General features: G+C 42.9%; 1 protein-coding gene across 2 annotated transcripts; it reads right to left on the bottom strand.

Moving 5' to 3' along the window:
* Positions 1-1,330: 1,330 nt before the first annotated feature.
* Positions 1,331-60,102, bottom strand: itga8 (integrin, alpha 8). Of its 2 annotated transcripts, XM_061820830.1 has the most exons (30): positions 59,770-60,102; positions 58,360-58,490; positions 53,614-53,714; positions 52,907-53,030; positions 51,113-51,174; positions 50,619-50,664; positions 44,810-44,935; positions 41,757-41,801; positions 40,147-40,190; positions 37,775-37,831; positions 36,169-36,221; positions 35,891-36,096; positions 30,530-30,727; positions 25,685-25,730; positions 25,480-25,587; positions 20,999-21,054; positions 20,213-20,370; positions 19,972-20,103; positions 19,323-19,390; positions 18,232-18,379; positions 15,923-16,015; positions 12,677-12,756; positions 11,364-11,444; positions 8,928-9,033; positions 7,940-8,098; positions 6,421-6,537; positions 6,222-6,335; positions 5,982-6,083; positions 4,789-4,911; positions 1,331-4,706 (listed from the first exon to the last, which is right to left on the bottom strand). In XM_061820830.1, the coding sequence occupies exons 1-30, from the start codon at positions 59,949-59,951 to the stop codon at positions 4,617-4,619; spliced, it is 3,156 nt and encodes a 1,051-aa protein (XP_061676814.1). In that variant the 5' UTR covers positions 59,952-60,102; the 3' UTR covers positions 1,331-4,616. The 2 variants fall into 2 exon arrangements, with proteins under 2 accessions (XP_061676814.1, XP_061676815.1); XM_061820831.1 differs by lacking the exons at positions 58,360-58,490; positions 59,770-60,102 and adding an exon at positions 54,858-54,915.
* Between the last annotated feature and the right edge of the window lie 575 nt (positions 60,103-60,677).

Raw genomic sequence — 60,677 nt, forward strand, 5'->3', positions numbered from 1 at the left:
AAAGTGTAGCTCGCAGACGATTAGCTTCCCATTAACAAGTCAAAACCACCCCAGACTGCTCAAAGGAATCTCTCAAGAGAAAATCAAGTGTACACACACAATTTTTTTCAAACACGTAAAAGGTCACGGTTGTGTTTCGCTCATAATAACTTAAAATATATTACCTGGGTAACGTGGCCTTGCAGTTGTCTGGAAAACCCTCCTGGAAATAGACGGGCCCCAACTCGTTGAGCCACATTTGCTGTTTTTCTACCGGTTATTGTAATTATTATTATTATTGCAAATCAGTTGTCGTAGCTTGGCAAACAATTGTCAGTCTCCTTTTATTGGGCCGGCACATTTACACTCGATTTAATGTTTCTGTGCCTTTTCAGGCCAGGCACGGCCATCATTATCCTGGCTCGCCAAATTTCTGCTCAAGTCAGAGATCGCCTGAAATTATTTTATGACATATGAACGCAATTAATGAGTTTCACACCTGGAAAGACCCAGCGGCGAAAGCCAATTTACTACATATTTCAATAATATAGTGCCCTAAATTTCTCAATTGTACTGAAGAATGTTGAAAAAAACGAGGAAGAACTGCATTGCACTTTGACATCCGGGGCCATCTTTGAAATTGTAAATAGCCAAAGTCTTCCAAAATGTCGACGAAGGAGAGGATAACAAATCAATCCCGTCCAATCCACATAATCACGCATCGAGCAGAAAATTTACACACGATTTCGCTTCTTTTTTTGCACCGGTTCGACACAGCCGAGCACTTTCTTTAAGTCACGACTTTATATGGACTGTGCGAAAGTTTTTTTTGTAATAATTAAAGCGTCTTGTTTGTCAGCCAAATCTCAGTTTATGATAGCCTAACGCCCTATTAGACTTTATTATATATCAAGAATGTTTCCCCTGTTTTGATGGTGTTGAGATTTGCTAAATCAGAAACTGTAAAAAAAAAAACTTGACTTACGATGTTTGAGTTCAAATTTGATCAAATATATTCCCCCCAAAAATAAAGACTAATGTAATTCAGTGGGATTTTTTTTCCTCTTTCTCCATCTTTTCTGCCTTTATGATTGATGATGATGATGAATGCAGCATTTCAAATTATATTCACAAATATTTTATGTTCCAATGGCTTTTTTAAAAAATTTCCTTTGACCCAAATGATGCCATTAATATAGCAATATACTATATGACTGTCTTTTTTAGAAATTTTCTTCACTTTGGCTCTAATGACTAATACACACAATAATATTATCATTGTGTTTTCTTTAATCAAATAATTATATAACGGTTGTATGACAATATGCCATTCCTGAATATTGGTGCCACTTCCAATCCAATACTTGTATTATTTTATGAAAACATAGATAAAATAGTGTAACTCTGAGTCGTGGCGTCATAGCCTAATTTAAATCATACTTAAAAGTTATGCATTTACATGTTATTAATTTGTATTATTTTTTTTAGTTGCTTGCTCAATTGTTATTCTCACCAGCAGGGGGAGCAAATGTACTTCTTGTCAGCTGTGAAGAAGTGAAACACCCCACTCGTCAGGCATGATTGACAAAAAACAAATACATACAACAATATAGCAATAATAATAATCATTATGACTATTATTTCTTTTCCGCTTAATGATTTTTTTCCCCACATTTACAAATACACAGACCATTTTAGCTGGGATTTAAATGAATTTCATGACTGAAAGTTTAAATACAAGCACACACGGGAGGTGATACCAATCATAAGCGGATATGATTATGTCTGCTACTTTCAATTAACTGCACATTCCTGTCTAACTAAATGACAAATTCAACTGGATAGTGATGTCAAACAAATGACTAAAACATAAACAAGATTACAGATGAAGAAACAGTTGGCCGATAAAGACAATTTCCATTATTTTTTTTTTTAATTTCAGGTATTGCTTACAGTATGAGACGGTTCTGTGTGCGTATGACACACACTATTAATCCATTTGACATGACATAACTCACAGTGGACCAACTTTGGCATATATTTATCATGTTGCTTTGTATTATTTCCTTGCAGAAGTTAACTGTTGGTGAAGTCCAAAATGAAAAAGCAAACATAACATTATTCGGTGTGACATGAACCAGTCGTGACAACTGCCGCTGTCGTCTGTCCAAAAACTAAAATCTATCATACTCACAGTATATACATATACACTATTAAGCTTTTGATAAAATAATGCCAGTGTAATCAAGCTTCAGTATCACACAATGCCCAAATATTGCACCTATATTCATAAATACACGTTTCCTTTGTGCCATCAAGTTAATGCTTCATTGCGTGTGACACGTGACGCACAACAAAATATTGGATTAAGAGATGCCCCTGCCCATCTTAACACACACACACGCACAAAATATGTACAGTACCTGTACACATTCAGCATATGTATATACTGTACATCCACACAAAATCTCTACATTACAATGAAGAAAATAAGTATTTGAACACCCTGCTACATTGCAAGTTCTCCCATTTAGAAATCATGGAGGGGTCTGGAATTTTCATCGTAGGCGCATGTCCAGAGAGATAATCCAAAAACAAAAATCCAGACATCACAATGTATGATTTTTTTAACGGTTTATTTGTGTGATACAGCTGCAAATAAGTATTTGAACACCTGACAAAACCAATGTTAATATTTGGTACAGTCGCCTTTGTTTGCAATTACAGAGGTCAAACATTTCCTGTAGTTGTTCACCAGGTTTGCACACACTGCAGGAGGGATTTTGGCCCACTACTCCACACAGATCTTCTCTAGATCAGACAGGTTTCTGGGCTGTCGCTGAGAAACATGGTGTTTCAGCTCCCTCTAAAGATTTTCTATCTGGTAAAGGTCTGGAGATTAGCTAGGCCACATCAGAACCTTGATATGCTTCTTACGGAGCCACTCCTTGGTTTTCCTGGCTGTGTGCTTCGAGTCATTGTCATGTTGAAAGACCCAACCACGAAACCATCTTCAATCCTGACTGAGGGAAAGAGGATGTTCCCCAAAATCTCACAATACATGGCCGCGGTCATCTTCTCCTTAATACAGTGCAGTCGTCCTGTCCCATGTGCAGAAAAACACCCCCAAAGCATGATGCTACTACCCCCATGCTTCACAGTAGGGATGGTGTTCTTGGGATGGAAATCATCATTCGTCTTTCTCCAAACACGGTTAGCGGAATTATGACCAAAAAGTTCCATTTTGGTCTCATCTGACCACAAATCTTTCTCCAATGACTCCTCTGGATCATCCAAATGGTCATTGATAAACTTAAGACGGGCCTTGACATGTGCTGGTTTAAGCAGGGGAAACTTCCGGGCCATGCATGATTTCAAACCATGACGTCCTAGTGTATTACCAACAGTCACCTTGGAAACGGTGGTCCCAACTCTTTTCAGGTCATTGACCAAATCCTGTCGTGTAATCCTGGGCTGATTCCTCACCTTTCTAAGGATCGTTGAGACCCCACGAGATGGTATCTTGCATGGGGCTCCCCTCCGATTGAGATTGACCGTCATGTTTAGCTTCTTCCATTTTCTAATGATTGCTCCGACAGTGGACCTTATTTCACGAAGCTGCTTGGCAATTTCTCCGTAGCCCTTTCCAGCCATGTCTTGTTGTACAGTTTTGTCTCCGGTGTCTTTGGACAGCCCTTTGGTCTTGGCCATGTTACACGTTTGAGTCTTACCGATTGTATGGGCTGGACATGTGTCTTTATGCAGCCAACAACCTCACAGTGGTGCATCTGATTCAGGATAATACATGGAGTGGAGGTGGACTTTTAAAGGCAGACTAACAGGTCTTTGAGAATTCTAGCTGATAGACAGGTGTTCAAATACTTATTTGCAGCTGTATCACACAAATAAATCGTTAAAAAAATCATACATTGGATTTTTGTTTTTAGATTATCTCTCTCACAGTGGACATGAAGCTACGATGAAAATTTCAGACCCCTCCATGATTTCCAAGTGGGAGAACTTGCAATTAAGCAGAGTGTTCAAATACTTATTTTCTTCACTGTAGGTACACCTGAACAATCTAATGACATCCAATGCCCGTACTGTCTTAGCAATAACATGGTGATTGTAATATTTTGTTATTTACATTTTTGTTCATTATTTGTGGCAGTACTGAACTGTAATGCAGATGTACCCAATATTATGACCAGTGAGTGCACAAGCTCCCTCCCGTTCACCCAAGCACGGATTAAAGCTTCTCTGTGCTTTTATCTCTGCGCTCCATTTAACCCAAGTTTTGTTAACGTGGAAACATGAGGCACTTTCTTCACACGTCTCTCCTGTGGTCCTTCGCCGTGGACAAACAATTCCCAAAATGCTGTCCCCGCTCTAGTGTGCTTTGGTTTTTCATGCCGTCGGAACCGCGCACCTTTTTGGCTCCCGGCTGACGCGTACTCGAGCAAGTCGCCCCCTCACGGGCAAAGTTCGTCGACGAGAGGCGCCCGAGAAATTTCATTGTCCAACAACTCCGGATCTCAGTTCGGATTGATTTGAGTCGGAAGGCGCACGTTCATCTTAAAACCGCAGTTTGGCCCCCCCCCCCCCCACCCCCGACTCGGATCTGTTCCACGTGTCTTTTAGGCATCCCCTGCATGATTTGATGTTAGCTGCTCTTGGTCGGAGATGTTGTCGCCGGCCGGTGGCCTCGCCCGGTCGAAGAAACCACACTAAGAGGAAAAAGGAATTTTTGCACAGTTGCAGTCGGGAGATACTGAGGATGTCGGCAGAGGTGTTAAATACTTCACGTACCTTCCACATGGCGAGCGTTAACACGGCGAGCACGAGCAGGCCCAGCAGTATGGCAAGGATGATGACCCACAGTGGAACGGCAAAGGACACATCTGGCGTCCCCCACAGGACAGGGGTCCCCATCTACAAGGCACACATTCAAGATATCGTTCATCCATTCATTTTATACACTAAATAATCATTTCCCATCCCAGCTGACCAAAGCTACGTTCACTGCAAGGTTAGGATAACATATTGATATTGGGATTTATTACAGTATTGATACTGTTGCCGTGAGACATTCAATTCTAATCAGTTGTCCATCTTTCCTTGAATGCTTGTTGCGATTGATTGCTGCATTTACACACAAATTCTAAAATATGCGTCAGTGTTTTTTTTCTCAGTCCTCTCTTGATTTTAATTGCACTTTGAAGAGGTAGACATTTGTTGTTGTGAATGTCTGAAATTTGAAATTATTAAAACAAAAATATGTTACTGATTAAATTTGATATACAGGCATGAGAATGACCAATTTGGAAAAACAGAAACTTTTCTGCATTTGGCAGAATTTTTTTTCAATAAAACACATTATTAAATGGTGACATCCGATTACTTCTAACAGTGTAAATAGAGGGCAATCATAACATTTTGAAAACTTAAAATATGAGTCCAAACAACCCAAATAATTTTGGCAAACTTCAGACAAAAAAATGTGTGAAAGAGAGAGAGAGAGAGAGAGAGAAAGAGAGAGAGAGAGGGAGAAAGAGAGAGAAAGATCATGAAATATAAAGGTGAGCAATAAAATGCGTGCGCTACAAGGCCAGTGCTGCAGATTGGTCCAATCGTATTAACAGTTATCAATCATATAATATTTGAGAAATTTACGTCCAACTTGCCTTTGGTAGACGTAAAGCACACACAATTTTTTTTTTAAATAAAAGACACTGTTAAATGGTGACCTCTGGTTACTTCTTACAGTGTAAATACAGGGCAATCATAACGTTTTGAAAACTTAAAATATGAGTCCAAACAATGAAAATAATTTTGCCAAACTTTCGACAAAAAAATGTAGACTGAGTGAAATTTATATAAAAAAAAGGCTACTGCACTTACAAGTTATACTTCAGAAACAAGTACACAAGGAATTTTATATATATATATATATATATATTTTTTTTTTATTGGTTCCGCCTCAAAATCTCCCCGAGTCTTACCGAGATGGTGCGTTGAGGGAGGCTGGGGGGCTGGACCCGATAAGGCACGGCCAAGACCACGAAGGACACAGTCGAGTTGAGAATGTAGGGGTCATTACGCCGCTGCGGGACAAATATGCAAGTTATTCGACCAACAATCACAGTGAAGCGTAGCAAAGAACATCGACCGAACGGACAGGACGACTTGGTGACTTGAACCTTTTTAGCTAATGAAGCAAAAATGTGGAACCGGACACCGACCTGTAGGAAAGTATGCGCCCACAGTCTCGACCGGACTTTAATTACAGCACTTTGTCCGCGATCCAGACGTCCCACAGCACACGTGATTCTCAGGCAGGAGATATTGGTACAGTTCTGCAAAAGAAACAGCCGTCAATCCCCTCAGGAAACATTTCGATTCGGGTTCTGGAGGTGTCGCTGGGGGACGCGTGTTTCTCACCAGGGTTTTACCCGTGTGGCTGTGGGCGGTGCTAGCGGCCCGTTTGTGGCGGCGGAGGGGAGCGCTGGTGTTCCTCAAGAATCCCAGAAGTTCAGGAGTATCTTGGAGGGATGAAATCTGAAGAGGATTTATGGAAAGAGCTGCTTATCTTTGCTAAAAAAAAACCATTTCATATTAATATTACTGTTAATATCTATTGCATTTATAAGCGCTGTACCCATCCTGGCTCATACGCTGTGTGTCCCTTCGCATGTCAGCTATTGTGCACATTTTCTCTCTGAATTCCACCGCAGATGCTATCGTCACGCATTGGAAAATACTCCGGCTGTAATTTCTACTAATAAGCAAAATCGTGTCTTACAGCCAACTGGCAAAGAATACGGAGCGCAGACAGAACAATGGGCGGGATTTTTCTTAAACGAGCGGGTAAAAATCCTGCAGCAACAAGATGGTTTGATAATCTTCTAGTAGCAGTACGTGGTGTTTTTTTATTGTATGCATGTTTTGTCAGTATTTAGGGGCATTTGCACTCCATCCATTCATTTTCTTTGCCGCTTATCCTCACGAGGGTCGCAGGGAGTGCTGGAGCTTATCCCAGCTGTCACCCTGAACTGGTTGCCAGCCAATCGCAGGGCACATCGAAACAAACAGCCAAAGTCACAACCACACCTGGGGGAAATTTAGAGTGTCCAATTAATGTTGCATGTTTTGGGATGTGGGAGGAAACCGGAGTGCCCGGAGAAAACCCACTCAGGCACGGGGAGAACATGCAAACTCCACACAGGCGGAGCCGGATTGAACCCGGGTCCTCAGAAGTGTGAGGCCAACGCTTTACCAGCTGAGCCACCGTGCCGCCTCATTTACACTATCACACAGGTGTCAAACTCAAGGCCCGGGGGCCGGATCTGGCCCACCACATCTTTGTAAAGGTAAGTTTTTGGACTAATAATAAACATGATAGAGCAGCAGTGTCAACCTCATTTTTTTCCACAGGCCACATTGTTTCGGTTTCCCTCAGAGGGTCGTTATGACTGTGGAACATCATCTTTACATCACCAATTTATGAACTAGTTTTACAATCAGAAATCAAGGGTAATGTGTTTTTCAACTATTCACGTTTGGTAACACAAAAATGCTTGTAATATCTCAACTTTATCATTTGTGATATATGACAATTTGAAATTTTGGTACAGATTTTTACAAGAGTCATGGAAATTGACATTCCAAATTTGGCTCCGTGGGCCACATCAAATCATGCAGCGGGCCAGATTTGGCCCCCAGGCCTGGAGTTTGACACCTATTGTGTACAATGACCCACTACTGATTGAGAAATTCAAGTATTCGCATTATTTTCTGTGGCGTTGACCTTGTTTTTGTCCTCTTTGTGTGTGCACTATGATGTCATAAGACAGCACCAAACCCCTGGCTAATTTTTGTCAAGGACATACTACATGTTGACGTGATCTCGACTGAGACTAAAATCTTTATAGTATGTATTTATATCTATATTATATCTTACCTGAAGTCCGAGTGGGTTGAGGCTGCTATTCGTCCGACAGCTGATCGGCCCATCAGTTCTAATCTCCATAGCATACAGCAGGTTCTCGTCACGGAAGCGGGAAGGCCAGCCGACCTCGACCTCAGCCTCCCGAATACTACTGGGACCCGCGTTGTGGAGCTGGAGACGTCAGAAGCGGTCGAGAACTTAGTCGTTTTATTGCTGCGGGCCTCGAGTGGCTGTACGCTATAATTGGGTTATCATAACTGTGGCGTGATGACACGGGCCACCTGGGTTTTCTGGCTCCAGACTGCAAACGGCAATAGGCCTTCAACTCAGTGGGGATTGAAGACAGAGACACGACAAATCGACAGCTTCGGCCCTCGTTTGGCATCGGGATGGGAGGAACGAATTGCGATCTTAAATGAACCATCAACTCAACAAAGCCACCTTTTCCACTCACTCGCACATTCTCGCAGAGATGCGCAACGGTCATTAGCAGAGCGGAAAGTCATCCAAACAGGACATTATCCTGGTGCTGCAGGCCAAGAATTCTGGCCATAAGGAGCCCCCCCCCCCAAACTAAAAAAAAAAAAAAGAAAAAAAAAACTGTCCCCTTTAAGTAGAAGCAGCTGCCAAGTGGGAAAAGTACCGCCGTTGAAAATCATTATCAGCTGCAGGAAAAGGCCAGACGCTGCAGCGTTCTATTTCAATGAAGCAGCGGCCCCCTTAAATCCCAACGACATCACATGTACGGCACACGGACTCACGAGCACACGCACGACCCTCATTGTAAACTTGTCGCCAGTCTGTCTGCCATCCTCCCTCCTTCTATCTGTCGCCTGCACCTCATTTTGACCTCGCTTTCCCCCTCCACAATTATCCCGCGTTCCGGCTTACCTGCCGTCACGACTGTAATTACACCTCAGATATGTATAGGTTTAATTTAAGTTTATTTGTGTTAAGGTTGACTTAAGCTAGTAAGCTCCACTTGAGTGCAGGCGTTTACCTCAAAGATGTGAGTCACTTGTGGGCCCACATCGTCTTCCTTGACAGGCTTCTCTTTGGGCTCCCAGCGTGGAAATGGCAACACCACCTGAGAGGGATGAGACACCCTGTGGAGACCAGAACACACACACAACTGTGTGAACGAGAATGAGTTCATTAACAAAACACATTTACATGACATTAAGCTTACCCTTTAGAGCCCAGTACTGGTTTCAGCTTGTTATTAAAAATAGTGGAACGTTACTTGTAAATTTCAAGGCTCAGTTGTCTTTTGCGTGTTTCCTTTTATTACCACAGGAGGTACCAGTCTAAATTCAAACCAATTGTCATGTAATTTCCTTGTATTGTAGAAATAGTTTAGTTACACTAACGCATCTTGCATAGAGAGCTCGTGCACCTACGTCATAAAATCACGTGACTTTTGTTTATCTCGCCATATTCCTCAATGCTAAGTCCCTTGGAGATGACAAAGAAATACGTCTTGTAGCATGACGCCCAGAGTCTTGTCCGATACCGTCAGACATTTAGAAGGTGAAAATAAACGACAGTACGTGGAAAAATGAGATAAACCCGGCGTAGAGGATCTGTATTTAATGCCGAAGTCGATGTTTTTGCCGATAAGATACCTGTCAACTTTTCAGAGTGGCAAGCTGTAAAAACTACCCCAAAAAATCCTTATAGAGAGCAAAAAAATCATTATAACATACCAAAGCAGATTGTATGTCAAAATAATGGAGGGAAAAAAACGCAGTTTTTCAATGATTTTTATTGTAGATCTCCAGAATGATAATATCTGAAGTTAATTTCTAATTATCAAGGTCTATTTAGTGGCATTAGTATGTTCAGAAATGTATTCATGTGTAACTTTCTTCACCAACTCTAAATGCTGACCTTTGAGAAATTTTCTGAATCCGTATGATTTGTAATATACGGCCCTATACTTAAGATTCACCACAAAATCCGTATGTACTACGGCTAAACCGTATTGAGGTGACAGGTACGCGATAAGAAATTGGACTGTTAATTAGCTTCCGCTTGTCTTGGACCAACTGGATCTACGCATGGATCTGGTGAGTAAGTCGTCGAGATTTACACAGAAAAGTTTGAAAGCGTAGAAAAGTCTGGTTGCATATGAATACTTTGTTTCTGGATCTGTTCTCAATCAGGAATAAATCCCACATAGTGACGGTTTTGACGACTTGTGAACGCGGAAGTGTGTGTTCGGCGACACGTTAACCTTTGCCGGAATCAATCGATCTTTTCGGCTAGTATTCAATACAAATGCCAATATTTAAATAAATGATCGCTGGTTTTACACAAACTCGCATTCTTTAACTCTGATTGGAAAGAAAAAAAAAAAAAAGAGGATGGAGTCGTCTCCACGGAACGTACACGGAAGCGATTGCGGCCACACTTAACGTCCGTAAACCTCTGCGACAGACGCATTGTTCTCAAAAGAGCCAACTCGGCATTATAAATACTTTTTGGAAATTTGAAATTGAGACGAATAATTCCTACCTGAAATGAAGCGATCGCTACACAGGCGTGTGTGTATTTTGATTGGACACCGTCCATCACGTTTAATTGCCCAAATCCATTGATATTTTCTAGTCTTTTCAGCTGGTATCCTATAGAATGATATTTTTGAATATCTGTCTCGTCTGTTTTAATAACCAACACCACAAGTCTCGGGCATTGTGAATATTCTGCTCTGGTTCAATGTCTCCCACAATGTCGAGCAGCTCTCTTTGACCGGCAATATGGCGCGGTGAAAATGGTGATGTCTCGTGCAAAAGCTCTATAGTGGTGAGTGTAAACTATAGTCACAGATGTTAAAACATTGAAATGTGCTTTATTGGTGAGATCGGTGGAGATAAAGCAGGAACAGAGTGGGTAACTTTTCCAGGGCTTAAAGATTCGTCACCTATAAAACCAAATCAGCATCTGAAACGTTTGCATTTTGTTCTTTTGGAATCTGAAGAAGTTCTGGATCCACATGAAACGGTTGCCTCTTTTCAGCTATTGAGAACTCACAGAAGCATAACCTCATTCTAAATATTGATAGATTGAGTTAATAGCTGAAATTTTCAAGAAAGCATCAGCAAATGACAAACAAAAGGAGCGTCATCCTGAAAATGGACTCGAAACCGATGCTTGATGGTTGCTGACAACGGTTATTATTATTATTCTGTTTTTCCATTTCAACCAACGAGAGCAGAAGAGTCCTGGGTTTTCAGCGTTTGCATGTTTGTACGCATATCAGTGTGCACGCCGAGGGCTCACAATTAACCCATGTGCACATGATTACAGCAGATGCATTTTTTTTTTCAATTTAATCATGCACATTACATTGTGGCAGGAAAAAAAAAAGCTCCAAGCACAAAAAACAAAAGCAGATCGCCTGTATGTGAGAGATGAAGAAAACGCAAGGACTCACCCTCGTAAATCAACTTGAGCTTTGGCAACGATGGACAGATTTAGGCTGACATGGTTGCTCACAGGGTTGTCCTTATTGGAGCTGTGTGGGGGAGGAAGATTCACAGTGGGTGTCAAGGAAATACAATGCAGTGCTCCCCATGTTGCAAAACCGTGACCTACAGTAATAAAAGTGACAGGAACGTCTTAGATCAGGGGTGCCCAGACTTTTTTACCCCAAGATCTACTTTTCAAGCAGCCAGCCTCTTGTGAGGTACCGACGACGGGGGTGGGATGATGACGATGCTCCCAAACCGTTTTATGGTTAATGTTATGTTGCCTCCTATATTTAAAATACAGAATTAGCTTTTTGTGCACGGTATTGTCTGTGCTTTCATCGGAATTTTAAAATTACACACCATCTCATCCTGCACTTTCTACTTGGGTTTCAGACCAGACTTTTCCCACTCGGAAAAGAGAAAATCTCGTCCAGTTTAACCCCTTTTTCTTCTATTATTCACATACTCCGACAGTCATTGCATTTGAAAACAACAGCATTTCTTTTTTAACTTTCTCCATTAATATCGAAAGTGAACATAAGCAGCATGTCTAGCTCGTTTTTGCTCTACGTTGCCCAGACTGTGTTGCTAACTAAAGCAGCGGTGGTGAATGCCGTCATTATAAAACACAGTGATGGGCTGTTTAAGTACTACAACATTGGTAATTATGAGTGTGCATCTTGGCTTCTTCTTTTCAATTCTTTTACAGTACGTATGTGAATTGTGCCATTGGATGTAACAACCAGTCATCGCTCACTCATTGAATCACGTTACAAAATGCCAGAAACTGAATAGCTGTATGTTTTACTTTCAATTTGCATTGGATTATTTTTTTTTTGCGCGCCATGCAGAATATCTGTGAAGAGACTGCATCAGTGATCCACAATTGCGCAGTTTAGAGAGAACATTGGCTGATGTCTTTTTTTTTTTTCGCCGTCCCGCGATCGACCAAGACTGCCTCGCGATTGACTATCGCGATCGACGCATTGAGCACCCCTGTCTTAGATGATCATTTTATTCTGTCATAGTGTTGAACTAATGTAAAATTCGATGACATTAGGACCTGTCCCATATCATTAACGTTAATAAATAATGACATTAATCAACACAAAAGCCACACACAGTAGACGAATCAACAGGTTTTTCTTAGCTCACTCCCAGCGGCTAATTACTCCTTACAAGCCTGCAATGTCTGACAAAAATCTCTTTGTACTGTATGCGTTTAAAAGAGTAAATGTGTTGGCTGCATGCGCGTCGCTCTTGGTGGGCACATCACCTCTGGATTTGTAGCTCGAAGCTAATCTTCGGTCCAGCGTCTTCAAGCCTTTGGACTGAAAACCGCAAACCAACAGACAGCTGTGGAGAATAGATTGGGGGATAAAAAAAAAAAAAGTCAATTCAAGAGGGTTAAGAAGAACTGGATGTGTCTGTTTAAAAGTCACATGATACCTGAGGGTCCATTAATGAGACAGGAAGGACTCAATTAACTAGGCCATCTTCTGCTATTACGTGAGTAGAAGATCCAGTTTGTAGTGTTGACAAGACACACACTAAGACAGTTGTGAGTCTCTCCATGTCCGCTAACGTAAAACACATGCAAAGCGTGTGCTCATCGTGAAACTACACAAGTGTACATACGCACGTGCACGTGAGCCCCGCACTGGACATGAGACCTGACATATGGTTGTGAAAGTGACAGCAAGCAGACTTCAAGAAGCAGCCCCGTGGGGGCACGGAGATGTGAGGCCGTCTATATGGAACGCATTAGTGAGGCTGTAGGAAAAGAACCGGGCGGTGAAGATCCAAAGAGGGCAAATGGGTACGGTTGGGTCAACGTGAAGACGTCACGGAGATCTGATCTAAAAGCGGCTCTTAAATCTTTAGCGTTGCCGTTTTATTCCTCGGAGTGCTGCATCTGCGGTCAGCGTGGAGCTACGTAATTCAGAGGAGGGAAATCATTCACAGAAAGCGCTTTTCAAGTACCTTGAAACTACATGTTGTCTACTTCAATCCGAGATAAATGCTTTGTATTGTTCTATGTGATTGTCACGTCAAGTATAATGACATTAAAACTTTGACGGTATACACTTGTACATAAATGTGCTTTTTGGGGCGCACACGCTGATGCTGTCTATTCAGTTTAATGTACAGTGGTGCCTCAGTTCTCGAACACAATCCGTTCCAGAGGACCGTTTGAAAACCGAAACGTTTGGAAACTGGAGCGTGTTTTCCCATTACAATGAATGGAAAATGAAATAATGCGTTCCAGGCCTAAAAAATACTTTTTTTAAAGCGTTTTTTTAAGCTTCACCCAATAAACTGCACAGTAGAAATACATGCATAGTTTACTTTATATAATTAAATCATTTAAGAAATATATTTTTTGCTTAAAATGTATGCTTTACTAGTAGAGTATGCTATGCTGGGAGTGCATTGCCGTATCTGTACCGACTTGGCCACCAGCCTTGTAAACCTTTCATTAACAAAAGTCCAAACTAACTTTAAACAAGGGGGAAAAAACTCCCTAAATTTTTTATTTGCACAGAAAGTACAAACGCACAAAAAAATTAACTTGCAACTAGAGGTAGGGTTAATGGAACAAAAGAAAAAAATCAATGCAAAACAACTGTTTCAAATGTCTTCGGTGGGAGTGACTCGGCCCTTTTTAACAAAGAAAGAATGTAATGTTGACTGTTTCTGCTGTCTTTTGAGCACCTTTCTGAAGTTGTTCATAACAACGTCGTTGAAATTTTGCAGTGCTCGGCAACATTCTGCTTTGTTAGGGTGATGGAGTTCTACAAAATTATGGATGTCGTTCCATTTAGCGCAGGTAGCCTTTATATCAGCACTTGAGACATCCTTCCTGCTTTCAGCCTCACCAGAATAAGAAGCAACTTTTCGACTTCCGGCAAGCTCTGTGGCCTCTGCTCGGTCAACACGGTTCCTCCTTTAGCAACATCACTTGCTTTGAGGGCATCCTTGCGTTTCAAAATGGTGCTGCTCTTCGATTTCGCCATGCCGTACTTCTTCAATAGCTCAGAAACACGGACACCAGATACGTGCTTGGCTATCAAATCCTTCTTGAAGTCGACAGTTTTACGCACCACTTTCTTTTTTCAGCACCAGCAGTTCCACTTGCCTTCTTTGGAGCCGTGATCGGGGGTTAATATTGCTCAACAGGAAGAAAAATGTCACTACCGGGACACGTCTGTGTGCAGAGGAGTGTGTGGGTCAAATGGTTACGTCGCACGTGCGTTATGTCGTTTCCATTTTTTCAGGGGTGCGTTCGAAAGCACAATAACAAATTGTCCTGGGTCAGCTGGTTGGGGCGTTCAAATACCGATTTTTGTCCGAAAACCGAAGCAAAAAAAATCTCGAAATCTTCGTTCGAAAACCGATTTGTACGAAAACAGAGACGTTCAAAAACCGAGGTACCACTGTCTGTGCTTTTCGGGGTGCACACATTGATGCTGTCTATTCAGTTTTATGTATTTTATGCATGCTGTGCTACAAAAAGCATGTATACTATATTTAAAACGATGTCGACTCGTCGCAAACAGTTCTTCAACACTACCCCTGCAGGATCTTAAGAGATCAAAGATGAGCTTTAGGTTTGTAGGTTTGTTTTTGTTGTGAAATTATTTAAAGATGTACTATTGTAGCAAAACTGTACTAGCAAAGGCAGATTTTTTTCATCTCGTTCTTATATTGGGTAACATTACATTGTGCAGGTGTTCTCCATGTTGCGACCAAAGAGTGTTTCCAGTTCATTTCAATGAAACGGTCTTCTTTATAGCTATTACGTTTGAGTTCCATCAAATTAATTGAGACATCCCATTACCCCTTGTGGTGGATGTGCTACATCTGTGACAAAAAGCAGAAGGAACGACTGAACTCCAGTGATGACAACTCTTACCCAACATGTGCTTGGGGGTGAATGCAAGTATGTTCTGCACAAGCTTGTGGATTCCTGAGCATCCAGAAGGGGCAAGGGGAGAGTTAATAACTCGCATCTGGACGGGTGCCCCCTCCCCCAACCCCCCACCCACACACACACATTTTGCATGCCTCATTATTTCCAAAGCAGTGTACCATTACCACATAATTGATTTATCACAATGCCGAATGTCACACCGCCATTGACACATCCACGAAGATCCTACACACCCGCATCAATGTGACATGTGACGTGAGCTCCATACGTCGTATATTTATTTCAGGAAACGACGACCCATTACTTTACAAAGCCTCGGCTCGATGCGTGCTCATCACGGAGTTAAGTGGATCCTTATTGCGCACGGTGACATCCTCAGGTACTGCACGCAGTACTTTCACTCGGTGCGAGTGGAGTCAAGGCGAGGGAAATTGTGTGGAATGGAATGAGGGTCAAGGGGATGATCGGTAACCATTGGAAACAATCAATAAGTACGTGTTAAAGCTGAAGAGTTGCAGTGCCACATTTAAGGGGGGAGGAAGAAAAGTGCTTGGTGGATTTGGAGATTTGGAGTGTGGATCCGCTCACCTCGGTTTCAGCCACCATGGGATTGCCCAGATCACACATCACCAGCCTGGAGTCATTGACCATCTTGTACTCGCAGTTCAACTGAGCCAGAGACTGAAGGGAGGGGTCGGAGGTCGGGTGCCAGTGACGTGTCGTAAAAGGAAATTTGTAAAAAAAAGCACAAAAAATGAGTAGTGGGAGTTAGAAATGATTGAATAAAGTGAAAGGCGATTCGTATGGGGTGCAGCATAAGCCAGAAATAACACGTACAGGTACCGCTCACATACACCAAAAAAATCTTGCATTCACCCCAAATGACCCGAACATGCTAAAAAAAAAACCCTCACACAACAATAGTCTCACACACCCCTTAAAATAATTTCATACAGATAAAAACCTCACATACGCCAATAAACCAACATAAAAAAAAAAATTCACCCGATAAAACTCAAATTCGCTAAAATACTTCACTCACACTCAACAATACATACATAGTCAAAAAAAACATCTCACTCAAACCAAGACCCCTCACATAAACACAAAAACTGCTCAAGCTCTCTCGAAAACTCCCACTGGTCAGAAAATTGTCACCCACATTTGAAAAGTGTACGGGTGTGATCAGTCATGCCCGCAGATAAAGTTGCGGGTGTGATTAGGGATGGAATCTCAAGACCTTAAAATAACTTACTGGATTAATATAACATAACTGTAAATGAAAATAAACAAATTCACAACTAAAATAGAAAACAAAAATTTCAAACTCAGAAATGATCATTTCTAATTTCAACTGATGGTTGTAGAACATGATACGAAACGCTATTTAAAATTTTTCATCAATGAAAATTTTTTATATGACAAACTTTACCTGAAGAAAAGTTAAATGCACTGGCCTGTCAAGGAATAAACACAAATTGTCTATACCCGCAATGTTTTGAATATGCTGAAAGTTTAGTTCAACATAACTGGCATTGGTGGCAACAAGCTAGCGAACAAACACTCCTGTCAGCAATCGTGATGTATTGTTTTGGGGGGGTGGACACAGGCATCGCCGCGACTTCCGTAAATAGGAGGCTGGCTTGCTAGAACGCATCTTTATGTGCATGCACTCGACGTATTGGCCCCACCTGAATCAAGCGATGATGTGGATAATAGTCTAATGTCTTTTTTTCTTTGGCATGCCGTCACACTGCCTCACGATCAACGCATTGAGCACCCCTGGTGTAACTAAATTTCCTTTGACATGGCTCATCACGTTGATGACGTGCAACGTAAATGTGCTTGCAGTACGTGAAGCAGCTCGGAACTTGCGCTTTCGGCATCACTTCCGGACATGCTCAGTACGGTTAACTTGCATTTCCTGTTTCCGGGTGAATACTGATTGTTTAGAAGCAGCCTTGTTTTGTTACCAATGTTTATGAAATAAATACAAATTAATGTCAAGACTACACAAAATAAGCGGCGCCTATCAATGTCTATTTTTTCTACTCATAACAAAATTTTACACACGTGATTTTTCGTGCTCGACTGTGCAGATTTACGAGCGCGATCATGCTCGCCAAATCACAGTGACTGACATGTGGTGCACCATAAAAACTTACATACATTACAAAAACCAATCTATTTTTAACCATAACCCACTCACAAAAACTAAGTAAAAACAGCCTCATCATGTTTTTGTCAAAGTGAGAGTAAAAATATTGTGAGTGAGAGTAGAAAATGATGTGTGAAAGTAAGCTCAAAACTGAGTATGAGATTGCTTTAATGTGTTTGTGTATTTTATTTGTTGGGTGTATGCCAGTTTTTTGGGGGTGCGCGAGAGGTAAATGCAAGTTTGGGCCAATACGGCACCTCACAGGCAGGAGGCAGGAGAAGAAACAGGGGCGGGAACAACGTGAAAAAGAAGAGGGGGGAAGGAGGAGAAGTGACGAATGCTCTGACAGTCACAACCTCATCCATCACGCAGCTCCATTACACACTCATTAGTGCAGCTATACACTCACACACACATGCAGAACTAAACACACACCCACACTGTCAATTTCCGGGGCCTGCTAATGCAGCATGGGCATTCGCAAAGGAAGCATTCTGGGACTTTTCCAATGAAGCATACACTGCCGATAACACCACTTTGATTAAAAAAATAACAAATGAACACGACACAACAGGAAATGATTTCGCAGTGTACCTGCACGCATACTTCATCTTTTCGTCGTGATGGGACGTTTGGTTCACTGTGAAGCTACTCCGTATTTTCACAAGTGGCCCGGCTGGGCAGCAGCAGTATCTTTGATTTAGTGCGTGTGTGTGTTGCACGTGCGTGATTTATTCACCTCAACTTTCCTCTCCACGCCAATGTAGTCCGCCTCTGATGGGATCAGCACATGGAGCTCCGTCTCGTAGGCTCCCTCGCCTCGGTTCGCCGCGGTGATGGTCAACATGACCAGGTTGTCGTCTCCAATCACCAGCTCAGAGTGGTCCCTAGAAGGGGAGATTCCCTTTATTTTTAGTATACAGAAGTGAGGCTGAACTCAATAAATTGATTGATCAGGCTGTATCCATATTCGTAGTTGTAGAAATGTTGACAATAGCTATAAAAGTAAAACTATTAACTATCCACGACTACAATAATTAACAACTTTGAACTTTTAATCAGCATTTTCAGTGCAGTTAATAAATCATGAGCCACTTTGCATATTTTATCGATATATTGTACCATTAAAAATGACTTAATCAATTGGCTATGAGACATGAAATGCTTCATGTTGGTGATAAATCCCAGAACAAATCATTTTTGCTTTCATTATTTCCAGTGAGGAAAAAATATTTGACTGGATTTTTGAAAGTGAATATTTGCAGAGCTTGAAATCAAATCCTTCACTATATTGAAAAATAGAAATGTTGTCGTGATGTTTTCAGGCTTCTTATTGGGGGGAAAAAAAGCACAACTTTGCTTGTAGACATTTATATTATCCTGTTGTGAGGGGACTTTTTTTTCTTTTAACTATACTGTCGTGAATATGTAAGTATATTAAAAACATACTCACGTACATGTGGACTACTTTTAAGAATATGACTCATGTGTGAGGCATGCATTTGTGGCACTGAATGCCCTTGACCCCAGCTTGTGTGCATGTATGTCAGTCAGTCGTGGGTGACAGGATGTTTGTATAACATTGCCATGGAAATGGTGTGCATCTGGAAGCACTACAGAGAGAAGGCCAGTTCACACACACACACACACACACACACACACACACACACACACACACACACGCTCCACATTCTCCACATGGCACACTGAACTACAATGCACAACTCTGATGTAAACCTTTCTCATTGTTCGGGGAGGAACGGATTTTTTTTTTCGGGCTTGGCTGCGTGTCTTTCTGATGTGTTCAGTGTTTGTCGGTTGAGGTCTTACATGCTGACCGCGAGTTTGAGGTCCGGGATGCAAATATTGTCGTCACCGCAGTCCAGGAGAATGTAGGCCTGAGGAGGAGGAGGAGGATTGTTATGAGGAAAATATTCAATATGCACCGGATATCATCACACCAAATACAACAGGAATGCATTGCGCGTGTGAACACATGCACTGAATGGACACGTAATTAGCTAGGATCTGATACAAAAGTGTACCAGATTGGTATGAATACAAAGTGTGAATAAAACTATTATTAATTGTTATTATTATTTTGCATTTGCTAAAGCCCCAACAGGACGGGAGTCAGTAATCAGGCCGATTCAGGTTTTTTTTTTCCATTCAGTTTGACTTTCCATCCCTCCATGACTTGTCCACATATAGATACGCAACCGTGGGTCAACATAAATAAAATAACATTAACTAAGAGATTTATTTTGTAAATACACCATGCAAATTTGAAGATAAATGTTGAAAACGTGCAAAGACGGACTATGTACTACTGAATTGTGGAGCGACAGCATTCAACCCATTAGGTTTTTGGATTTTTCAGATTCTTATTGGATGTATGCCATGTTATATTAAATTGATGATATTTATGTCCAAGAACACTAGAGTTTTGCAAAAATAAAGCAGTGGTGCTAATGCTCACATGCTCTTGCAGGAAGGTGCTGCTGTAGTAGTTGAGCACCGGTGGGAGCGTCTGGCCCTGAGAGGGCGGAGCTAAACTGTAGTTCAGAGCCAATGAGATGGGAGTCAATTTGTCCCGGAACTCATCTTCTTCCTGTGGAGCCACAAAGACCATCATGTTGTGAAAAGTAGACAATACACAGAAGAGCTGGTGGAATTGAGTGGGCAATGCATGTGTGCCTTTTGTGGCGTGGTGTGCTCACTTTCAGGTAAATGGTGTAGTTGAGACAGGCCTGCGGATGGTCGTGGCCCAGCCTGAGGAGTCCGGTGAGCTGAGGCTGCTGGGTGTCCAAAAAGAGGACTCTCTTCACGCCTCCTCGGACGCCTTTCAACCAATCCAAATGCAGTTCTGCTCTCAGATCTGAGGAGGAAGTGAGGTCAATGGATGCAAGAGCAGGTCCAGCTCAATAAATCTACCAAAACTTTTATAGTTCAAGTCAAAAAGTGAAGCGCATAGTGTATATTGGAAAAATTCATTAAACACAGAGAAATACTTTTCAGAAAGCCAATTCCTACCTAATTTATACCTAATGTTTCTAATATTTAGGTTTCTTAAGATGGTAATTTACGACGCAGAATGCTACAATCATCAAAATCCTGTAGTGAAGCTATATTTTATAGATGGTCAACTTTTTGAATTGAACAACTGCAATAAATGAGGTCCTACATTCCACATAATTCAAATTTATTGAGACGATGTGCAAAATTTGGAGAGCATCTCTTTTGTTAGGCAGCACGCCTGTGCGGGGTTTGCGTGTTCTCCCCGTACCTGCGTGAGGTTTTCTTCGGGCACTCCGGTTTCCTCCCACATCCCAAAAAACATGCAACATTAATCGATCACTCTAAATTGGTCCTAGGTGTGATTGTGAGTGCGAGTGTTTGTCTCTTATGTGCCCTGCGATTGGCTGGCCACCAGCTCAGGGTGGAAGGATGACTTCATTTCACACAATACAGAGTTGGATGGTATGAACGAGGGGAAATTTGCTTACCCACAGAGCTGGGGATGCCCACTCCACTCACTTCTGCACACACGTCCACCTTGAGGCTGCAAGATAATTGACGCGGAGTTAATGTTGCGTATAGTGCTCAGCGTGGACAAGCTAATGGACTTATTCCAGGTAATTTATTTCTTAGGGTGGTGAATTCCTCGGGGAGCATTCTTTTTGCCAAACGGATATAGGGGGGTGCATTTCCGCTCACTATTTGTCTATATCAATATATATCTGTGTGTGTGTTATCGTCTTTTTAATCAAGGAAACAGTACATGGAGGCCCACATTAGGGGCCACTGATATCTCGTAATCTAAGGAAGTGTGGGGACACCACTGCATTAAAACTACGCAACATGAGGCACAGTTTGTTTGGTTCTACTTCAACAACTTTAATGAGTTCAATGTACAAATTGAGCTCATCTGAGTCGGCGCCCCACTCAGCAATTAGCAGCTGGATTTCCCGAATATGTGTATGATGCAGATGCTTTAGCGTACGTAGCCAAATAAAAACGTTTAAAAAAAGTACCCCCCTGAAGCCATTTCAACTTCTTTTGAGTGTTGCATGTTTTATAGGTATCAGGGTGGGGGGTGGATTCTAACCACGTGCAATGTGTGCGCATGCATGCGAGTGTGGCATCGTGTCCGCACCGTACAGCCTTAGTGTTTTGTTAGCCACAGAGTACATGGAATTGTTTCCAAATAAGGATCAGTGCATTTCCACCGAACACATTGTTATTGTTGGACATGCTGACTCTTGCACCCCCCTCCGCACGCCCAAGTTACATTTATGGAGTGAGTGCTTTTAAAACATCTAAAACCAAGTACTTATCCTCAATCCATCATTCATGGCCCATCATATTAGATATGCTTCTTTTTTTTTTTTTTTTTTAAATGCTGTGACCAAAATTCATCGGCAATCTGCTTTGCCATTACAAGAACACTGAGTAACAGCCAGACCTAATCAACAGGGGTTGTCTGGTAGTAAATAAAAATAAAATCAAAACATTTGATTGGACCTCGGTTTTTTTTATTCATTTAAAAAAAATGGAATGCATTGTTTGCATATTAAAAAATTGAAAGAGGATCAGTATCTGCACTTTTAATGGGGAGACCGCAAACTAAAAAAAAAATATAGCGTAATATCTGAGGCAAACCACATCTGAATCATATTACAATGTGTTTTTAATAAATATAAATAATAAATGGTGAATGTATCAGTGATTTAAATGCCCCTTTTAACGCTAGCGGCAGCAACAAAAACTACGCACAAGCCAGGTGTTTTAATTTATATGTACTGTACATAATCACACAATATAATCCTATAATCCAATAAGAAAAGCAGGCTCCAGCAATTTTAAATGATTGTCTTTTAAGTCATGACATTGACTAAACTTTGTAAAGTGAAAAGCACGGTGAGCTCAGTTGGAAAAGCGTTGGCCTCACAGTTCTGAGGACCCGGGTTCGATCCCGGCCCCGCCTGTGTGGAGTTTGTATGTTCTCCCCGTGCCTGCGTGGGTTTTCTCCGGGCACTCCGGTTTCCTCCCACATCCCAAAAACATGCAACATTAATTGGACGCTCTAAATTGCCCCTAGGTGTGATTGTGAGTGCGGCTGTTTGTCTCTATGTGCCCTGCGATTGGCTGGAAACCAGTTCAGGGCGTATCCCGCGTCCTGCCCGTTGACAGCTGCGATAGGCAACAGCACTCCCCGTGATCCTCGTGAGGATAAGTGGATGGATGGATGGATGTAAAGGGAGGCAGGAAAAATGTAATAAAAACTCTTGTCTTGACAGTCAACACGTGGACGGGAGCTTTGGGGTTGCACGGCCACTTACGGCGATTCGTTGTTTTCCATGAGTGCACGCATCTCATGGAGAGGACGCATGAGAGCAAGGTAAACATTTTTCGAAGAAGTCCGATATGATAGTCAGTGTGTGGAATCATTCGCTGTGCCTTTCTTAAACATTGTTGCGGCGTGGAAAAAACCCACTGTGACGCGGTGGGATATATTGCAGCCACTTGAGGTTTTCATCAAACATAAGGGCATCCGGCGTAAAAACTATGCCAAACAAATACGAGCGTTCATCTGAGATGTCACGCTGTGGCAACCCCGAATGCGACAAGCCGAAAGAAACACACACACATCTTGCTCAAACATGTACTGTAATATGTAAGCATAAGAAAGATATTAGACAGTGGCATTCTTTTTTCTGCGTATTAACAGTGGTATTTGATTGACAGTCAACATTTGACCGGGGCGTAGTCTTGATTTCTCATGATATTGAAGCCGTATTTCATATATTATGATTCTTCTGACAATACAAATTTGGCAAGGCTGTTAACAACACTCGCCTTAGTGGTTTGTCAAATTTACAACAGTTTCTTTTTAATGATGAAAGATGGAGAATTTGTTTTTCCATTAAAATTCTTCATATTTGTGTTGTTTTTTTGCGAAAATTTGCAACAACATAACGACAGAAACTAAGCCTGCTATCACTACAAACGTTCACCCTTTGACTCATGGGCATCTCCTATGGCGTCACTTAAATGTGTGTGCTGCTGTTTGATCCTGTGTGTGTGTGTGTGTGTGTGTGTGCAGGCGCACACTCGCGTGTCATGGCATATCTGATTCCATACCTCCGAACCAACTTTGTGCATGTTTATTTGAATTAGCTGAGTATTATTATGACACAGCTCCATAGTTTAGTGCTTTTTGTCAATCAGGCTCAAATCTCTGTTCCCGTCTCGGCTGCCGCCAACACTCACATGCCGCTGGACCGTGATGGCAGCGAGCCAAGTCCACTTCTCTTGTCTAAACAGCCGCGCTTCCAGCCTCGATGTGTTCGCCCCACGTAGGTGAAGCAGCGGGAGATTTTACACTCGGGCATACTCGACTGACCAAACTGACCCACAGGAAGGATAATACATTGAAAATAGGATTATAAGGTTTCAAATTAATTGAGTCCCTTAAGGTTATATGAAATGTAGTTTGGTATTGCACTGGATCATTGCTGAAATACTTGTCTCTCTGTGTGTGTGCAAGTTCAAAATCTGAATCAGAATCAGCTTTAATAGCCAACTGTGTAAAATCACACAAGGAATTTTTTTCTGGCATTCGGTGCTGCCTTGGTACGACATTCAGACCAACTTTTAAATCCATCAATTTTCTTTGCCACATATCCTCACGAGGGTCACGGGGAGTGCTGGAGCCTATCCCAGCTGTCAACAGGCAGGAGGCAGGGTACACCCTGAACTGGTTGCCAGCCAATCGCAGGGCACATCGACACAAACAGCCGAACTCACAATCACACCTAGTGGCAATTTAGGGTGTCCAATTAATCTTGCATGTTTTTGGAACGTGGGAGGAAACCGGAGCACCCGGAGAAAACCCACGCAAGTACGGGGAGAACATGCGAACTCCATACAGGCGGGTCTGAGATTGAACCCGGGACGTCATAACTGTGAGGCCAACGCTTTACCAGGTGATCCAACGTGCCGCCTAACTTTTAAATCTTTTTTTTTTTTTTATTTTATGCAATGTGAGAGGACTATCCAGTACATTATCTCTATATCTTAGTTTGGGATTATTGCTGCATTTAAGACCGCTGGAACATTTTAAGCATCCCAACAGCTGGGGACCACAATACAGTATTGTGTTTTGTTTTTGCATAGATGAATCATTTTTCATCATTTAAAACACATCCAATACTATAATTTGATACAGAAACTACATAGTGGTTTAGTTAGACACTGTTTTCCATGCAAAGCTGATGACGATATGTAATGTAAGGTTACCGTAATTTCCGGCCTACAAGCCGCGACTTTTTTCCCCACACGCTTTCAACGCTGCGGTTCATGCGGTGATGCGGCTAATTTGTGCATTTTTTTCTAACGGCTGCAAGGGGGCACTTGAGGGGAAAATGTAAGAATGAGACCGGTCGAATATATGTGCCGAGGAAATGACTTTTACCGGCTCTGTTAGCGCTGCGCTTGCTTTAACTCTGTGCTAGCGTGTTACTGGTGTGCTACTGGTGTGTCTGAGTGATATTTACCGGTACTTTTAATTTAACCAGCCCTGTTAGTGTTAGTGCTAGCGCGGCATTAGCGTTAAACTCTTTCTGTGTACCGTCTATCTTTGTAAATATCTCGTTTGAATGTGGGTTTCAATGTGGGCACTTGCGGCTTTTACACCGCTGCGGCGTATTTATGCACCAAATGGTATTTCCTTTACAAATGTACTCGGTGAGGCTTGTAACCAGGAGCGCTCTATAGGGTGGGAATTATGGTATGCTAGGTTAAGGCAGCAGTGTGGAATAGTGGTTTGCCTCTCAGTTGACAAATTCTAGGTTTAAATGTGGATTTATAGGTCCAGGTTTGTATGAGTTTTCTGAGAGGACTTTGGCTTCCTCACAAATTTAAAAAGCATATATTTTTCCATAAATTGAAGATCGTAAATGTGTGTGTGTCACAGAGATCTTACCATGTCACCATCGTATCGGTGAGCGGCAGGTGACACTGTCGGTCATCAGGATTTAGGATCCTAGGAGTCAGGATCATTGCCGCTTCCACAGACACAACAGCTTGAGCCCTATCAGCAAACACACACGTTTAGTTGCCACAATGCAATTAAATGGAGGACATTGCCTTGAATTTTAAAAAAACACAAGCGCAAGAGCTTGCATTACCTGTAGACAGACACCTCTCCAACACCAAATGATCCCACGATCAAGTCTGGATGGTGGAGACAGAAAGAGAGAGAGAGGAGAAGGAAAGCAAGAGGATTTCAAAGACCACCACAGATGGGATTGATTTTAAACCCTCAAACAATCTTCATCAACACACACTCCTTTTGTTTAATACACACGCACAAGGACACGAGGTGAGGTACGGCTATCGCTCCACTTTCGCTTTTTCCCCACGACCCACCCCAGACTAAATTCAGACACCCCCCCAAAAAAAAAAAAAATCTTCATGTGTGTATTTATATTTAGGCTACACCGTTCCACACGGCTGAGCTGCAACTCGGCTTGCGCAACAGCCACACACACTCGTTGTCAGCAGCTATTTGTTGTTTTCGTGAATTTTGGGATGAACTTTTAATTGGCTCGCGCATTTGAGAAGAATGTCGGTATTTAGGGCTTGTGGTTATGGGGACACATACCGCTGAAACACACAAACACACACACACACACACACACACACATTGATTAAAACAATCTGTCACAATTGTGAAGGGAGGCACTTAATTGATACAAGCCACCAAAACCAGATGTAGTCTAAGTACATTAACGTGATCCGAAGAAGGAAAACCTCTTAATGCACACGCAGAGCAGCAACTAATTGCAGTACTAGTTTTTCATAGTCAATTAATCACTTGTGTTTTTACAATTTTAATGTATTTTTTTGCAAAAAGGCACAAAAGCATGATAGATGCTCTGATTGTGAAATGATAAGACACTTGCGATCAAATTCTGGTTGATAAAAGATGTTTGTGTATGAACATTACATATGGTGGATTAGTGGTTTGCCTATTTGTATTTAAACAAATCAATTTGGAATATTTCATGCAGACAAAAATATCACACAGTGATATTGTATAAATTGCGAATAAACAGACGCCCATCCAAGTAAGACCATTTGCTGATTGGTGAATAATGGTTAATGGTTGACCTGAGACTGAAAAGGTTGCGAAACGCGAGCCAGGCCATTTTGTGCCGACCTTGAGCGAAAACGTATTCAAATGTAAATTGTAACTTTTAAGATGTTTGTTTGTAAATAAGTGGACAAAATTTTATAAGTATTATTGGTTTAACACACTTGAATAATAATAAAGAAATTAATTCAGGACTTCAGTGCATTTCGTATGTAGTGAGTCAAAGGCTCAAAAAGCTAGTCAAACTATGCCAAATTCTCATCGGTTTGACCTTGGCAAGACACTGAACCCAGAGAGGAGGTTTGCAGTGTCCTGCTATTTTTGGTGTATGTAACAGTTTTAATTTTAAGCCCAAAGGACATGTAAGTAACTTGCCTGTAAATCTGTTTAAATCTACTCATGTTGTCATTTTTTGTTGTGTTTGTCCCCTTCCTGCATATTTAAGAAGGTGACTACCGTAATTTCCCGCCTTTAAGCCGCGACTTTTTTCAAACGCTTTCAACCCTGCGGTTTATGGCGTGATGCGGCTAATTTGTGCATTATTTTTCTAACGGCCGCAAGGGGAGCACTCGAGTGGAAAAGGTAAGAGTGAGACCGGTGGAATATATGTGCCGAGGAAGTGACTTTTACCGGTCCCCGGCCCTGTTAGTGCTGCACGAGCGCGTTACTGCCGTGTCTCAGTGATTTTTATCGGTATGTTTTTTTTAACCGTCCCTGTTAGCGTGGTGGCGCTAGCGTTAAACTCTCCTTGTACTGTCTTTGTAAATATCTCGTGTTTCAATGTGGGCACTTGCAGCTTTTACACAGCTGTGGCGTATGTATTTACCAAATGGTATTTCCTTTACAAATGTACTAAGTGAGGCTAATAATAAGATGCGCTCTAAATTACGGTAACTGAATCGGGAAGACCATGTGTTTCTGTCTGTGGCTGAAACCACAACATTAAACATTTAGGCCCCAGTCGATAGTCACCTAGGTGTGCTGGGACGGTTATGTGTTTTTGTGACAAGAATGGACCTTGAGATGTGGCTTTTGTTGGGCAGTGTACAGAAGAAGGTGGAGAGGAAGCACTGTGAGAGGTGGGGGAGGGTGTAGAGACTCATGTACTTGGCCTTTAATAGGTTGCTATCTGTGAAAGGCATCAGGAGCAAGGTGTGCTTTCACCAAATGGTGTGAGACGCATAGAAGCACCTTGCTCACAAATTTCTGGGTCCCTCCGGCTGTATTGGGCTCTGGAAGCATGAAACTCCATCCACTCTCTGATTTGAGGGTTAAGAGGAAGACTAATAATAAAATAATGGCTTATTTTCCTCAACATGTCAATCCTTTTCCACCAATGTATGTTTAAAGTGCGGTATGTTTTTTAACAGACTTTTCTCCGGGTAATGCGGCTTCTCGAGCTGATGGTGTCGGCCCATTGCTAAGAAAACACGACCTTCACGCCGAGTTTAGACAGACTGTCAAGCTGTCACTGGCGGGACGCTCTGACCGCGGGGGACCAGCGGTGATGAGGAGAGGTCAAAAGTCAATGGCACTCGGTGGAAAAGAAGTTGGTTTCTGGGGAGATGCACAGGATTTCTTCATTCTTGGGTGTCTGTGTGGGGTTTTAAGATATTCTGTGACTTATTTACGCATGTGGACTGGGAGATGGGTTTTCCATATGATGTGCAACATTATACCACAATGAAGAGATGACAAATATTATTTCTGGAGTAATACTCGGATCTGCACTATTTTTCCAAGTTGAGAAAAAATTGCAATAAATTTGTGGTTGATGAAAAATGGAATCACGCCTCGGCACCACACACATTGAAGAACATTGCCCAAGCTCTTTGTAAATCAGCATGCCCGTGTGACTGGCAGGTAAATGTTTTGCATTTTTCACCTTTCACCCCGCAAGCTGCTCCAAAAAGTCATTGACTGGGAATATGAGCGTGATCCAGTGGTTGACCCTCACCCTAAGCTTAGTGTTCCCGCAAGGCGTCCAACACCTTTAATGAAATATCGCCTCTGTGTCTTCAATTAAAGGCCTTTACTCGCTGGGGGGTGACGCTTTCATCGCCATGATGACGAGAGGCAGAGCTAGAGGTGGCTGCGTGTACAGCCCTGAATGTTAATTAAAAAAAAAAAAAAAGTGAGTTAAAGTGAAATGTTTCTTTCAGTGCATTTTTTTAATTGTGTTTTTGGTGCAGTTGTAATAACAATAAAATAAGTTCAGCTTGTGCGTGGTTGTCATTTTGGGATGACAATTGCTCACTTTTTCCTCATTTTGAGTTTTCTGTCACAACACAAGTGTAGACGATACAAGTTTCAATAGTAGCTAAAAGCAGCTCAAAGTTTAATTATAATCCTGTACTGTGTCTGTGAGTAATAAGACCGCCTTTTAATGGTGACTCGCGGGCCTCCCAGTCCCCTCATAAGGCCGATCAAACATCTTTGCTACCTTTGAACGATCCGATTTTACTGGCCTGCAAACGACTCACCATCTGTGCGTGCCTCACTTCCGTCAACCGGCTCCTTAATGACAGGCGACACGGGCCGGCGCTACACATTTGTGCGCTTAAACGTCGCATGTACTCGTGCTGGCCCGCTATTTTGCCACCCAGAGACTCAACCCAACTTCCTCCTGGCACCAAAGTTTCAACCTGTTCCTCTTGTATTTGCATTTACGCCACACTCTAATTGTAGGATTTCTAATAAGCACTTACACAAAGTATCACTTTATCCAAGTGCCCGGAACGCACTCCCTACACCACTAATGAAACTAATCACAAGCTATGCAATGTGTGCATTTGGACGTAAACCTCCACTGCAAAATGAAGAAATCATCACTCTTGCCACATGCACACTAAAAGGGGAAAGGGTAGGACAAGCAGAGAAAAGAAAATGTAGTTAATTGTGGTGTTATCCTTAGAGCAGAGTGGTTCCAAATTGCGGAGAAAATTAGCTAATAAAATGATGTGATTTTACAGCCTCGGCTTTGTTTCTAATGGTTTCATCCCCCCAGATGTAAACAAGTGTGTATACAAACTGCTCTACTTCTCAATTCCATTAAATTGCAGAGGTGTGTAGTTACGTGGAGGGAGGGATGGGGAATGGGTGCGGGGAAGGATAATGGATGAATGGAACAAATGAGGAATACATAGGTGAATGGAGAGTGACATCGAGAGGAACGGAAGGACGGGGGTAATGGATGGTGTGAGGAAGGAGGGGTCAGATGGAGGGAAGGGTGGATAGAAGATTGAGAATGGTGGAGGGAGGAATGAATGGATAGAGTAAAAGGGGTGCAGGAGGGGAGAGGGAGCAAAGGAAGGAAGGATAGATGAATGATGGATAGTGAGGAAGACGTTTAGGGAGAGATAAAGGGATGGATGGACGGATGGATGGATGGAATGAGGTGAGGTGTATGGATTTACGCATGATGGTTGTAGAGGGGGATGAGATGAGTGAACAGATGCATTGACAAAGTGAAGGAGGGAGGGACAGCTCGATGCAGTGTCTGGCATCATCAATCCATCTATCAATCTGCTAGCTAGCAACATAGATAGATAGCTCTAGAGACCGACAGACCGAGACAGATTGTCGCGTAAACTCTCAGTATAGAATGTACTGTATTCAGTTCATTGGCACGGCCCCTTGGCCGCTCTCCTTCGACATGATGACTTTTGCAGAGCGAGCCGAGGGAGGTAACAGAGGAGAACATGGTAAAAGGAGGACTGAAGAAATGCGGAGGTCAGGAATGAAGAGGAGGGAGGATGTAATAGGAGCAGCAGGACAGTGAGGGGAAAGGTGAAGGATTTGAAACTTTTCAAGGAATTTTAACGATACAAACACAGGCAGCGCACACGGAGCAGAACTGGCTTTGTTGTGTCTTTACCAGGGTAGTGGTTGTGGTCTAGATCTTGGCCTCCTCTCAGGGTGAAGCCGTAACCGGCCAGGCCTCCGGCCGGGTCGGAGGTCGCTCTCAGCTCCTGGCTCAGGGTCAGACCCCGTGTCGTCGCATCTCTGTGACCGTTAAAGATGAAAACTCGTCCTCCGCGATCCTCTCCGCCGAACGGACAACCCACTGCCACGTCTGAGGGACGACACACACGCGCGTGGTTTAGACATCAGCGCCGTTCTGGTCCCCTTGAAAGCAAAGCAGGGGAAAACGTTCCCTTTGTCCACCTGTCCCCATGACAACATCAGTAAGCGCTTCAGCATCCTTTCAAATCATGGCCACTGGTTTTGCTATGAGTTATTTCTTTCGCTGACATGTTTAGGTCATTGCAGGTATTTTGGTATTTATTGTAGTCATCTTGGATGTTGAAATCTTATCCCAACTGTCTCATAAGAATTTAACTGGAATCAAAAATGTAAGTAGTTTACCACACCACGGATGTGTGTAGTATCTCCCAAAAATTACATTCATGCCTCAACCAATTTCACAAACGTGGCACACATGCTGCTGGAAACAAGGCAGAACATTCTATTTTGCCTTTAAAACATTTATTTAGGAATTTAGAGTGATAATACACAATTTGGAAAAAATACCCAATAATTAGAAACGTAAAATGACAATATCTTCCCTGAGGTTGAATAAAAATGCACCATAGTGGTAAGTTTCCACCCTCCCATTTTAGCAACGAGCGGTTAGCATTAAACACTTTCTTCTTCTTCTTTCGGCCTGTCCCGTTAGGGGTCGCCGCAGCGTGTCAACTTTTTCCATCTAAGCCTATCTCGTGCATCCTCTTCTCTAACACCCGCTGTCCTCATGTCCTCCCTCACAATATCCATCAACATTTTCTTTCTCTCACCTCTGGACGTGTCCAAACCGTGGAAGTCTGCTCTCTCTAAACCTGTCTCCTAAACATCCAACTTTGGCTCTCCCTCTAATGAGCTCATTTCTAATCCTATCCAACCTGCTTACTCCGAGCGAGAACCTCAACATCTTCATTTCTGCTACCTCTAGTTCTGCTTCCTGTTGCTTCCTGGGTTAGCATTAAACACTGTACATTTTAAAAAATGAGGCTTGTAAAACAGATGTGAGCACACAATCTGTACAGTATGTGTCAAATCGTTATTTTTACTCCTTTGGTGAGCCTCACCACAACGTTGTACACTTGGCCAAAATAAGCATCGTGACGGTTTGGTCTAAAGACAGCACAGCAGAGGCAATGCACAAGTTTTTCGATATTACTGACAGGTGAAAAGTGCTGGACAAATAAAGTCAAGTTGAGTGACACAAAATTGTTTTGCTTATTGTGTCTTTACCATATCGTTCCTCAATTAACCGAGGTTTTTGGAATGCAGGAAGAAGCTAGAGTACCCAGAGAAAGCATGCAAAATCCACACAGGAAGCTCAGATTGGAACGATTCTCAGAACTATGAGGCAGATATACGAACCATTTGCACACTGAACAAACAAACAAAAACAACTAAAAATACAACAATCAATCTTATCAAGTTACTGAAACTAGATTATGAAATTGTATCACTTTCTTGGGACTCTATTAACACACAAAGTGCCCACCATGAATAGCTAGCTGATGTTGTTTCTATGATAACAGGAAAACACAGAATGCTTATTTAGCTCAGCATGAAGACTAAAAAAAGTGATTTCCTTTCTTTCCATGTCCAGGAAGTTGTTGTTGTTCCTGCATCGGTTTCTATTTTTCTTTTTACCGCCGCCTAAGTGCTAACTTATTTCCCATCACCCTTAACCATTTTTTACTGCAATGCTCAATAATACTAACAATCTAAGCCCTAAGTGGAATGAGAAATATGTATTTTTCAATTTTGCAGAAAATGGGATTAACTCTGCCTGCAAGATTGGCCCAACGTCTCCTGGCTTTCGCCCCGCATCTTGGGTATAAATAATGTAAAAGCTCCACTGATCTTCTCATCTATTTCTTGGCAGGACAGCAGGTAAGCACATTTCCATAAAAGGTTGAACTATTACCTCAAACTCCTGCAGACAGCTTCCACACATGAAATGGAAAAACACACACGTACAGTGCAGTATGTAAAAATCATACGCAAGCACTTGCCTTCAAAGAAAAAGTCTCATTATTATATGCAATGAAGTTCGTGCATTTTTTGATAAACTTACACGAGAGAACGACTGGGACTTCTAGTGCATAAACGTCTTAAGAGATCCTAGATCACCCCTCGGCACAAATCACTCAAAAGAAGTACATACAGTAGTTCCACATGAACCAGACTAGCGTGGATAAATGTATCCATGTGTGTGTACAGTATACAGCCTATAATGTATGTACAGTATACACTGAATGCATCGCTGTGCGCCTGCAAATGTCTTATTGTGTTGTTAAACAACAGCATGTGCCAGAGCAGCATATAAATGATGGGAAAGTCTCCAACAAGCTTCAATGACACTGGGGACTTTACATTAGGGGCAGTGCTTACTTGATTCAGATATATGAATAATGTGTAATATAGGTGTAATACAGAATAGTGAATTAATTGTTCATCTTTCCGCAACATGAACAGGAAAATAGTAAAAAAACAGCATAATAAAGAATAGTTTGTGTCCAAGAGCTTCATAAACCTTACTTTCGCAGTATGTAAAAAAAGTGAGTACTGACTATCAAAATATTGATATTAATGTGCAACAGAGCCATCCATCCATGCATCCATTTTCTCACGGGGAGTGTTGGAGCCTATCCCAGCTGTCAACGGGCAGGAGGCGGGGTACACCCTGAACCGGTTGCCAGCCAATCGCAGGGCACACAGAGACAAACAAACACACTCACAATCACACAGGCGGGGCCGGGATCAAACCCGGGTCCTCAGAACTGTGAGGCCAACGCTTTACCAGCTGAGCCACCGTGCCACCCATAGGCAACAGAAAAACAAAGCAGCTGCTAATCTGTCTTTTCTATTCCACAGTTTTTGCTAGCATTGCCTCAGTTTAGGTGGGTTTGAACTTCACAATAAAATAGAAACCACCACTGCAATGATGTCACGGTCATCATGACAGGGAGTTAATTGAGATGATTAAAAATGAAAACATATGGGTTTACAAACGGTCAACTCAGCTGCGCTCAACTTGTTTAAACAGCTGATTCAAAACAAAACGCGAGGATGAGCGCGAACACGGATGGTTGAGGTACGTCCAAACACTGTGATGACATCTGCCAGTGATTACACACTTTTGAAAAAAAGGGAGGTACACTTCAAACAGTTTGACATGCTCATAAAAAAAAGTCACTGACGACTCTGATCACGTCGCCATGACGATTGTGATGTCACGTGCAATAACGAAATCAGGCAGACACGGGTGACCGCTCATTAGATTAAAAAAAGTCCACGGTTGTCGCTAAGAGCTTCCTCTTGCAGGCCCCTGAGAGCTTGTCACATCCTGACAGACAGATTGATGTGATTTGTCTTGCCCGCCGGCGAAAGCCTCGCTATTGAGCCGCCGGCTATTGATCTGATAGTTTAACGGGGCTGAAACACACTTTAACGGACAGCGCCCGTGAATAACTAAAACGTTAATCACTTGGAAGGGTGTCGAATGTAAAGGGCCAGATGTGCATCCGTTCGTCATGAAGGCATCAGCTGCGTGGATATCGGAGCTCCAGGCTGGTGCGCATATGTGTGCGAGTCCAATCAATGTGAGGATAAAACAAACACGCGGATGAGAAATGAACTCGAGGCTCCAGGACAGAAAACTCACTCCCAGATGATTTCTTTCTACAGGCACATGTGGAGTTAAAAATAACCCGCTCAGACAACGAGGCTTTGACCTCGGACATCGCGGGCGGAAACGTGTTCGCGCAGACGACCTTTCATCGCGCCGCTTCCTCACTGGGTGACGAGCTCTCATGTTTGAGCTTTTGATGGGATTTCCTCTGTCAGAGCCCAAACGTAGTCCAAAGTGTCCAGGAAATGCAGAAAAAGACCTGTCAGTCCAAAGATTTACCTAAATACCTTTGTCCAAAATTGGCAGACACACCACAGACCACTCTGAAACTGTAAACAGCCATTCATTGAGCTCTGTAGAACCCTCGAAACTGAAACAATGGCTGGAGGTTGTGGGGAGGGTACCACCTTTGTTTGGATTACTGCAATTACAAAGACAGGCGTTCTAAATATGAACACACTCAGACTTTCAGTTTAATCTAGACAAAGTAAACCCTAAATAGTAATAAACTTCAAGCGTGAGGGAGATAACATGTGAATTACTGAGTGAGCGTCACTGGCAAAGGGCAACTTTTATTCCAAAAGTGATGAGCATGTGGTTTTAATTCTTGTCCTCTACCAGCAACTACGCCAATCCAGACCGTCATTGCGCTACATTCGACCAGATTGATGTGACTATAAATCAATCAAGGCTTATTCCAAATATAATAATTTTTTTCTTATTTATGCAACTGTTTTCAAGAAAGGTGGCCCAGCTGGAAAGTGTTAGCCTCACAGTTCTGAGGTCCCGGGTTCAATCGCGGGAACCGCCTGTGTTGAGTTTGCGTCTTCTCCCCGTGCCTCTGTGGGTTTTCTCCGGGCACTCCGGTTTCCTCCTACATCCCAAAAACATGCAACATTAATTGGACACTCTGAATTGCCCCTGGGTGGGATTGTGAGTGTGGCTGTTTGTCTCTATGTGCCCTGCAATTGGGTGGCGACCAGTTCAGGGTGTACCCCGCCTCCTGCCCACTGACTGGTGGGATAGGCTCCAGCACTCCCCGTGACCCTTGTGAGGATAAGCGGCTAGGAAAATGGATGGATGTTTTCAAGAAACATCTCCACACAAGAAAAGTGTATTTCCATCACCATGCAATGTTTTGAGGATCATTTTAAATTTTTTGACTGTCTCGCATGCATGACATCAAATATCCCAGTTTCCATCTAATCCCATAACATTTGTTTTACAATCTCCTCCTAAATTCTACCGAGAGCAGTCTCCATTTGGTATCTTTGACAAAATACATCATTAGTATTTTCTCTTCTTAAACAAGCCTGCATGAATTCTTACCCTAAATAGGGAATTGGCAATTAAAGGTTCTTTCTTTTATTGATGTAGCAACGCTACAATAATAAGGTCAAGTTTTTGTTATTATCTGCCACCTCTCTATCCGCCTCAAGCCAAAAATGGAAAAGATCGTGAAGTATGCACAGAGGAGTTATTTTTCCTCTCACATTTGTTTGTGTTACTCAGATAAATTTCATCCATCTTAATTTCTTTTGTATCTTTTCTTTCCCACACGCTTTTTTTCCCCCAACTCCTCCATCTTACCATTGTAACCATCATTGTTGAGATCTCCGAGAGGCGCTATGGCCGTGCCGAAGCGCCCGAAGGTGTGCGTGCCGGTGAGGGCGATGGGTTGGGAGAAGGTGAGCGGGGACTTCTGCAGGTACAAGTAGACCCTCCCCACCTCCTTGGGTTTGCTCTCCATCTCCCTCTCCATGTAGAGGGGTGCTCCGATTAACACGTCATCCATCCTGGATGCACAAGGTATGGACTAGATCCAATATATACATGCAATTCATGCAAATATGATATGGTCCACTTACCCATCTCCATTCAGGTCTGTTACAGCCACGGAGTACCCAAAATAAGAGGCCATCTGAGGGACAGAGCATTGAGTATTATACAAAAGGACGACGCAGCTAGGCCACATTTCAGTAAAAACAATCTTTTGCAAGTGTTATCAATAACAAATAATTGAGACACAAATATTATCTTTCGGGTCATGTGTAGCGTAATTCCCGGCCTACAGAGCAATCATGTTAAAAGCCTCACCGAGTACATTTGTAAAGGAAATACCATTTGGTGCATACATATGTGCCCACATTGAAACACGAGATATTTACAAAGACAGACAGTACACACAAAGAGTTTAACTTTAGCGTGGCACTAACGCTAGCGCTAATGCTAACAGGGCCGGTTGAAAGAAAACTTACTGGTAAATATCACTGAGACACGCCAGTAAAACAGCAGCAACATGGTAGCACATCGCTAACACTAGCGCAGCGCTAACAGGGTCGGTAAAAGTCACCTCCTCGGCACATACATTCCACCGGTCTCATTCTTACCTTTTCCGCTCGAGTGCCCCCTTGCGGCCGTTAGAAATCACCGCATATACCGTAGGATTGAAAGAGTGTGAAAAAAGTCACGTCTTGTAGGCCGGAAATTACGGTACATGTCCACATTGGCAAGGCTCTTGTTGCTTGGCAGAATTTGTAGAGCACAATTACTTGTGACTCAGTGACCCATGAAAAACACTCCATGCGCCAGGAGGGTTAAGAATTTAGAACATTTTTAAAGTTGGAAACCAATGTATCAATTCCAAATGATTTAAATAAACATTTGGAATTGATAGAAGTACCCTATTATGGGGCATCAAACCATATTTGGTAACTTAAACCTGAGTGTAAGTACAGTAGATGTCGCCCCAATCTCACTATAGTTAAATTCCTGGCAATCAGGAAAGAAACGTCACGATAACATAATACAAAAACTTGAACTTAAAACCACTGTTTGCATTTTTCTCCGTGCTTGTGTACATTTTCTGTGTACGTTGGCTTGCTCCCATTTTCCAAAACCATGCACTTAAGAATTTAAATCGTCCATAGGTATACATCTTTGCACTAATTATTTGTCTACATGCGCAAAAAGGGAGTACTGAAGTCAACTGACATTGACTCCAATTAATCATGCCACTAGTAAGGACAGTAGAAATTCTTGCACTCATGTAAATCAGTCGTGTAAAATACTCGAGATTCAGTAATTTCTCATGGTAAAATTTGAAATGTATCGTGATTTTTGTCATTCAAGAGCTAACCAATAATCTCATGAAATCACATGGGAACTGTTCAATTTCAATTATTTCCCCAAATCCCCCAGCTAATGGAACGAGATCTAACAGATATTTTCAGTGTATGTCGGTTACACTCATATTTACACACTTTTAAAATCACATTCTAGTCCAACGCACACTGCAGAAAATACTCCCAAAATAGCATTAAAAAGATGATGACAAGTGTATTCGTAGACATCCATTTTCAAAACTGAATTTGGGCTCTGTATTAAAACGGTGGAGGCGCTACCAATACCAGTTGCGCTTTGCATGAGGAAATGCGTGGCTGAGGAACGAGTGGGATGTAGTGATGCTTCTACCTGTTCCCCTGTGAAATTCTGGATGGAGGTCAGGTTGGTGGAGTTGATCATCACGACCTAAAGAAGCAAGAAGGACCACTCGTGATGACTCGGCACATTTTGTCCTGACCGCACAGCATATTAAACAGTAATAAAAAAATACTAATAATGACACCGAAAAGCTTACGTCTCTTTTTTTTCATCCCTCCCCCATTATCATCCTCTGTGCTCCCCTTTAACGCTCTTTCTCACTCCCCCAAATGTAACCCTGCTTGTTGGGAGATGGCGATGGAGGGGGAGGCTGAGAATTCCTTCATAAGACCTAAAATAACAACCACATGGAGACAGCCGGGGGCTTAACACACACACACGCACACACACACACACACAAGCATACGGCTTGACCCAATCGCAGATGTCGCAAAGACACACTAAACCGGCATTAATTTACAAACAGAAAGAGAGATGGGGATACACACAAATATCAGATTAACTGGTCCCAATGGGATGGTTGTCGGGGGCATGAACACAACCAACCTGCATCCCCGATATCACTCGTACACAATGTTGCAGAGTGCGTGTGTACTCTGCATGCACTGTGGTTGCAGGTTCAATCGGTGAGGTGGGGGCGGGGGGGTCGTGTGTGTGTGTGTGTGTGAAGGCGGGTTGGCGGGGTGACGTGGGGTCAGCGCCCTCCACATGCAGCGGAAGTGGCGTGTCATTAGGGAGGACCGGCACATTCAGCCCCAGGACAAGTTCCCACAAGAGCGCACACCAGTCGAACACCCGCCATCACACACGGCGTCCGTGTGAGGCACGTGCACACACAAATGTCCGCTCGGTACTGTACTGGACTCAGGTTTTTTTTCACGGCCCGTCTCGGGCTTCTCGCCTCTTTGACGGGTCAGCTTTGACGGTGCTTGACAGGCTCAAGGCCCAAGTCTAAAAGTGGTGAACCGCAAACAACCAGCAGAGTCAAGGTATTGTTCCACAGAGTCGACAAAAGCAGAGATTCCTCATGTTGTTGTTGTCGTGATGTTAGCGGTGGAGGAGGATGCTGCCACAAAACACTGAAATGACTGTGGTGAGGTCTGGAAATGGTTTCCCATCCGTTTCTCACAGAGTAGAGGCAGTGGGGTAGCATGGGTTGCAGGCGCCAGGGCGAGTCAACTTTTTGTGTACCGTAACCCTTTGTTGCACTCATTGCGTCTTTTCCAGAGGGGGCGGGCTGTCCTAGGTTTAGTTCAATTCCTACGGCGTTGACATAACACAAATTTGTATAATGTGCTGCGTTGTATCACAAACCTAAGTGCTCCCAATTGCAGTAAACATTTGAATCTAAAAAACACTTCTGGGTCATAAATGTAAAACAAACATCTACACTGCTGCCATCAGATGATCAGTATAGGTTGTTGCAGGTGCTATGTGCGTTATGAGTTTATTGACTACTTAGTGGTGAATATATTATGTTCTTGCCTTGCTCTACAATAAAAATTATTATTGCCGAATTTTGTTGGAGAAGAAAACTATTTTTTTCCCACTTGTTTCAGTTTTTAAATTGTGACATATACTTAATTTGGAGGCGGCCTGGTGGATCAGCTGGTAAAGCGTTGGCCTTACAGTTCTGAGGTCCCGGGTTCAATCCCGGCCCTGGCTGTGTGGAGTTTGCATGTTCTCCCCGTGCCTGGGCGGGTTTCCTCTGGGCGCTCCGGTTTTCTCCCACATTCCAAAAACATGCAACATTAATTGGACACTCTAAATTGCCCATAGGTGTGATTGTGAGTGCGACTGTTTGTCTCTATGTGCCCTACATTACAACATTAATTGGACACTCTAAATTGCCCATAGGTGTGATTGTGAGTGCGACTGTTTGTCTCTATGTGCCCTGCAATTGGCCGGAAACCAGCTCAGGGTGGACCCGTCGACAGCTGGGATAGCCTCCAGCACTCCCCGCGACCCTCGTGAGGATAAGCGGCGAAGAAAATTGATGGATGCTTAATTTGCATACTATAATGTGGTTGAGATGTTTTTTTCCCAATTGACATTTTCCAAAATCTTCCTTCTCATCCCTTTTCTTCTTTCATTTGCTATCCTGAGAATTTGTACATATAATAAATATGAAGTTATATATATATAAAATGGAAATAATAGTATGCTGTAAAGGTCCGGACCTTTATACGATTACATTTTTTTAGCACTGCATGCCTGTGAAGTGCATTGCAGCCGGACCTTTTTCCTCTCTCACTCGGTCGCACTCGAGTTCAGGGGTCATCCAAATGCACTGACGCCACTTTGATCGGCAAAGTTCACAACTTATTGTACAATTTCCTCCCAAATCCTTGCAAAAACACACCAGTCTCAAGTACTCTTTGCATTCCCGTGTCCATACTCACATAGCCAAAGTTCTGCGCTCCTCTTGGCACTCCGGCTAAAAGCTCTGAAAAATTCCAAAACAAACTTGAATCATGTGTGAGAAAGCCTTACGATTAAAGACGTGGCTCAACAGAGGTTTGTTCATCGCTTTTAAACACCAAACAGTGCACTGACAGTGAGAAAAGCAGCTTTGCGAACACAATAAATAATCGGCTGCCGCAATGACTGATGCCCGAGGTGCAATTAACGTCTCGGGCCGAGTCCCTCAGCTTTCCTGCCCTCCAGCTATTCGCTATAACCACAAAGCCATAAAGCACAGGTTCCCAGCACCGTCAGAACTTTCGGCGACAAAGACCAAGCTTCACACCTCAACAACTGCATCCAAAGGAAACTTTTAAGAGTCCACACCGACATGTTGTGCCGGAGGGCATTTGAATTGCAGTGAGACCCGCAAAAATCCCACTAAATGGTGATTGGCAAAGTGGTGCTAGGACGTGACAAATGGTGGCAATGACATTGGTAGCAATGTTGGCTAAAAATAAAGCAAAATCTAAAGTTTCCTACAATAACGCACGTTTTTGTGGAATTTTATTACAGTCCTTGAGGGTAACACTAACCAAGTAATACAACTTGGAATGTGTCTAAATATGAGCTTATGGTGAAATACATGTGAAAAATATTAGTGTGCTGAAATAAAGAGGAAATATATTGTATTTTCCACAACTAGTTTTTATGGTATTGAGTTACTTGGGCCTTGATTTGTCTAATTGGAGGCCTTTATTGTATAAACACTATTAAACAATGTTATCGGTATATTTTAGGACAATTCACGTCAAATGAAACCGGAGTTTGAAACTAAATAAAAAGGGCTATTATGGAGAAATAGAACTGAGGCAGACAGTCATGTCGATCCCAGAACATAAAACCTCATCACAGTGCCGAGTGCGCTCATGTCGACAGGGACCCTCATTGCTGTGAAAGAAGTAACGTATGATCAATATTTAATACTGTGGATGGAATTCATTCGGATTAAGCGGTATGACTCCATGTTAAATATTTGAGATTTTTCAGTGCTGCTGTTTTGGTTCGCAACCGTTTGAAGCAACATTGAAATGTTAACTATAAACTGAAATCACTGCATTTACCTTCGAAAAATATTGAAGCATAAACTGCACGTGAAGTCACTTCCTTGAAGAGTTGCATTTTTATTCATCCCCCCGCAAAAATAATGCATTTTCAAGAAACTCAAAAGATACGCCCACTTTTTTTTTTTTAGTATGAAATTCTACTAAATCCACCCATCACAGCATGATTACTAATTTTGTTCAAGTCCAGAAGAAACTCTAAACCTGGAGAGGTCTGCGGTGTCTGTCACTAATCATTCTAATCAGTCAAAGTGGAACGCAGGAAATCCCTTTATCAGTAATTCCCAAAGACAAGTCTCCTCGGGGTCGTGACCCAGACAATTCGAGACAGTTTTCATTAGTGCCTGCGAGTTCAGCGCCGCACATTGTCACCCAGCTGTGCACTCGCTCCCTTTGGGTCACCCGATCACACTGTTGTGAGCATCCGACGTGCGAAGGAGGCAACTTATGGCTGTTGGTGTACGTGTTCAGTGTTGTTTTCTCACCTTGTTCCGAATCTCCTGTAAACTCCCCCACCGCCACAGAGTATCCTAGAGGGAGACATCATTTGCGCATTACGACATGTTGGTGACATTTCGGAAAGATCTACTCATGACATTATGAAACTGGACAATCCAAAACCACCCACGACAATAAAATTAGATAAACTGATGCAACTTTACAGGGGCCAGTGTTTTTGAGAAAGTTAGTTTTGACCACCTTTAAAAGAGATCCTGCAGGTAAAATTGCCAAATGGATAGAAAGATTTGCTTGATGTACCGTAATTCCTGCCTACAGAGCGCACCAGGTTATAAGCCTCACCCAGTACATTTGTAAAGGAAATACCATTTGGTACATGCAAAAGCCGCAAGTGCCTACATTGAAACATGATATATTTACAAAGACGGTACACAGAGAGCTTAACACTAACGCTAGCGCGGCCGCGCTAACGCTGCCACGCTAACTCTAATACTAGCGCTGCCGCGCTAACGCTAACACCGCCGCACTAACAGGGTCGGTTAAAAAAAAACATACTGGTAAAAGTCACTGAAACACCGTAGTAACACGCTAGTGCAGCGCTAATAGGGCCGGACCGGTAAAAGTCACTTCCTCGGCACATATATTCTTAACTTTTTCGCTCGAGTGCCCCCCTTGCGGTCGTTAGAAAAAATGCACAAATTACCCACATCACCGCACAAACTGCAGGGTTGAAAGCGTGTGAAAAAAGTTGCGGTTTATAGGTCGGAAATTACGGTAATAATAATTCTAAGAATAGAGACAATGAACATGAAACTAATGAAAATTCTAGCAGTCCCTATTTTTTAAGCCGCCAAGATGCAATTAATTAGGCTGAATGTTCTCTCGTGACAAAAGACCTCATCAGAAACCCTTGCACTGGAAGACAAGGTCCGTGTAGGGCATTTTCCAGCAATGGTCAAAGTTCACTCCGAGGGGGAAGAATGAAGTCTGAACTCGAGAGGGAAAAGGGAGAAGAGCAAATTCCAATGAGCTTGCAACTCAAGGGGCCTGGATGACGTGCAACCTCCCAAAGAAAACAATCGAACGAGTCAACTGTGGCGTTAGCAGCCCCTTCATAGTTCCTTTCTACTCTCCGAGCCGTGTATGACACTTAACCAACCTCAGTCAGTTTGCACAGGTGAGAGACGAGGGAGGACAAGCTGTGCAGTATGTGTGACGGGAAGGGGATAACGGTAGTAAGATCACACTGACAGGTGAAATATTGGTGGCAAGACAACGAGGTGTAAGCAGTGCTTGCTTGCGAGAAAAAAAACATTCAAAGCAAGACCACTGCTGAGTTCTGTCCACATCTAACTCTGGCAGAATATCCGACAGTGAGCCCAGGGATGGGAAATGGAGGTAGACCTCGGAAGGAAGCCTCACTTCCCAGAGGTGGTTCTGTCCACAACTCTATAGCCCGACGTCATCATGCAGCCAAAGAATATCCTGGTGGAGTTGACGACGTCGTGGGAGAAGGGCCATAAAGAAGAAAAGCTAAATACCAGCAACTCGCTCCAGATCACGGGGATTAAGGGGTGGACAACTTGGCTGGTGATGATGGTGTTGACGATTCCCAGCTCCATCTGCGTGGAATTTAGTGACAAAGGTTGGACTGAGCGGCTACTTTGCAGGCTGGGAGAACCGTCAGACTTCTCTGGTACAAGAGAGAAGACGCTAGTTGGAAGCCTGGAGGACATGGGCAGTCACTGCTCAACTGCCAACTGGAGGGTGTTGTGGTTGCGAGTCGAAACACAAAAGTGAAGGTTGGGGTAACACTTGTCGATGCCTTGTCCAGGTTAAAACTCAGTTAGCGTTGTACACGTGGAATGGTAGCTGTATTACACAACAGATAATATTCTTCTAATTCTCTGGGACGATAGTACAACTTTATAGAGCAATTGAGCCTGAAAAAGACACCCTGCCTGTTTTTTTTTTTTTTTTTGGTGATAACGACTGGTAATTCTATTATTAAGGGTCAAGTGTCATGAAATGGATGAATATTAGTATGTTATTAATGAAAAAACGGCAGCCGGTATGGACCCATCTGTTTTTTCACCACACAAAATGATTTTAATGTACAGTATATGTTTTTTTGTCACTCCGGCCATGAAAATCCTCTCGAGGGATTTGTTTTCAACAAGAAGCAGGAAGTGACGTTGGAGGCAGTAGCGCGCTTAAGGGGACTCGTTTGTTTTACCTGCGGGGAGATAGTGCGTTCTTTCTTCGTGTTAGCCAAAATGCATTGCTGGATATTGCTCGAACGCTCAGGAGAATGGATTCGCTCTACGTACTTTTCCAAAAGATCCGGTTCGTCGTGAAAAATTGATTGCGCAGGTGCAAAGGACGAGAGCTTCGTGGGTTCCAAATGACAAGTAGGTGGAGGTAGCGACTTAAAAAAAAAAAACAATAGTTGGGGGGGGGTGTAATCCGTAAATCAGGGGTGCTAAATTTAATGATGTGCGCATCGGTAGGCTTCCGTGCAGGGGCCGCTAAAGGACGGCCTCCGCAGGCCTTGTGAATCGCCACCGGCCTTGACCCCAAGTTCGAGCTGGCCGCCAGCCTTGTTGGCTGGAGTGGCTTGTCACGGCGGCGGGGTGCGGTGGATCATCTCCTCCGCGGGAGAGGATTGGTCAGGGAGGTGGTTTGGCCGTGATCCGCATATTATCTAAATGTGGCTCGAAACATTAGGGTAATATTGCCCCAGTAACTTCAGTCGGTTGTGAGATGTTCTCTTCGAAAAGAGCTTCCGTGTCAGAAGGGGCGTGTTTTGTCTCCCACAGTAGGGGCCACAGCGTGTTTTGCAATGGCGAATGTCCGGTGTGACGTCATGGGCAGGAGATGCAGCCATTATGGCAACTACTTGAATCTCGAATGACACATCCCCAACTTTGCACATGGATGATCCACTCTCCGCTCATATGTATTTTTTCGTATAGACATTGAAGTGAATAATGTTATATGTATTTTTCATTTCAATATCTATTTTACAATGTTTATAGGGATGACACTTGACCTTTAAAGGACAATAGTGAATTTTTACCGAGGTAACTGTCATCGTGTGTGTCTTCAGCAGCGGCGGTATGTTTCTCTCCTGGAACTCGTCTCAGCACGGCTTTCAAGGAGTAGCCGTTCAGTATCTCAGCTACCCCTGCTGTCATCACCTGACCTGCACACACACAAAGATGAATGTACAGAGAAAGAACAGACACGAAAAAAAAAGCAGGGCGAGAACGTCTTATCTGTTACGTTTGCGTCGCGCGTCAGCATGGACGCGCTGAGCGTACAGCGCTCACGACAAATCGGCATCTTCCCCGAAGCAAGGTAAAACCCATTAGTAGAGAAAAAAAACAGGAAACATATTACTAATGTGCCTTAAAACTAAAGAAAACATCTGTCTTTTTCCACAGTGAGGGTTTTTGATTTATCCGGCAGAGACACAAGACACAAACACCTTTGCTCTGCTGTTGAACACCAGGTCAAACAAACAAGCCGTATTATCTACAGCCGTACTCAACCTTCCATAAATCCTCTTTTATGTACGTTTGTGCGTGTGTTTGTACTCTGCCAGAGGAAACGGTGCCCTCTTAACCCACCTATAAGCTCAACATTGTCCACTTGGAGTGACTTTATCTCCCCAAAAAACGCATCGACGCATTAAACTGACGCTTAAACTTGACGAATGACGAGTCGTTTTATAATGGCGCAGCCATAACGCCAAGGAATGGGTTGACCATAAACTCAGTGGCCACAACATTAGGCACAACTTTAGAATGTGCACATTGTGGTGGTTTGTGTGGAACTGCATTGTATCATACTGACAGATGTTTATAATATGCTGGTCTTGGTACGATACACTAAATTTCTTCACCACTGCAAACTACAGCCACACTAATAAACATACTGTTAAATGAATGCCTCCCTGCTGATGTCAATCAAAACTGAGCGTTATCTTTTCAAAGAACATTTTCTGATACAGGTCTTGCATTGGCTAGCGTGAGAGTGCACGTAATTAAGTATCGAGGGAGTACACGTGAAATGGCTCCAACGCTGATGATGATTGTTTCATGTACGAGCCCATAAAGTCCAGGCGAATAGCTTTTATAAACATTAAGAGGAAGTATCGTAACTGGAGGCAGCCGGCCTTGTTGAGTCAATTGCGCCAGGAGGGAACAGTCCATTAGTGGAGTCTAGTGTGGCTTTTACATGCTGCAAAGCTCGTCATTAAAGTCACAGCGGCACCACTGACAAACCATAAACCTGCATCATACAGTTGTTTCGCTCTTTTTAAATTCAATTCATCTCCTCAAAGAGACTATTGGTTTTGATTGCCCGTTATTGGTTGAGTTAGTTAGCAGGATTATCCAAAGGTTACAAAAACAGTGGATTTTAACCAACTGACCTCTTTTTGGTTATAGAAAACAAATGCCATGATCAAACTTTTGTGGATGACCTGGATGACTGAAAACCTTCAGAGAAAAATCACACATCTGAAGAAGCCTACGGACGAGTAAATCGGATGTGTGTCAAACTAATTATTCTCACGGGCCACATTGCAGTTCTGGTTTCCCTCAAACAAAAATATCGAATCGTCTCATCATATTTACATCATCAATTTATGAACTAGTTTTGGAATCAGAAATCAAGGGTAAAGTTTTTTTTCCCCAACTATTCATGTTTTATAACACAAAAATGCTTGTAATATCTCAACTTTACCATTTATGATACACGACATTTTGAAATTTTGGTCCCGATTTTTCCAAGAATCATGGAAATTGACAGCGTTGATTTGGCTTCGCGGGCCACATTAAATCATGCGGCGGGCCAGATCTGGTCCCCGGGCCTTGAGTTTGACACTTGTGGAGTAAATGGATAGATTAATGAACACAAAATGTAAGCCTTCCCATCATCTGGATGAAATATGAAATAACCAAATAAAAACACAGACAAGGAAACACAACATTCCATGGTGGGTTCAGCAGACTCCAAAGCTTTTGGATTTGTCAATTCAATGAAAATGAAAGTTTCCGTCATTCCCCATCAAAATATGCACCAGAATCAAAAGTAACTTGTGTCATCACACGCGAACCAGCTATTAGTCAGATAATTTACCAACCTGTGGAAAAACTGTAATAATTATAGCTTTTTGTTTGGGCTTATCTTTGTCATTTGAGTCACATAAAACTCTTTCCCCCTTCTCTGGAATAAATTGGCCCCAGAACCAGGTACTAGTCAGCTAATGTATTATACCGGCATCAAGTCACACTCGAAATTTTCAGTAAACATTGGTTGTGCACGAAAATGACATTGGTGATCAAGTCAGAAAGAAACACAGAATGAACATACATGGGCTGAATGCAATGATTACCCGTTTTTAAGTCCCATCATCTTGTTTCATTCCATGTAAACCAGAAAGTAGAATAGAAACTAAAATGAGGGACTAACAAACAGAAACAAAACAGTTTTTATATATTTTTTTTGGTTTCCCTTTTGAATTACAATGGAACCAATCCCTTACAGCACAGGTGTCAAACTCAAGGCCCCGGGGGCCAGATCTGGCCCACCGCATGATTTCATGTGGCCCGCAAAGCCAAATCTACACTGTCAGTTTCCAAACATGAATAGTTGAAAGAAAACATTTACCCTTGATTTCTGATTCCAAAACTAGTTCATAAATTGATGATGTAAATATGACAAGACACTATTTTTGTTTCAGAGTCGCAACAGCCCTCTGATGGAAACCAGAACTACAATGTTGTCCGTGAGAAAAATGAGTTTGACACCCTTGCCTTACAGTCTTGCGTCATCCTCAGCAAAGCCGGAAGTAGTCAGTTGACGAACAAACAAACCAACCGTGCAATGTTTGAATTTTGTGACTGTCTCTCTATGTCATTTGCACTACAATGGCCCTGAACACAGGAAGTATTCACCTACTCTACTTAACAAAACTAATGCACAGAAAAAACAGAAATAGTCAACTTTGCCAGAGGTATGTGCTGCATTCCCGCTTCCCTTTACGCCATCTTGAATAAATGAGACATTGCCCAATGACACCAACAGGAACTGAGAGATGAATGAGCATCTGCAGAACAGGGCTTTCCCTAATTTAGAATAAGTACTGCGGAATGAATGGAGGGAACCCCTGGAGAGCACACCTGGAGTAGTGTGAGTACTGCCACACTTGTACCGATAAAGTCCACTTATATGACATTTCGCCATTCTGCGTGGAGTCGAACTCCTGTGAGCAATCCATCGTGCGGCAAATGCATCAGCCATGTCTAAATCCTTAACCCCCGCCCCTCACCCTGCATCCCTCTCACGGCCTTCTGCAACACGTTACTGTCATCTCCGTAATGACCCGCTATCACAACTGCCACCTTCCCTTCTCAGACCCACCTCCTCCTGTGAGCTTTGTCATGGACCAGAGGGGCTGTCCCTTCCCGCTCCATATCCCCCCCCCCCCCCACCCTCCCCCAGATCAGCTCATTAAAGAGCCCAAACACCCACTTCCTGTCACTGTTGTAGATGTGAAATGTATGAGGTGAGGGAAAGGGGAAAAGTAAGGAAAGAAAAGCCTTCTGTATCATATCTTCGAGATAACGCGGCTTATCTGTCAAGTGCGGAGCTGTGTGCTTGTGTGGGAGTTCGTGACTGCTAAACTCATCACCTTCACTCATATTAATAACATTCTGTCTACATGAGTGGAACCTCTCAATTTCAATTTCAATCCAGGATTGCCAGTCAACCTCCGATTCCCCCCCCCCCCCCCCTCGATTGAATGTAATCGTCTCATGGGTCAAACCTTCGTCATTTTCAAACCGATATTTACCATGCCGCAGCTATGGGCAGTCACTCACATTTGAAAAATGTACGGGTGTGGTCAGTCATGCCCGCAGATATAAACTTACGGGTGTGGTCCACCAGTCATGCCCGCAGATATAAAGTTGCGGGTGGGTGATCTGTTAGTAATTATGAATGTACCCCTTTAAGAGCGGAAGTAGAAGTTGGGTGTGCAGCAGCTCGCTGTTAGAGACCGTGTGCTTCCGTGTTTAAAAACTCTTCACTGCGCTGTATCAGTTTTCACGTGCGCTGAGTGTGTGCGACAAGTGCGCAGTGGCGCAGCTTAGAGGGGACGTTGGTCAAGACTACACAAAATAAGCGACGCTTTTCAATATCTATGTATTTCTACTCGTGACAAATTTTACCCACGTGCTCGACTGTGCAGATTTGCGAGTGCGACGGCGCATATGCGCCTGTCAAATCACAGTGACTATGGGGTTGAGGTGTGTATGTGGAAACGACCGATCATTGGTGGGGATATAGAAAAATGAGCTCCGTGACTACATTAAAGTTGCCAGAGGTTATCACCTGGTAATTTTGGATTTAACAAAGCTGCCCACTAAAAGTGAATCCTCTGGTCATGAAAATAGAGCCTGTTGCATTAATGGATTTTCAACCATTTCAGTTTTCCTGATATTTTTGGTGGCACGGATAAAGTGATTTTTCTTTTCTAATCAATGGATATCTGCTGCAATTACGACTTAATTAGTACTTGGCCCATTTATTTCACAACAGTGTGCAGTTAGGTCAGTAGTATGCCCAGACTCTACTAGAAATGCTTCATCCCAGGATACCACAATTTACAGAACAGCCCGGTGTTGTTATTAAATTCTCAAACGATGAGGTGACGCTGGAGACGAGCCCCGCTCCCAGGAATTTGGACATGCATTTTACCTGAAACATTTGGACGAATTTGCAGCGTGGTGTACTAATGGAAAGCTCTCTGCCTCACAGTTTTGAGATCTGGGGTTTGAATTCCAACTCTGGCTTTTCTAGGCTTTCCTGAAGTTTGTATGTGCCCCTCGAGCATACGTGCGTTGATTAATACTCTACTTACTACTTCCTCCTACATTGCAAAGTCAGCTTTGATCGGCTCTCGCTCATCCAAGACCTTAAAAGAAAATTCCGGTGGTTTGGAGTAACAATGTATCCAATAGGTCATGTAATATGTACTCTATCTTGATAATGTGATGTTAAATCGTCTTTCATTTGATAGTGTTTTGAGAAAATTTTTACAGACAATTATGAATTTTCAGGTGTGCCGCCATTTTCGCGAGTCACATGGTCTACGTGCGCGGATGTGACGTGTTGCGTGGCATTCCAAACGCTCGATTACATGGGACACCATTTATGCCCAGCGTTGATTTCTCAGATTTATCCTCACATGATGAAGAAGTAGCGGTATCAGTTGACCGGGAAGACGGAGGAATACTACCATACAGATTTGAACCAGTGGCTGTAGATAATGTTGAATATTCGGATGGTTCTTCGGGCGGAATGACACGGAGTCTGACGATCGAGCTCACCGCCGAGCACCGGAGCCGTGAGCTCGTTCCCCGGCAAGCTCGCACCGTATTCCTCCATCTTCCTGATCAACCGATACTGCTATTTCTTCATTAGATGAGGATAAATCCGAGAAATCAGCGCTGGCCATGAATGGCGTCCCATGTAATCGAGCGTTTGGAACGGCACGTAACACATCAATTCTTCGCTGAAAGAGGATTTAACATGATATTATCAAGATAGAGTACATGTTACATGACCTATTGGATACACTGTTACTCCAAACCAATGGAATTTTCCTTTAATAAGGACAAGGAATACAGAAATGGGACGCATCGATAATTCATGGATAAGAGTTACATGTTAGGCAGTCATTAAATTCCGTTGTTTTCATTCCGGTCATCTTTTCGGGACTTTATGGATGGATGTTTGGTTGAATTCGAAATTATTTGACTTCAGTGGTTCCACTCCATCACTTTAGAGTACGCAAAGTGTGTTGCTGCATTTACCTTGCCAGTAAAAGCTTCCGGGGCCTCCTACCACCAGCCTTCCTTCCTGGAATAAATACAATTACTTGCGGTCAGTCATGTGACAGGAAGTTGTGAGCGCATGTGCGTATTTGTGTGGGGCAACAAATGGGGTCCCGCGTGCGTATGTTTGTGCATACGTGTGTAGGCTTGAATCCTGCTGTCATGCGTGTTGACAACTTTTGCAGAGTGAGAGCTTCCTGTACAGGAGGGTTACGATGGACCGTGAGATGGAGGTTAAAGGTCACACTGACTTTACAGTGAAAGAATGCATACGTGTGTATTTAGTCTATTGTGCTTGGAGGCGCATCGGGACGAGAGACTACCCCCCGCACCCCCATGGGACAAACAAGCTAACAGTCTTTCACTACAACTCTCAGAAGGGAGGTCTCGGCCGGTAACTTTAATTTAAGACGTGTCGTGATGCGTTCAGGGAGTCTTCGCCAGTGATGTGCTGGTGCGGCATTCACTTGTACCTTGGTGAAATCCACACTGAAGCCCGCCTGGCAAAAGCCCTGTCCCTCTGGGTCCGGGTCGTCTGCAAACCACACAAGCACACGTACACGCTCACACAAATTGAGCATAAAAAGGGCAGCACGTCATTTGTTTTCATCAGTGGAAGCGTCTATTTGCTGGAGCTAAACGCTCATCTGACTTGTGTATTCTATTGGATGAAACAATTCCATAAAAAAAATAAAAAAGGAAAAACAATATGGTCAAAGGCACGTTTTTATTTGCTCGCTTACGCTGCGTATGAAACTAAAAAGGATGGATTGTTCCCCAAGTTGGAGGTACCCAGAAGTAAAGTTCGACGATGTGTAACAAAGTACATGCGTGTGTAAACACAGCGTGATTTATGGGACGTAAGGAGGGTGTACATTCAAGTGTTAGTGGAGGCGCAGATATTAGACATATGATAGGAAATAAAGCGCAGCTTTACGTCCCCCCAGAGAACAGCATGGTTCACTGTGTTAAGTGGACCTTTGTTTGCACAGGCACACACACACACACACACACACACACACACACAAAACAAAATTCATATCTCTGCGATGACTGGGGGTACACGTGTACGTTTGAGTGCAAACAGTAAAGGACTTGTTAGCGGAGAGGGCGGCGATAAAGGCCGTATTTGATCTGCTGTTTATGATGTGCCACCTGATAGCCTTCCTTCGTGCTTCTCATGCTCATGTCACCCCGGGAGGGTTCGGGTGCAAGGCAGGAAAATCCCGACTAGCCCATTAAAAGTGACAGAAAAAAAAAAGACACTGATATATTATCAGCGGGGGAGGAATTTAAAGTGAGATGTAAAGTAGCGACTATCTGTAGGGTATTTGGTGTTGGGGGCAACTGTGAGGGTCAGTATGAGATAGTAAAATAAGCCCTTTTGATGGACATTAATCAGATCCACAAGAGCTGCATCAGATAATAACTGTCTTGATTGCACACAATGTTTATTTTATGCATTTTCGGAGACGTATTAGTTAAAGTGCTTATTGTGGTTGTAGTTTGCACCCACTGCATCATCTGTTTCTAAAATTTTGCCCACTCATCTAGCAAAATAAAAAAAAAAAAGTCTCAAAATTATTACAAATATTTGGATGATACGTGACACAAATTAAAACCACAATAATAATTTCATTGGGGTGACATGGTGGAGGAGCTGGTAAAGCGTTGGCCTCACAGTTCTGAGGTCCCGGTTTCAATCCCGGATCCGCCTGTGTGGAGTTTCCATGTTCTCCCCGGGCACTCCGGTTTCCTCCCACGTTCCAAAAATATGCAACCTTAATTGGACGCTCTAAATTGCCCCTAGGTGTGATTGTGAGTACGCCTGTTTGTCTTGATCTGCCCTGCGATTGGCTGGCAACCAGTTCAGGGTGTACCCCGCCTCCTGCCCGTTGACAGCTGACTCCCCGTGACCCTCGTGAGGATAAGCGGTGAAAAAAATGGATGATTGCTTCCATTGTTTAAAACAAACATTGGGATATTAGCTTGTTTGGAGGTACCCAATGTGGTAAAGGTGCAAAACTTAAAAGCATATTCCTTTGCAAGAAAAACATTTATGAGCAGATGGTACTGGACTTAGAACAATTATTCCCAAACTCTGGTACTGATTCCACGAGCTCCATATAATAAATGTTGTGGCTGGAAAGTGCATGCACAACATATGTATTCATAAGAAAAGCTGCAAGGAAAAAAAAACGATCAAAAAAAAAAAAAAAAAAGACGAGGTGGAAGGGAAGTGGAGGCGGAACTGTAGAGTGACTCACCGGTCCGACATGGCGAATATTCCGCGTAGGCACTGAAGTTCTGGACGGCCACGTAGCAGGTACCCACGGGATCCATTTCCCCGTTCAGCTTCACCGTGCGCCAGTGATAGAGAGGAGCGCACGCCTGCATAATACATCATATTTTTAGTTTTTAAAAAAACAACTCCAAAAGCACAAGAGGAGAAAAGGTGTTCATTTGATAAGACTAAAATATTTGTATTCAAGTAGTCATAAAAACAAAGAATAACTAAAAGATAATGTCTATATAGTGGTCATACAATATGTTTTATAGCCAAACCATGTTATTTCTAAAACTGCATTTCATTAGTCGACATGTAGAAAGACATTTTAACATAACATGCTGAAATATTTCCAGTATATTTTTAACCAGACTAGATTAGTGTGCATATCACTGACTTCCAATGCACTCCACATGAAAAAACCATACTTGCCACCATAACCTTTACACTCATATCATATATCTCGTTATTATACCACTTTTATATTGCTACTCACGTTACAGCTTACAGCTCTTGACTCATTTTTACTGCCGTAGATCTATAACAACTATTATGCACCTCGTTGTACAGCGTTTGCCTTGATATATAGTTTGGCGTGCCACTACACCTGGTGAACTAATTTTCAATATTTTTTATTTGTAAAAATGACAATAAATGTGTTATTACAATTTTCCAGTGACTACTTACCACCACTTTGCCTTTGTGTGTCCTCACTGATGCTCCAAACCACTGGTGGGACTTAAACTCCAAAGGTTCCCTGCTGCCATTTACTTTTATCATGCGGTTATCTATAGAGTAGAAGAAGCAAGAATGAGAAAAGTTGTATATAAAAAGAAAAAACAAAACCCCCCACATATTTATTGATACCAGCAAAAGATGACATGAACTTTGGCACAGGGAAGCCATTCTTGGAGTTTGAGAGGATGGAAAGCATTTGTCCTTGATAAAACAAGCTGTTTAACAGACCAATAAATAAACACCCAAACAACACTTGCTTCACAGAAACAGACATTTGTCAGGATGTTAACGTTCTTTAAAAAAAAAAAAAAAAAGCTACAGCTGGTCTCATAAATGATAACAACACCTGGGAGACAAACACACACATTACAAGCATCTCCCCACTGACTGAACTAAACGGTGCTAAGATTAGTGCGATGTTGTGTGTGCGAAAGTGTTTCTTTGTGGATATTTTCCAACATTAATGCAGCTGGATCCCGTGTTAAACACCTTCCTTCAACACACGTTCACTCAAACTAACACTATGCATGCGCACATGTTGGGCTTGACCAAAACAATGACTGGCTGTGGCGAACATGGTACATTCATTATTCATTGACTGATTTAATTGTTTTCCCCACAGTACCATTTTTTGTTTTAAACTATGCTTTCGGGTAGGGCCGTCACTATCAAATCTTTTTGGAATCGATTTGATTTTTGGTTGAATGACCCAATAATAATCGCCACATCCCGGCCACTTTTATTTATTTTTTCTACAAACATGGATTTTATTCTTATTAATGGGGATGGATTTTGATCCTTAAGCTTCACATCCTAGCACTGTGTGTAAGGTATAAATTTAGTCCACAGAATTTGAGCTAAATGCTAAACGCCTAGCATTAGCACGCTAGCAATTAGGATATTCAGCCAAAAAACACATAGCATCATTCAATTCCCTCACAAATCGTCTTACATTTTATTCTCATTTATGGGGATGGAATTTGATCCTTAAGATGCACATATTAGCAGTGTGTAAGGTATAAATTTAGTCTACAGAATTTGAGCTAAATGCTATGAGGATAGCAATCGCGATTAGCATTGGCACGCTAGCAATTAGGATACTCGGTCAAAAAACACATTCTATCATTCAATTCCCTCACAAATCGTCTTATATGTATATCGCACATGTAAAGGTGTTTGTAAAAATCACTTACAGACGTCTCTCGGTTGTTTTGGGCAAAGTTTCTCAGCAGCTCAACACCGCGTCCGTCTGGAATAAATGTCCGTGTGAAACACTGTTTGCCCCGGCACTAACATGTTTCCGGGAACGACCTTTTAGAACAACTTAATTTTGTTCTTATTTACACCAAAAACAAATCAAGACTGAATCAACAGCTTCTCTTGTTGCTTCCGTTTTTTTCCCTCAACATAATTGATAATGCATGGATTAGCTCCAGCTCACACGGAACCTTCATGATGACAAATGCTTTAGAAAATGAATGGATGGATGTTTCATTGATTAAAGTCACATATTAGGGACTTATGAAACTCCTCCATTTACTTCTTGGAGACAACTCATCAAATTGGACAGGTGTTTGTATCCTGGTGAACGTTCACCAACAGAAACCAATCACATCGACAAAAGCCCTCGACATCGGTCCCACATAGCATCCGCCCATCCGTGTTCCATCCTAACTACTTTTCCTGTTCAAGCCTTGGACTCCATGGCAGTCAATCACAGAGCACATATAGAGCAAGACACACAAATAGACACAGCCACAGATGTTTGCCACGCTCGCCGTGATTATTGTGTACGTGCTTCCTGTAATAACGGGCCTGCTGTAACTCAAGAAAAATCCAACACAGCTTCGCTCATCAATCACCGAGTCGTGCGTGAAGAGATGCACAAACTGGCATTTAGATGAATGCATGCATGCATCGCTGCTCCTGGCTTACTACTCTCCCAGCAGACCACGGAACAAACCCAGAAACACTACAACTAAGACTTTTTGGAAGAATCAACCATAACTAGATGAATAAAATCTTTTGTTACGGTCATAGTCAATGTGCAACCTGTAAACTTTCATTAATCATGTGGCTACTCACTTGCTTTGTAATATTATTTCCTGAGTAAGCAAAAAGGAAAATTAATTAATTCATCATATGATTATTAAGAATAACATTGATTGTTGGAAAATACACCTCTGAGTCACTTGATTTTGAGTATCAGCCGTTATTAAGTTACAATCCGGTACTTGCATTAAGAAGTGTCTTTTCATCTGATAGCGATCAGCTGTGACTCACATACTCGGACATGATTCCCGATCGTAGGATGAGGCCGGGCCAAGTCTACTTACATTGGATGGAAGATTTGAACCCTGAAACTTAGAACTGTTAGGCAGGCATGCTAACCACTAGGTCACAGTACTGCCCTGTCCAGAAGCAACCGAATATTGAATGCACGACAACCAGACCTGAACCGCTTGTTCAGTGTCTTCTCATTTGTTTTCTAAATACACATTTACTATATAGATGTTCTTCTTCTTTTCCTTTCGGCTTGTCTCGTTACGGGTCGCCACAGCGAGTCATCTTTCTCCATCCAAGCCTATCTCGTGCATCGTCTTCTCTAACACGCACTGCTCTCATGTCTGCCCCACAACATCCATCAACCTTTTCTTTGGTCTTCCTCTCACTCGTTTGGCTGGCAGCTCCATCCTCAGCATCCTTCTACCAATATACTCACTCTCTCGCCTCTGGACATGTCCAAACCATCGAAGTCTGCTCTCTCTAACCTTGTCTCCAAAACATCCAACTTTGGCTGTCCCACTAATGTCCAACCTGCTCACTCCGAGCGAGAACCTCAACATCTTCATTTCTGCCACCTCCTGTTCTGCTTCCTGTTGTCTCTTCAGTGTCACCGTCTCTAATCCGTACATCATGGCCGGCCTCACCACTGTTTTATAAACTTTGCCCTTCATCCTAGCGGAGACTCTTCTGTCACATACAACACCAGAGACCTTCCGCCAACTGTTCCAACCCACTTGGACCCGTTTCTTCACTTCCTTACCACACTCACCATTTTCTCTGTATTGTTGAGTAATTGAAGTTGTCCACCCTCACTATCTCTTCTCCCTGTAGCTTCACTCTTCCCCCTCCCCCCCTCTCATTCACGCACATATATTCTCTTTTACTTCAGATAATCTTCATTCCGCTCCTTTGCTCCCATCTTTCTAAATGTTCCTCCACCTGCTCCCTGGTTTCACTGCATATCACAATATCATCTGCGAACATCATGGTCCAAGGGGATTCCAGTTTAACCTCATCTGTCAGCCTATCCATTACCACTGCAAACAGGAAGGGGCTCAGAGCAGATCCCTGATGCAGTCCAACCTCCACTTTAAATTCTTCTGACACAGCTACGGCGCATCTCACCACTGTTCTGCTGCCCTCATACATGTCCTGTACTATTCTAATATATTTCTCCGCCACACCAGACTTGCGCATACAGTACCGCAGTTCCTCTCTTGGTACTCTGTCATAGTCTTTCTCTAGATCCACAAAGACACAATTTAGCTCCTTCTGACCTTCTCTGTACTTTTCAATTAGCATCCTCAAAGCAATCTGTGGAACTCTTTCTAGGCATGAAACCATACTGCTGCTCGCAGATACTTACTTCTGTCCTGAGTCCACCCTCCACTCCTCTTTCCCGTAACTTCATTGTGTGGCTCATCAACTTTATTCCTCTATAGTTGCCACAGCTCTTACTATATAGATAATCACTGAAAATCTACGGCGTCTTCCTTGAATTCTATCCAACCCCTTTCCAAATGCAGTGCGTCCTGCTGTTTTACTATGCCCAAATGACAGCAGTAAAAAAAAGATCATTAAAACAACAAAGCTAGTCGTGGGACAAGACTTTGGTACCGCGTATGTAATGTATAATAATATACACTCCACGCTTTTATTTCTATATGCATGGTCATAGCTCTTGTTTTCAAAGCCTTTGAATTTGACGCCGCTCAGATGCTGATTTCAAGCCTCGTCCTCCAGTTGAGTAGGCATGAAAAAGTCATTTTTGCCCCCTCATTTTGAAGACGTTAAGTCATCTCTAAGAGAGGAGAAGGGGGTGGGGGGGGGGTGGATGGATGGAGGAGAAGGAGAGACAACCAAGAGACAAGAGGGAAAGGAGACAGGGATACATTTTCAAGATGTAATGAGAAGCAGACCTCACCCAATCCCCCTTTTTTTTCCCCTTCCAAAGGGAACTAAATTCCCATGTGCATACAAAGCACCCCCCCCCAAACACACACACATGCACACAAACACCCCCCCCCCCCTTCTTGTGTTCTCACTTGTTCTGGGTTTTAACCTCCACCCGCCACACACAACATAAGAGATGGAGCAGAGGCTGATTGGATACTTTGCATATCAGTCTTGCCCCAGGAAAACTGCTCACCATGTTCAAAAAAAAAAAAAAAAAAAGCCATATGACTTATCGTTTTAGTTTATCCCACACAAACAACCACATGGCAGCTCACATGCGATCAATTCATCAATTCTAAATGTAACAACCGAGGTCACCTTTCGCGTTACGGGGGGGGGCGTACTTGGAGCCCTGCAAATTCCTGCGAGCGCTCGTCCTCGCATATTACAAGCCAGCGCGTCAAATATATTTGGAAAATCCTCAGTCCCGAACAAATAAGGGAGAGAACTCACTGGCGTTGTCAAAGGGGATTTGTCTGCAGCTGTCAGGGAGGCCCGGCCAAGGGCAGTAGTAGACGGACCCGGCCTCCACAATGCCGGGCTGGGAGGTGTTGGCCTTGGGGGCCCCGACCAACACGCTGAACCTGGGACACAAAAAGCATCTTACAAGAAATGCAAGAGAAGAAAAAGGCCACTGCATGGGCACAAAAACTCATATTTGGTCATAACGCCAGTCAAAAGTCAAAATCAATTTATCTATTGATTATTTTTTTCAAGGCACAAACATAAACTGATATGGGCGGCACGGTGTAGTGACTAGTTGGAGCGCCTGCCTCCCAGTTCTGAGAACCGTGGGTTCAAATCCTGATCCCGCTTGCGTGGAGTTTGCATGTTCTCCCCGTGCTTGCGTGGGTTTTCTCCAGGTACTCCGGTTTCTTCCCACATCCCGAAAACATGCAACATTAATTGGACCCTCTAAATTGCCCCTAGGTGTGATTGTGAGTGCGGCTGTTGTCTCCACGCGCCATACGATTGGCTGGCGACCTGTTCGGGGTGAACCCCGCCTCCTGCCCGATGACAGCTGGGATCGGCTGCAGCACTTCCCGCGACCCTCGTGAGGTTAAGCGGCTCGAAAAACGGATGGATAAAATGATGATTTGTGTCTTGGTTTGGCTCGTAACATCACAAAACAGAAAAAATGTTGATCATTGTTACTGAAATAAAAGCAGATGTCTTATTATGATCAAAAACATATTAGTTCACTTTTATGGAGGACTGCAGGAATTGGCAAATATTTAGAGTTCAGAGGCTCAAATTACGCAGATTTGGACAATTTTAAGTGAAACCGTCGCCAAATGATTAATAATTTTTCTAAATGGTTGGTACAGTAATTTTATCATCAATTCGTTGTCAATGATTTGATACACCACTCATTTCATGCAGCATATTTGAAGATAAAAGCTTGTTGTTAAAATGGAAATATATTCATATAATGTAAACAGTAGAGGTAGTTCTGTGGGTAATATTCAGGACTTACATATAGTATTGTATTACGATGACGGCATTGCTGACAGCAAATGAATAACGAGATTCACATTAAAAGCTCGTAATTGTATATCAATATTTGATATTTGTGTATCAAATTTGACCACAAGAGAAAAAGCGATGCCACATATTGATACTTCCCCCACATAGAGATATCCAATATACACTGCAAAGGCGGTATTTGGTTACTTCAATTAGTTATATGACATGCAGCTCTGCAGACAAAAATATTGTGGAATTTTTTTTTTAATTGCGGTAGAATTTGATGAGCATTTTTATTGTAAAAAAAATATTGAAGCAGTTATGAAATTGCGCCAATGGACCCGACGGGATTGTGCAAGCGTACCTAATGCTGCGTTCGACAAAGTTGCCACTCACGTGTTGCTGTCGGTGCTGGGCCGATAGAAGTCCACGGAATAACCGAAATAACTCCCGGTGGGTCCGCGGTACACCGTGGGATGCTGCGCGTAAAGGTTGAAGCCGCACACGTCATTTGGCGCGCAACAGAGGAAGGAAAGGAACCGGACGACGAACACCCCCGTGGACCGCGACCGCTTCATCCCTGCTGCTTAAAATCCACGGGGGGGGGGGGGGGGGGGGAAGGCAGATGGAGATCCCCCGCGTGCAGGTGAGGTGGCTTCAAGTGCCGTCTGGAGTCTGCTTGGATCCGCGCGCTCCTCCCCCCGGATCTTCTCCTACTGACCCCCTTCAAACCAGCAGCAGGTCTGGTGCCTCGGGAACCTCCACAATGCTGCACAGTCCCACCCCCCGGCCCCCCCTTTTTGCACATAACTTTTACCCCCCCTTTACTCACGCGCGCGGTCAACATTAGCAGGCGCAAACCACAACTGAGCGCGCAAACGGTGCGTCATTGCTCCTTTTATGGCGCCTTTTCCGCACGGGGTATTGATCGATTGTATTTTAAGTGCTTGAACAACAAACAAAATCATGAGACTAAAATGCACACGTGAGCAGCAAATTGGGAAACTTTGACGTGCATGAAAATTCTAACCTCCCCACTGCTTTGATCTTACTTTGAACAGCGTTTCATTGCTTTATGAATTATCTCCTGGGGGGGAAAAATGGAATTAATACCCTTGTAGCAGAGGAGCAATGAAACATAATCAAGAATGCAGTTGCAAATACAAATAAAAAATTGTATTTTACCTTAAAAAAATCATTTCATCTAAAGGCAAATTGAATCCGCTTATATTCATGCGATTGTGCACGTGTCCTAATGCTGTAATATTTATAAAGCGATTATAACAATTGAGGAAAAAAAACTT

The sequence above is a fragment of the Syngnathoides biaculeatus genome, chromosome 5 (assembly GCF_019802595.1).
Source record: "Syngnathoides biaculeatus isolate LvHL_M chromosome 5, ASM1980259v1, whole genome shotgun sequence".
In the NCBI taxonomy this organism is placed as follows: Eukaryota; Metazoa; Chordata; class Actinopteri; order Syngnathiformes; family Syngnathidae; genus Syngnathoides; species Syngnathoides biaculeatus.

Bases quoted from the DNA above. Each gene is read 5' to 3' on its own strand.
- itga8 (XM_061820830.1), bottom strand. From the start codon at position 59,951: ATGAAGCGGTCGCGGTCCACGGGGGTGTTCGTCGTCCGGTTCCTTTCC. The intron at 36,222-37,774 runs GTAGAAGCATCA...TCTGTCCCTCAG, and splicing joins AGAATTTCACAGGGGAACAG to ATGGCCTCTTATTTTGGGTA. The intron at 20,104-20,212 runs GTGAGCACACCA...GTGGCTCCACAG, and splicing joins ACTACACCATTTACCTGAAA to GAAGAAGATGAGTTCCGGGA.